Below are 57,469 nucleotides of genomic sequence, written 5' to 3'. Positions count from 1 at the left end.
AACCCTAACCCTAACCCTAACCCTAACCCTAACCCTAACCCTAACCCTAACCCTAACCCTAACCCTAACCCTAACCCTAACCCTAACCCTAACCCTAACCCTAACCCTAACCCTAACCCTAACCCTAACCCTAACCCTAACCCTAACCCTAACCCTAACCCTAACCCTAACCCTAACCCTAACCCTAACCCTAACCCTAACCCTAACCCTAACCCTAACCCTAACCCTAACCCTAACCCTAACCCTAACCCTAACCCTAACCCTAACCCTAACCCTAACCCTAACCCTAACCCTAACCCTAACCCTAACCCTAACCCTAACCCTAACCCTAACCCTAACCCTAACCCTAACCCTAACCCTAACCCTAACCCTAACCCTAACCCTAACCCTAACCCTAACCCTAACCCTAACCCTAACCCTAACCCTAACCCTAACCCTAACCCTAACCCTAACCCTAACCCTAACCCTAACCCTAACCCTAACCCTAACCCTAACCCTAACCCTAACCCTAACCCTAACCCTAACCCTAACCCTAACCCTAACCCTAACCCTAACCCTAACCCTAACCCTAACCCTAACCCTAACCCTAACCCTAACCCTAACCCTAACCCTAACCCTAACCCTAACCCTAACCCTAACCCTAACCCTAACCCTAACCCTAACCCTAACCCTAACCCTAACCCTAACCCTAACCCTAACCCTAACCCTAACCCTAACCCTAACCCTAACCCTAACCCTAACCCTAACCCTAACCCTAACCCTAACCCTAACCCTAACCCTAACCCTAACCCTAACCCTAACCCTAACCCTAACCCTAACCCTAACCCTAACCCTAACCCTAACCCTAACCCTAACCCTAACCCTAACCCTAACCCTAACCCTAACCCTAACCCTAACCCTAACCCTAACCCTAACCCTAACCCTAACCCTAACCCTAACCCTAACCCTAACCCTAACCCTAACCCTAACCCTAACCCTAACCCTAACCCTAACCCTAACCCTAACCCTAACCCTAACCCTAACCCTAACCCTAACCCTAACCCTAACCCTAACCCTAACCCTAACCCTAACCCTAACCCTAACCCTAACCCTAACCCTAACCCTAACCCTAACCCTAACCCTAACCCTAACCCTAACCCTAACCCTAACCCTAACCCTAACCCTAACCCTAACCCTAACCCTAACCCTAACCCTAACCCTAACCCTAACCCTAACCCTAACCCTAACCCTAACCCTAACCCTAACCCTAACCCTAACCCTAACCCTAACCCTAACCCTAACCCTAACCCTAACCCTAACCCTAACCCTAACCCTAACCCTAACCCTAACCCTAACCCTAACCCTAACCCTAACCCTAACCCTAACCCTAACCCTAACCCTAACCCTAACCCTAACCCTAACCCTAACCCTAACCCTAACCCTAACCCTAACCCTAACCCTAACCCTAACCCTAACCCTAACCCTAACCCTAACCCTAACCCTAACCCTAACCCTAACCCTAACCCTAACCCTAACCCTAACCCTAACCCTAACCCTAACCCTAACCCTAACCCTAACCCTAACCCTAACCCTAACCCTAACCCTAACCCTAACCCTAACCCTAACCCTAACCCTAACCCTAACCCTAACCCTAACCCTAACCCTAACCCTAACCCTAACCCTAACCCTAACCCTAACCCTAACCCTAACCCTAACCCTAACCCTAACCCTAACCCTAACCCTAACCCTAACCCTAACCCTAACCCTAACCCTAACCCTAACCCTAACCCTAACCCTAACCCTAACCCTAACCCTAACCCTAACCCTAACCCTAACCCTAACCCTAACCCTAACCCTAACCCTAACCCTAACCCTAACCCTAACCCTAACCCTAACCCTAACCCTAACCCTAACCCTAACCCTAACCCTAACCCTAACCCTAACCCTAACCCTAACCCTAACCCTAACCCTAACCCTAACCCTAACCCTAACCCTAACCCTAACCCTAACCCTAACCCTAACCCTAACCCTAACCCTAACCCTAACCCTAACCCTAACCCTAACCCTAACCCTAACCCTAACCCTAACCCTAACCCTAACCCTAACCCTAACCCTAACCCTAACCCTAACCCTAACCCTAACCCTAACCCTAACCCTAACCCTAACCCTAACCCTAACCCTAACCCTAACCCTAACCCTAACCCTAACCCTAACCCTAACCCTAACCCTAACCCTAACCCTAACCCTAACCCTAACCCTAACCCTAACCCTAACCCTAACCCTAACCCTAACCCTAACCCTAACCCTAACCCTAACCCTAACCCTAACCCTAACCCTAACCCTAACCCTAACCCTAACCCTAACCCTAACCCTAACCCTAACCCTAACCCTAACCCTAACCCTAACCCTAACCCTAACCCTAACCCTAACCCTAACCCTAACCCTAACCCTAACCCTAACCCTAACCCTAACCCTAACCCTAACCCTAACCCTAACCCTAACCCTAACCCTAACCCTAACCCTAACCCTAACCCTAACCCTAACCCTAACCCTAACCCTAACCCTAACCCTAACCCTAACCCTAACCCTAACCCTAACCCTAACCCTAACCCTAACCCTAACCCTAACCCTAACCCTAACCCTAACCCTAACCCTAACCCTAACCCTAACCCTAACCCTAACCCTAACCCTAACCCTAACCCTAACCCTAACCCTAACCCTAACCCTAACCCTAACCCTAACCCTAACCCTAACCCTAACCCTAACCCTAACCCTAACCCTAACCCTAACCCTAACCCTAACCCTAACCCTAACCCTAACCCTAACCCTAACCCTAACCCTAACCCTAACCCTAACCCTAACCCTAACCCTAACCCTAACCCTAACCCTAACCCTAACCCTAACCCTAACCCTAACCCTAACCCTAACCCTAACCCTAACCCTAACCCTAACCCTAACCCTAACCCTAACCCTAACCCTAACCCTAACCCTAACCCTAACCCTAACCCTAACCCTAACCCTAACCCTAACCCTAACCCTAACCCTAACCCTAACCCTAACCCTAACCCTAACCCTAACCCTAACCCTAACCCTAACCCTAACCCTAACCCTAACCCTAACCCTAACCCTAACCCTAACCCTAACCCTAACCCTAACCCTAACCCTAACCCTAACCCTAACCCTAACCCTAACCCTAACCCTAACCCTAACCCTAACCCTAACCCTAACCCTAACCCTAACCCTAACCCTAACCCTAACCCTAACCCTAACCCTAACCCTAACCCTAACCCTAACCCTAACCCTAACCCTAACCCTAACCCTAACCCTAACCCTAACCCTAACCCTAACCCTAACCCTAACCCTAACCCTAACCCTAACCCTAACCCTAACCCTAACCCTAACCCTAACCCTAACCCTAACCCTAACCCTAACCCTAACCCTAACCCTAACCCTAACCCTAACCCTAACCCTAACCCTAACCCTAACCCTAACCCTAACCCTAACCCTAACCCTAACCCTAACCCTAACCCTAACCCTAACCCTAACCCTAACCCTAACCCTAACCCTAACCCTAACCCTAACCCTAACCCTAACCCTAACCCTAACCCTAACCCTAACCCTAACCCTAACCCTAACCCTAACCCTAACCCTAACCCTAACCCTAACCCTAACCCTAACCCTAACCCTAACCCTAACCCTAACCCTAACCCTAACCCTAACCCTAACCCTAACCCTAACCCTAACCCTAACCCTAACCCTAACCCTAACCCTAACCCTAACCCTAACCCTAACCCTAACCCTAACCCTAACCCTAACCCTAACCCTAACCCTAACCCTAACCCTAACCCTAACCCTAACCCTAACCCTAACCCTAACCCTAACCCTAACCCTAACCCTAACCCTAACCCTAACCCTAACCCTAACCCTAACCCTAACCCTAACCCTAACCCTAACCCTAACCCTAACCCTAACCCTAACCCTAACCCTAACCCTAACCCTAACCCTAACCCTAACCCTAACCCTAACCCTAACCCTAACCCTAACCCTAACCCTAACCCTAACCCTAACCCTAACCCTAACCCTAACCCTAACCCTAACCCTAACCCTAACCCTAACCCTAACCCTAACCCTAACCCTAACCCTAACCCTAACCCTAACCCTAACCCTAACCCTAACCCTAACCCTAACCCTAACCCTAACCCTAACCCTAACCCTAACCCTAACCCTAACCCTAACCCTAACCCTAACCCTAACCCTAACCCTAACCCTAACCCTAACCCTAACCCTAACCCTAACCCTAACCCTAACCCTAACCCTAACCCTAACCCTAACCCTAACCCTAACCCTAACCCTAACCCTAACCCTAACCCTAACCCTAACCCTAACCCTAACCCTAACCCTAACCCTAACCCTAACCCTAACCCTAACCCTAACCCTAACCCTAACCCTAACCCTAACCCTAACCCTAACCCTAACCCTAACCCTAACCCTAACCCTAACCCTAACCCTAACCCTAACCCTAACCCTAACCCTAACCCTAACCCTAACCCTAACCCTAACCCTAACCCTAACCCTCCCTAACCCTAACCCTAACCCTAACCCTAACCCTAACCCTAACCCTAACCCTAACCCTAACCCTAACCCTAACCCTAACCCTAACCCTAACCCTAACCCTAACCCTAACCCTAACCCTAACCCTAACCCTAACCCTAACCCTAACCCTAACCCTAACCCTAACCCTAACCCTAACCCTAACCCTAACCCTAACCCTAACCCTAACCCTAACCCTAACCCTAACCCTAACCCTAACCCTAACCCTAACCCTAACCCTAACCCTAACCCTAACCCTAACCCTAACCCTAACCCTAACCCTAACCCTAACCCTAACCCTAACCCTAACCCTAACCCTAACCCTAACCCTAACCCTAACCCTAACCCTAACCCTAACCCTAACCCTAACCCTAACCCTAACCCTAACCCTAACCCTAACCCTAACCCTAACCCTAACCCTAACCCTAACCCTAACCCTAACCCTAACCCTAACCCTAACCCTAACCCTAACCCTAACCCTAACCCTAACCCTAACCCTAACCCTAACCCTAACCCTAACCCTAACCCTAACCCTAACCCTAACCCTAACCCTAACCCTAACCCTAACCCTAACCCTAACCCTAACCCTAACCCTAACCCTAACCCTAACCCTAACCCTAACCCTAACCCTAACCCTAACCCTAACCCTAACCCTAACCCTAACCCTAACCCTAACCCTAACCCTAACCCTAACCCTAACCCTAACCCTAACCCTAACCCTAACCCTAACCCTAACCCTAACCCTAACCCTAACCCTAACCCTAACCCTAACCCTAACCCTAACCCTAACCCTAACCCTAACCCTAACCCTAACCCTAACCCTAACCCTAACCCTAACCCTAACCCTAACCCTAACCCTAACCCTAACCCTAACCCTAACCCTAACCCTAACCCTAACCCTAACCCTAACCCTAACCCTAACCCTAACCCTAACCCTAACCCTAACCCTAACCCTAACCCTAACCCTAACCCTAACCCTAACCCTAACCCTAACCCTAACCCTAACCCTAACCCTAACCCTAACCCTAACCCTAACCCTAACCCTAACCCTAACCCTAACCCTAACCCTAACCCTAACCCTAACCCTAACCCTAACCCTAACCCTAACCCTAACCCTAACCCTAACCCTAACCCTAACCCTAACCCTAACCCTAACCCTAACCCTAACCCTAACCCTAACCCTAACCCTAACCCTAACCCTAACCCTAACCCTAACCCTAACCCTAACCCTAACCCTAACCCTAACCCTAACCCTAACCCTAACCCTAACCCTAACCCTAACCCTAACCCTAACCCTAACCCTAACCCTAACCCTAACCCTAACCCTAACCCTAACCCTAACCCTAACCCTAACCCTAACCCTAACCCTAACCCTAACCCTAACCCTAACCCTAACCCTAACCCTAACCCTAACCCTAACCCTAACCCTAACCCTAACCCTAACCCTAACCCTAACCCTAACCCTAACCCTAACCCTAACCCTAACCCTAACCCTAACCCTAACCCTAACCCTAACCCTAACCCTAACCCTAACCCTAACCCTAACCCTAACCCTAACCCTAACCCTAACCCTAACCCTAACCCTAACCCTAACCCTAACCCTAACCCTAACCCTAACCCTAACCCTAACCCTAACCCTAACCCTAACCCTAACCCTAACCCTAACCCTAACCCTAACCCTAACCCTAACCCTAACCCTAACCCTAACCCTAACCCTAACCCTAACCCTAACCCTAACCCTAACCCTAACCCTAACCCTAACCCTAACCCTAACCCTAACCCTAACCCTAACCCTAACCCTAACCCTAACCCTAACCCTAACCCTAACCCTAACCCTAACCCTAACCCTAACCCTAACCCTAACCCTAACCCTAACCCTAACCCTAACCCTAACCCTAACCCTAACCCTAACCCTAACCCTAACCCTAACCCTAACCCTAACCCTAACCCTAACCCTAACCCTAACCCTAACCCTAACCCTAACCCTAACCCTAACCCTAACCCTAACCCTAACCCTAACCCTAACCCTAACCCTAACCCTAACCCTAACCCTAACCCTAACCCTAACCCTAACCCTAACCCTAACCCTAACCCTAACCCTAACCCTAACCCTAACCCTAACCCTAACCCTAACCCTAACCCTAACCCTAACCCTAACCCTAACCCTAACCCTAACCCTAACCCTAACCCTAACCCTAACCCTAACCCTAACCCTAACCCTAACCCTAACCCTAACCCTAACCCTAACCCTAACCCTAACCCTAACCCTAACCCTAACCCTAACCCTAACCCTAACCCTAACCCTAACCCTAACCCTAACCCTAACCCTAACCCTAACCCTAACCCTAACCCTAACCCTAACCCTAACCCTAACCCTAACCCTAACCCTAACCCTAACCCTAACCCTAACCCTAACCCTAACCCTAACCCTAACCCTAACCCTAACCCTAACCCTAACCCTAACCCTAACCCTAACCCTAACCCTAACCCTAACCCTAACCCTAACCCTAACCCTAACCCTAACCCTAACCCTAACCCTAACCCTAACCCTAACCCTAACCCTAACCCTAACCCTAACCCTAACCCTAACCCTAACCCTAACCCTAACCCTAACCCTAACCCTAACCCTAACCCTAACCCTAACCCTAACCCTAACCCTAACCCTAACCCTAACCCTAACCCTAACCCTAACCCTAACCCTAACCCTAACCCTAACCCTAACCCTAACCCTAACCCTAACCCTAACCCTAACCCTAACCCTAACCCTAACCCTAACCCTAACCCTAACCCTAACCCTAACCCTAACCCTAACCCTAACCCTAACCCTAACCCTAACCCTAACCCTAACCCTAACCCTAACCCTAACCCTAACCCTAACCCTAACCCTAACCCTAACCCTAACCCTAACCCTAACCCTAACCCTAACCCTAACCCTAACCCTAACCCTAACCCTAACCCTAACCCTAACCCTAACCCTAACCCTAACCCTAACCCTAACCCTAACCCTAACCCTAACCCTAACCCTAACCCTAACCCTAACCCTAACCCTAACCCTAACCCTAACCCTAACCCTAACCCTAACCCTAACCCTAACCCTAACCCTAACCCTAACCCTAACCCTAACCCTAACCCTAACCCTAACCCTAACCCTAACCCTAACCCTAACCCTAACCCTAACCCTAACCCTAACCCTAACCCTAACCCTAACCCTAACCCTAACCCTAACCCTAACCCTAACCCTAACCCTAACCCTAACCCTAACCCTAACCCTAACCCTAACCCTAACCCTAACCCTAACCCTAACCCTAACCCTAACCCTAACCCTAACCCTAACCCTAACCCTAACCCTAACCCTAACCCTAACCCTAACCCTAACCCTAACCCTAACCCTAACCCTAACCCTAACCCTAACCCTAACCCTAACCCTAACCCTAACCCTAACCCTAACCCTAACCCTAACCCTAACCCTAACCCTAACCCTAACCCTAACCCTAACCCTAACCCTAACCCTAACCCTAACCCTAACCCTAACCCTAACCCTAACCCTAACCCTAACCCTAACCCTAACCCTAACCCTAACCCTAACCCTAACCCTAACCCTAACCCTAACCCTAACCCTAACCCTAACCCTAACCCTAACCCTAACCCTAACCCTAACCCTAACCCTAACCCTAACCCTAACCCTAACCCTAACCCTAACCCTAACCCTAACCCTAACCCTAACCCTAACCCTAACCCTAACCCTAACCCTAACCCTAACCCTAACCCTAACCCTAACCCTAACCCTAACCCTAACCCTAACCCTAACCCTAACCCTAACCCTAACCCTAACCCTAACCCTAACCCTAACCCTAACCCTAACCCTAACCCTAACCCTAACCCTAACCCTAACCCTAACCCTAACCCTAACCCTAACCCTAACCCTAACCCTAACCCTAACCCTAACCCTAACCCTAACCCTAACCCTAACCCTAACCCTAACCCTAACCCTAACCCTAACCCTAACCCTAACCCTAACCCTAACCCTAACCCTAACCCTAACCCTAACCCTAACCCTAACCCTAACCCTAACCCTAACCCTAACCCTAACCCTAACCCTAACCCTAACCCTAACCCTAACCCTAACCCTAACCCTAACCCTAACCCTAACCCTAACCCTAACCCTAACCCTAACCCTAACCCTAACCCTAACCCTAACCCTAACCCTAACCCTAACCCTAACCCTAACCCTAACCCTAACCCTAACCCTAACCCTAACCCTAACCCTAACCCTAACCCTAACCCTAACCCTAACCCTAACCCTAACCCTAACCCTAACCCTAACCCTAACCCTAACCCTAACCCTAACCCTAACCCTAACCCTAACCCTAACCCTAACCCTAACCCTAACCCTAACCCTAACCCTAACCCTAACCCTAACCCTAACCCTAACCCTAACCCTAACCCTAACCCTAACCCTAACCCTAACCCTAACCCTAACCCTAACCCTAACCCTAACCCTAACCCTAACCCTAACCCTAACCCTAACCCTAACCCTAACCCTAACCCTAACCCTAACCCTAACCCTAACCCTAACCCTAACCCTAACCCTAACCCTAACCCTAACCCTAACCCTAACCCTAACCCTAACCCTAACCCTAACCCTAACCCTAACCCTAACCCTAACCCTAACCCTAACCCTAACCCTAACCCTAACCCTAACCCTAACCCTAACCCTAACCCTAACCCTAACCCTAACCCTAACCCTAACCCTAACCCTAACCCTAACCCTAACCCTAACCCTAACCCTAACCCTAACCCTAACCCTAACCCTAACCCTAACCCTAACCCTAACCCTAACCCTAACCCTAACCCTAACCCTAACCCTAACCCTAACCCTAACCCTAACCCTAACCCTAACCCTAACCCTAACCCTAACCCTAACCCTAACCCTAACCCTAACCCTAACCCTAACCCTAACCCTAACCCTAACCCTAACCCTAACCCTAACCCTAACCCTAACCCTAACCCTAACCCTAACCCTAACCCTAACCCTAACCCTAACCCTAACCCTAACCCTAACCCTAACCCTAACCCTAACCCTAACCCTAACCCTAACCCTAACCCTAACCCTAACCCTAACCCTAACCCTAACCCTAACCCTAACCCTAACCCTAACCCTAACCCTAACCCTAACCCTAACCCTAACCCTAACCCTAACCCTAACCCTAACCCTAACCCTAACCCTAACCCTAACCCTAACCCTAACCCTAACCCTAACCCTAACCCTAACCCTAACCCTAACCCTAACCCTAACCCTAACCCTAACCCTAACCCTAACCCTAACCCTAACCCTAACCCTAACCCTAACCCTAACCCTAACCCTAACCCTAACCCTAACCCTAACCCTAACCCTAACCCTAACCCTAACCCTAACCCTAACCCTAACCCTAACCCTAACCCTAACCCTAACCCTAACCCTAACCCTAACCCTAACCCTAACCCTAACCCTAACCCTAACCCTAACCCTAACCCTAACCCTAACCCTAACCCTAACCCTAACCCTAACCCTAACCCTAACCCTAACCCTAACCCTAACCCTAACCCTAACCCTAACCCTAACCCTAACCCTAACCCTAACCCTAACCCTAACCCTAACCCTAACCCTAACCCTAACCCTAACCCTAACCCTAACCCTAACCCTAACCCTAACCCTAACCCTAACCCTAACCCTAACCCTAACCCTAACCCTAACCCTAACCCTAACCCTAACCCTAACCCTAACCCTAACCCTAACCCTAACCCTAACCCTAACCCTAACCCTAACCCTAACCCTAACCCTAACCCTAACCCTAACCCTAACCCTAACCCTAACCCTAACCCTAACCCTAACCCTAACCCTAACCCTAACCCTAACCCTAACCCTAACCCTAACCCTAACCCTAACCCTAACCCTAACCCTAACCCTAACCCTAACCCTAACCCTAACCCTAACCCTAACCCTAACCCTAACCCTAACCCTAACCCTAACCCTAACCCTAACCCTAACCCTAACCCTAACCCTAACCCTAACCCTAACCCTAACCCTAACCCTAACCCTAACCCTAACCCTAACCCTAACCCTAACCCTAACCCTAACCCTAACCCTAACCCTAACCCTAACCCTAACCCTAACCCTAACCCTAACCCTAACCCTAACCCTAACCCTAACCCTAACCCTAACCCTAACCCTAACCCTAACCCTAACCCTAACCCTAACCCTAACCCTAACCCTAACCCTAACCCTAACCCTAACCCTAACCCTAACCCTAACCCTAACCCTAACCCTAACCCTAACCCTAACCCTAACCCTAACCCTAACCCTAACCCTAACCCTAACCCTAACCCTAACCCTAACCCTAACCCTAACCCTAACCCTAACCCTAACCCTAACCCTAACCCTAACCCTAACCCTAACCCTAACCCTAACCCTAACCCTAACCCTAACCCTAACCCTAACCCTAACCCTAACCCTAACCCTAACCCTAACCCTAACCCTAACCCTAACCCTAACCCTAACCCTAACCCTAACCCTAACCCTAACCCTAACCCTAACCCTAACCCTAACCCTAACCCTAACCCTAACCCTAACCCTAACCCTAACCCTAACCCTAACCCTAACCCTAACCCTAACCCTAACCCTAACCCTAACCCTAACCCTAACCCTAACCCTAACCCTAACCCTAACCCTAACCCTAACCCTAACCCTAACCCTAACCCTAACCCTAACCCTAACCCTAACCCTAACCCTAACCCTAACCCTAACCCTAACCCTAACCCTAACCCTAACCCTAACCCTAACCCTAACCCTAACCCTAACCCTAACCCTAACCCTAACCCTAACCCTAACCCTAACCCTAACCCTAACCCTAACCCTAACCCTAACCCTAACCCTAACCCTAACCCTAACCCTAACCCTAACCCTAACCCTAACCCTAACCCTAACCCTAACCCTAACCCTAACCCTAACCCTAACCCTAACCCTAACCCTAACCCTAACCCTAACCCTAACCCTAACCCTAACCCTAACCCTAACCCTAACCCTAACCCTAACCCTAACCCTAACCCTAACCCTAACCCTAACCCTAACCCTAACCCTAACCCTAACCCTAACCCTAACCCTAACCCTAACCCTAACCCTAACCCTAACCCTAACCCTAACCCTAACCCTAACCCTAACCCTAACCCTAACCCTAACCCTAACCCTAACCCTAACCCTAACCCTAACCCTAACCCTAACCCTAACCCTAACCCTAACCCTAACCCTAACCCTAACCCTAACCCTAACCCTAACCCTAACCCTAACCCTAACCCTAACCCTAACCCTAACCCTAACCCTAACCCTAACCCTAACCCTAACCCTAACCCTAACCCTAACCCTAACCCTAACCCTAACCCTAACCCTAACCCTAACCCTAACCCTAACCCTAACCCTAACCCTAACCCTAACCCTAACCCTAACCCTAACCCTAACCCTAACCCTAACCCTAACCCTAACCCTAACCCTAACCCTAACCCTAACCCTAACCCTAACCCTAACCCTAACCCTAACCCTAACCCTAACCCTAACCCTAACCCTAACCCTAACCCTAACCCTAACCCTAACCCTAACCCTAACCCTAACCCTAACCCTAACCCTAACCCTAACCCTAACCCTAACCCTAACCCTAACCCTAACCCTAACCCTAACCCTAACCCTAACCCTAACCCTAACCCTAACCCTAACCCTAACCCTAACCCTAACCCTAACCCTAACCCTAACCCTAACCCTAACCCTAACCCTAACCCTAACCCTAACCCTAACCCTAACCCTAACCCTAACCCTAACCCTAACCCTAACCCTAACCCTAACCCTAACCCTAACCCTAACCCTAACCCTAACCCTAACCCTAACCCTAACCCTAACCCTAACCCTAACCCTAACCCTAACCCTAACCCTAACCCTAACCCTAACCCTAACCCTAACCCTAACCCTAACCCTAACCCTAACCCTAACCCTAACCCTAACCCTAACCCTAACCCTAACCCTAACCCTAACCCTAACCCTAACCCTAACCCTAACCCTAACCCCTAACCCTAACCCTAACCCTAACCCTAACCCTAACCCTAACCCTAAACCCTAACCCTAACCCTAACCCTAACCCTAACCCTAACCCTAACCCTAAACCCTAACCCTAACCCTAACCCTAAACCCTAACCCTAACCCTAACCCTAACCACAACCCTCAACCGAACCCTAACCATATCTCTAACCCTAACTCTAACTTGACCCGCACCGTCATATGGGCCCTCATTTCAGCCCTCGAGGAAGATCAAGACTGGAGTCGCGTCGGGCATGGCGAAGTCCCTGGACTGAATCCCAACCCTAGCTAAGGCTCTCTCTCCATTGGGACCCAATACCAAAGTGAGACAACACCACATGCCTGGGATCCAGAAGCAGTACAGGATCATTCCGCATAGAACTTGCAACATTATCACATCATTTCCTAAGCCTGGCTGCAGTTGCAAGAGAGGATTCCAAAGGCCTACCCGAAAAGTGGCACATACAACTGTCTAGCCTTGGAACCAACACAATTATCGTGAACAGTACCCTGCCTTGTGCACCCACTAGCCCTTCGGCGAGACAACTTCACTGCTGTGGATCCAGCCCCTGGGGCCTCCTGGGTCTTAACCCTAACCCTAACCATGATCCTGACCCTGACCCTGACGCTGATCCTAACCCTAAGCCTACACTAATCCCAAACCCTAAACCTGACACTAACCCTAACACTAACCCCAACCCTGACCCTAACCCCTAACCCCTAACACTAACCCTAACCCCTAACCCTAGCCCCTAACTCTAACAATAACCCACACCCTGAATCCGAACCTGAAGCCTAACTTGAGCCCTAATTCCTAACCCAAACACTAAACCCTCACCCTCACCATAAACCCTCACCCTCACCCTAAACCCTCACCCTAAGCCCAGTCCAGGTACTGGTCCCCAATGCCCCTCTCCAGACCCTGACCCGCCACGTGCCACTCTTGGTCTCCACATAGTGCTTCCAGTCCCTTCAGCCTCTTTCTGGGTCGCCCTGCAGCCCACTCCCAGCCCCCTCCAGGACCCCCGCCTTAAGAAAGGTGCAGAGATTTCCCATACACCCCCTGCCTCACTCATGCACAGCCTCCCTGTTATCAACCAGATGGTACATCTGTTGGGTCCATGAACAGTGACACATCATTATCACCCACAGTTCACGGTTTACATTAGAATTCACTCTTGGCATTTTATACTGTATGAGTTTTGACAAATTTAGACTGACATTTACAGAGTAGACATTTTTCATTTTATTAAAATCCGTGTAATCAATTTTTTTCTTACATGGCCTGGTTTTTGCTGTTGTAAATAAAAATATCACCAAACCCAAGGTCATGTAGCTTTCCTTCTGTGGTTTCCTCCAGAATTTTCAGTTTTGCATTTTAAATTTAAGTCTATTGACAACTTTGAATACATTTTTGTGTAGTTTGTAAGGCTGGTATAAAATGTTCACTTTTTCCCATATGGGTCTTTTGGGGGGCTCCCATTGTTCCTGTTTGCTCTGTGATGAGGGAGCTTGGGGCAAGCTGAGGGCAAAATACATGCTGGGGCACACACACACACACACACACACACGCAATACGTGGTATTCCGAGGACGCTCCTGCCTACCCAAGAACAAAGGAAAAGGGTTTAGGTGCTTGCCATAGTGATGTGGGAAACTAAGGCAAATGAAAAATTAAATTCCCTAACTGCCTACAGCCCATTGACAAGTCCTTGGAACCGGCAGAGTGACCTCCCTCTAGGGGCTCAGCTGCCTCCATGACGACACTTTGCTGGTGGCAAAAGAGAACCTTAGCTTAACATTATCCCAACCTCGAGGCTCCTGTAAGTCTATTTTCTTTATCTCAAGTCCCCCAAGATATATGCTGGCAATCATACTCCAAGCCTATGGCCCCCCCATATACATCTGAAGGGTCTCATGACTGGGGTTTTATTAAACGGTAACAAATGGCATTTCCCTAGCAACAGCTAGCCCCTCAAGGCCCTGGAAACCTTGCTTCCAATATACCTTAGAGACTTACTCTATCCCTGCCCCCCTCCCAACCTGAGGGTATAGAATGAGTTACTCCTCACGACCCCAAACAGCTCTTCCAGCCCATGGGTCCTGTCCCCATGCTTTAACAAAATCGCCTTTTTGCACCAAAGACATCTTCAGGAATTCTTTCTTGGCCATCGGCTCTGGACCACCCCACCATCACCCCAAAACTTCATCATCTGCATCTAGTTCCTCGCCAAGATCACTCACTTCATTATTTATACTTACGTAAGTCTTGGAATGTGGGTGTGTGAGTTCTTTAGCTTTGTTCCTCAGTCCTATGTTGTGTATTCTAGCACATCCCTTTGCTCCCATTTTGGTTGGGACTTAGCTGAATCTGTACATCAAATTAGGAAGAATTGTCATTTTAAGAATATTGAGTCTGTGGATCATGAAAAACTAACATCTCCGCATTTCCGTTTTATTTGCGACCTTTCAGCAGGGTTATGATGTTTCTGAATGCAGATTTTTACATATGTTGTTAGGTTCATGCCAAAGGAACTTCAATTTGAAGGTTGCCAAATGGCTATTAAAAATGGCATTTTTAAATGTTCAAATTCCAACCGTTAATTATTAGTGGGTGGGAAAGCAGTTGGCCTTAATAAGCTGACTTTATGCTTTGATTCCTGGTCTCTGAGTGCATTGCAGTCAAAGCCAGGAGCGGCGGGTGCATTTCATTAACATCCACACCCACGAAGACCAGGAGGGGTGCCAGGCAACACTAAACGGGAAGCTCTGAGCCCCTGCGCTGCTCCCTGCGGCCAGCAGGGGGCGCGTGCACTTTGCGCCAGCTGGGGGACCCTGGAGAGCGACCACCGGGGACAGGCGCACTGACGGCTATGGGCTGGGGAGGAGCTGCGCCCCGCCTCCTGGAGGCTCCTCTCAGGCAGGGAACGCAGAGCCTCGCTCCAGGGTGTCCCCGCGTGGGCCACTCTCCGCCTTCGCAGTGCCGCTTTAGGGGGACTCGGCGCGGGCGCTCAAAGGACAGCCGCTGCGGGAGTCTGCGAGGCCAAAGTGGAACTTCCGGGGCAGTCGGAGCAGGTCCAGATGGACCCCAGCCTCCACCCAGAGGCAACTTTGCCTGAGCACGCATTCCTTGCTAGTACACTTTTTCTTTTTAATCCCCTCCGTTGGCCTTTAAAAACCTTTTCCTGTTTCGCTCAGAGAAGCCCCCTCTCCTTGCCTGACGCGATGTGCCCCCACCCACAAACCGTTTAACAAAGCCAATTAGACCTTCAAATTGACAGGGTTGAATGCAGTTTTTTTAGCACACCAAGGGGAAATGGGGCCCCTATGTACATGCTTCCAGTGGCTTTTAATGTTTTATTTCCTTATAACTCTATAAAGTAGCTGAAAAAAACAGATGCACTAACATATTTGAAATTCCAAAATTTTATTTATACCCCAAATGGAAGTATTCCAGTACCTTACCTTTTTTTCCAAATTCAGAAAGTGTATTTCTAAGTTCTTTTAAAGTTTCACGTACATCTAACAGGCTTCCAAAGTCACTTTCTCTCATTTGTTTTAAGCAGGGGGACAGGCCTTCTAATAGCACACAACTTCATATATTGCCAGTTTCTCCTTTGTTCAAAATAACGTATCACACTGATAATTTGCGTTTTAAAAACGGTTTTGATTTCAGCAGTGTGCACTTCCTCTTTTGACATTATGTATATTAGTACTTGGTAAAATGTTAATTTGTGAGGAAATTGTTCTGGTAGCATTCAAACTTGGTGCCCCGTGTCTATCTGTGTGTCTACAGGTAGTTTTCTGAAAAGAAATGAGAATATCCCATGTGCTTGCTGAATTAGAAAAAAATGAATTTATACTTTGTACCCTATTTTAAAAGGTTATTCTATTTATATTTATAGAAATGGAAGTTTTAAATACTTGAGATCGTGAGCTGAACACAGATTGGCACAATGATTTTGGGAAGGGGACATAAGAACTTCTCCCTTTATCTAGGTTGCCAAAATTGACCATTATCGTATCTCTGGCCAAAAGCAGTTTTATATCAGTATCATGTTGCCAATTAATAATTACCTAACCTAGTCCATTTCCATTTTTTTAAAGCAAAATGATGTAATACAGGTTCAGTGCAAGGTAAAAGGTGAACAGCTAGGAAAACCTCCTGCATGTCGTTATTCTCTACATTGTAGAAGTGTGTTTTTCTTCTAAAGAGTAAACCAGGTCTCTGTAAAATGTTATTTAGTCCTATCTCATATTTTATTTAACATGATGGCTGATATTCTGTGTTTAACTTTCCCTCATGTAAAATATTTTAGGTAAGTAATTTAACTTTACATTGCTCAAGACAAAAACACATGACAACCTATGTCCTAACACGGCTTTGCATTTCTTTCTTACCTTGCAAGAAACTGTATAGCTGAAGCAAAAAACAAAAAACAAAAAACCAAAAAAAAAAAAAAAAAAAGGAGGGGGTAAAAAGCTTAATGCTAATTTCTGTTGCACCTGCATTCATTTTTTTAATGTTTATTTACTTTTGAGAGAGAGAAACTGAACATGAGTTGGGGAGGGGTAGAGAGAGAGGAAGACACAGAATCTGAAATAGGCTCCAGACTCTGAGCTGTCAGCACAGAGCTGGACATGGGGCTCAAACTCGGGAACAGCAAGATCATGACCTAGGCTGAAGTCAGACACTTAACCAACTGAGCCACCCAGGCGCCCCACTGTATTCACTTTTCTAATCTAGACTCTGGGAAACTGCGTTGTACAGAATGCGAGAGGAGTTACACTGAGCAGACACGCTACAAACATCCCCCAGTTAGGGTGAGATGTGTAGACTATTCCTCAGGTACTGGTGACTGCCTGAGAACAGAGGCAGGGAGAAAAGAAATAGTTAGTTGATGTGGAAAACAAAAGCAAAAGGAAACGCAGATAACATCATTTACACTCATGTTGGGTATGAAACTTCCACTAGAGTTTGTGACTGTCTTTTTTGTTTGTTTTTTAAGAAAGAGAGAGTGAGCAGGGGACAGGGGCAGAGGGAGAGAGAATCTTAAGCAGGCTCCATGCTCAGCCAGCACCTGGAGGCAGGGATCAATCCCATGACCCTGGCATCATGACCTGAGCCAAAATCAAGAGCCAGGCACTCAAACAACTGAGCCACCCAGGCACCCAGTTTCTAACTGTCTTAATGATTTACAAGAAAAACACCATGTTTAACAATGGACCTCCAGGAACCTATAGGCTCAATTTCCTGGAGCCTTAAGGTCACCCTCCCCTCTACAGGATGGAAAACCTTTTAGTAGTCAGTCTTCATAATCTCAGTGCAGTGCTTTCTGCCTACAGGTCCTGTTCCCATGCTTTAACAAAACCACCTTTTTTTTTTTTTGCACCAAAACCTTTTCAAGAATTCCTTCTTGGCCGTCAGCTTAGAAACAATTCATTTCAACATCGGTGTCTACCTGCTGCTGCCTGTGCAGAATTTTCTAAGTACGTGTCAGAACCTGGGATGCCATCCCAAGTCATCCTCTAGTGGCTGGGAAACACTGACAGGATACCCAGGGACCTCCTGGTGGTCCATCAACAGCCCCAGACAAAGAACACAAACCCAGAAGGCCAGACATGAGGGTGGCTGGCAGGAAGTGCAGAAAGGCAGTCAGCACGGAGACAGGGCTGCGGCCTGATGTTTGGTATAGGCAGGGCTTTGGAGACAGGCAGAAATGGATCCTAAGTCCAGCTTCCCTGGAAAACACATGCACAAACCAAAATAAGAATTGTCTCTGAATGACAGATTGTTTTCAGACGAATTTTCATGCCCTATCCTATTCTGTGAATTTCTATTTTCAGCATTTTGGAAAAATGAACACATATAAATAGTAATCTGGTATTTTTAGAAGAGAGAAGAAAAATGAATATTGCTCCTAGGATATGAATTGGATTATATAAGAAATAAGGATGACAATCTATTCTAGGGCCTTATGCTAAACATATAATGTGCCATTTGGAAACCACATCATAAGGAAATAAAACCCATGAGTACTTTTTTTACATTAAGTTTGATAGTTTCCATGCATCACTTGACCTAGTGATGACAAAAACCATGAGCTCTATGAAAGTGAGTTCTTGCTGCCCCTAAGTAACTGTTTCTAATGAATGATGCTAAATAAGGTATAAATATTATCTAATAAGGTTTCCACGACACATCACACATTATGCGTAACATAAAAACTTTGTCCTGACTGTTGGCCTATTGGTCTATCATATCTCACGCATAGTACACACTTCATAGATATCACTTCTTGAAAAGAAGCCTCATAAATTTCGTATTTGTATTCCCATTCTAAAAATACTGAAACAAGCTCACTGCAGTCGTACCATATGAAAACCACATCTGAAGAAAAAAATGGATATTGTATGTATGGTACCATAGCAAAAACTGAATACCAAAATAGGATATTCACTCACTCCCTTTCACTTACTCCGTCGTTCCAGGTCCATTAGACAACCTACATCCTGTATTTCAGCTTCTTTTTCCAGTGGGCCACGGGAACAGTGAAAACAGCAGCCAGGGCATTTTGACCCATCAGAGCCACCGGAAAAAAAAAAAAAGAAAAAAGTCTAAGTCATGCCAGGAACCACTTTCTGTGGTTACTGTGGACCCCCGCGAACTTCACCTATGCTCTGCCTGACTCTGGAAATATTCTAAGTGGCCATGAGGACCCAAGAGCCACTAGTGTCTGCCTGGAAAGGTTGGAGACGGTGTCTATGCTACTGAATTCCTATCCAGAACTTCCTAGGTTACTTCAGGAGCACGGGAAATGCCACTGCCCCAAATGGGAATCTCAAGGGAAGCTTTCTAGGCCTGCCTGGAAAGGCTGCTGCTGGACTAGAAGCCGCTGAGAAGGTGATGCGCACACTGGAAAACGACAATAAATTTTATAAGTCCTGGGGGGCGGGGAGGGGCCGGGAACAACTTGTACCATCCCTGAACATTTGTACAAAAAGGACACAGGAAACTTGAAAATACAGTTGGAAACCTTAGCTCACAGCCAGCTCAGTCAAAAGATGACAAGAACGACGGGAAGCTGTTAGACTAGTTCTGTTAATATAACAAATGATCAATATCCTCACGGAGTGCACATGAAATTGGTGTAAAATTGCTTAGGACCCAACAATATTTTCAAAATGTCACGAAGGCTGGGAAAGCACGGAGACCTCTAGCATGACCCTCACACAATACGGTTAAAAGGGAATGCATTTGGGATGTGCCCCCTGCTACCCACCCCACCCCCCCGCCCCTCTGCCAGCCCTCCGCTGCTCCCGCTGGGTCGAGCCCGGGCACTCCCGTCCACTAGGACCGTTTCCCCCGGTGCACAGGACCCCCCACGTGGCATCCTCTAGGCTGCTCATTTTACTCACTCTCCCTTCGCGGTCGCCCGGCGTCTCCCTCCCGGTCTTTCTTCCCTCAAGTCGCCGCCCACTCGGCACTCGGCGACGGAACGGATGCCGTCTACGTCCTAGCAGCTCACTTTCCAGTGGGATATCGGGAAGGTAGGCACACTCTGGCAGGTACGGCCGGGGGAACAGGTTTGGGGACAGAACAGCACGAGGTGTCACACAACGGGGTGGTCCCCTCCCCCAGCCCGGGGCCCAGGGGCCTCGCCCACAAGGTGACCGCGAATGGAAGGCCTGGCGACGGCAGGGCCTCACTGCAGGAGGATGAGAATGGCTCGGAGGTGGGTCTGGGAGAGGAATGGGGTCAGGCCACTATCAGGGCCAGGGGCGGAGGCGGCGGCCCCGGGGGTAGCAGGGCGTGGGGGGAACGTGAAGAGCAAGAACCCAGGTCCGAGGGAGGACATGGCGTGGGCGGGGACTAGGGAGGGTGAGCAGAGACCAGGAGGAGTCGTCAGCGGAGGGGCGGGGCCGGTCAGGGCGTAACCAGCGTGGGGCGTGACTTAGGAAGGTGGGCAAAGACCAGGATGGGCGTCAGCTAAAGGAAGGGGCCATCTTGGGGCGTGGCTAGCGCGGGACAGGGCCTAAGGAGGTGAGCAGAGGGAGGGGACGGAGACGTCCACTGAGGGGCGGGGCTGCTGTAGGACGTGACGAACGTGGGGCGGGGCATAGGGAGGGTGAGCGGGAACGGGACAAAAGCCGAGGGGTAGGGCCGGCGAGGACGTGAGCAGCGTGAGGCGGGGACTAAGGAGGTTGAACAGAGACCAGAAGGGGACCTAAGCGGAGGGGCGGAGCCAATGCAAGAGGTGGGCAGAGCGAGGAGGGGCCTAAGGGAGATTTAGGGGGAACGGGGCGTCAGCGGAGGGGCGGAGCCGGTGGGAGGTGTAACCAGTGTGGGGCGCGGCTTAGGGAAGGTGAGCAGAGACGAGGACGGAACGTCAGCTGAAGGACAGGGCCGGCTTGGGGCGTGGCTAGCGCGGGACTGGGCCTAGGGAGGGTGAGCGGATTTTGGGGCTGGGGACGTCCGCTGAGGAGCGGGGTTGGTATAGGACGTCGCGAACGTGGGGAGGGGCCTAGGGAGGGTGAGCGGGAACGGCACAAAAGCCGAGGGGCAGGGCCGGTGTAGGACGTGGCCAGCCATGTGGCGCGGCCTAGGGAGGATGAGCGGGGAGTGAGTGTCAGGCGAGGGGCGGGACGGGCGTAATACGTGGTCACCGTGAGGCGGAGCCTAAGGAAGGTGAGCAGAGCGCCCAGACGTGGAATCAACGACCGGCGGGTCGAGGGAAGGTGAGTGTAGACCGGGAACGACTTGTCACCTGAGGGGGGGAGCCAGACTGGACGTCGCCACGGTGGGGCGGGGCCTAGGAGGACGAGCGGGGGCGGGCGGTTTGCGGCGCGGGCCACTCCCCCTTCCGCCCCCGCCTTTCCGGTCCCGCTCCTCCTTGCGTCCCACGCGCCAGCGGACTGGCCGCTCTAGTGGGTTTGGGGTGCTTGGTGTCTGGGGAGCTGGCTGCTTCTTTCCTAGCTGCCGTGACTGTTGCAAGGAATTCCAGGTGAGACTCAGAGCCCTGGGCCTTTTGCACTGAACGCGCCGATGTGCCCCGGTTAGGGTGACAGGTGTGTGCACAGCCCCATTGGCTGGACACGCCGGGCTGGGGTTGAGGATCTCGCGGGACCCCAGTGGCTGCCCTTGGCGCGCGGGTTAGTTGACCGGGCAGGGCAGGCGGGATCTGTGCTGGTGGCGGAGAGCCGGAGGGATCGGCGGGACGTGGCCCAGAGCAGGGGGTGCTCAGAGGGAGGCTGAGTGTTTGGGACTTGGGGGAGAAGCGTGGGTGCCACCGAAAATCGCTTTGTGTCGTTGGGTCCTCGGTGTTGCAGCTTTACGTTTTCCTGGGGCGACCTCCAGAGCTATCTGAAGATTTTTTTTTTTTTTTGAGAAGCATGGTATATTCTTTTATTTCTTCTATTGTATTTAGAGAGAGTGCTAGCGGCGGAGGGGCAGAGGGAGGGACAGAATCCAAGGCAGGCTGCAACCCTGAGCCAAGCCAATACAGCGCTGGATCCCAGACCCTGGGACGATCTGAGTGAAAATCGAGAGTCTGATGCTCAACCGTCTGAGCCACCCACGCCCCCGATAAGTGTGGGATATTGTTTTTTGTGGGGGTTTTTTTGCCCTTAATTTTTTTTATGCTTATTCATTTTTTGAGAGACGGAGAAAGAGTGCTAGCGGGGGAGGGGCAGAGAGAAGACACAGAATCAGAAGCAAGCCCCTTGCCCCGAAAGCCCCTTGCAGCTCGAACCCACAGATCGTGAGATCAAGACCTGAGCGAAGTCAGACTCAACCGACTGAACCACCCAGGTGCCCCAAGTATGGGATATTATGATTACTGCTTTTGTTTTCTATTTCTTAATGTTTTATGTCAAGTTGGGATAATGAATGAGGTTTGTAAAATGGATACCATTTGGGAATATGTGGATTTTGCTTTTAATTGATGAAAAATTAATTTTTCAATATCTGGGAACATTTGATAGGGATGTTTCTTGTTTGCCATTGTTAACCTTAAAAACAAAACTGCCAGGGGGCCCCAAACCGGACACCAAGCTGAGCATGGAGACTGCTTGGTTGCTGTCTCTCCCTGTGCCCCTCTTCCCTCCCCTGTGTGAAAGCACATTCTCTCTCTCTCTCTCTTAAAAAGAAAAAATAAAAGTAGAACTGCCTGTTATTTTAGCAACAACAGACGATGGGGTTATATGGGAATGTGTAAAAGAGAATAGCAATCCGGGACAACAAGCTTTAGAAAAACTGTAGGGAAGCATGGGAACCAAGGGAAGGCTTGCTTTTTTAAGGAGAAAAGGGGTAATTTGAGAAGGTTGCTGTGAGCTAAAAGTCCACGGGAGTGAACTGAGAGTTTGAAGTGTGGTGGCTTCTCACTGGCTGAACTGTTGTTCTGGGGGCTGAGGAAAGGTCTCTTCCTCCTGCTGGAGTTGTTGAGTAGTATCCACGTGCAAGGCCAAGTCCCCAAAGGGTGCAGTCCCTCTTCCTGTTGGGTCTGCAATTGACTGTGTTCTAGGGTGTGAAAGTTTTCCCTGCCACATCTCCCCACTCCATTTTAGGGAGGTTTCCTATTACTAAGTTTCACACCATAAACATTAAAAATTAGCTATCAAATTTCAGTGGCTTCATTTATACCTTTTTTAAAGTTTTATTTATTTATTTTGAGAGCATGAACAGTGAAGGGACAGAGAGAGAGGGAGACAGAAAATCCCAGGCAGGCTCCTCACTGTCAGCACAGACCCAGATATGGTGCTCGAACTCCTGAACTGTGAGATCATGACCTGAACCAAAATCAGGAGTCAGACACTCAACCCACTGAACCCCCCAGGTCCCCCAATATACCCTTAATAAACCTTAACATGAAAACGTAAGTTAACATCTCTTTTTTATATTTCCTTTGGAAAATCTAATCCCGGTTGGAATTTGGCACTACCTGATTCCAGCCACTCATGCTGCATAACTTCTCAAGGATTATTTACAAGAGAAGACATGCTTCTGGCTTTCTTACAACTTTTTTTTAATGGTTTTTCTTTTTAATGTTTATTTATTTTTGAGAGAGAGTGAGCCACAGGGGAGGAACAGAGAGGGAGACACAGGTCCAAAGTGGGCTCCATGCTGACAGCAGAGAGGCCAAAATGGGGCTCAAACACATGAAACCTGAGATCATGACCTGACCCAAAGCATGCTTAACCAACTGAGTTAGCCAGGTATCCTCTTTCTCAAAACTTTGAGTTGATTTAATATTTGAACTCAAATCACCTCAGAAATTGGAAGATATGTTTCTGTTAGGCAACAGAACAGTAACCACTATGGAGTTCCTATAAAGAAGAGGTCCCAGTACTCCTCCAAGTCTCCGAATCTCCATTCCCCTGAGCTCACCTTACTCCGCAAAGACCTTCCTAGCACCTAGACATAACAGCTGTCTCTCAGTCATCTTGAGCTTCCATCAAGGAATCTTGCATTTTCTAAGCTTGTTAGAAATCAGAGATGCATAAAAATTTACAACATAAGGACTAGGATACCCTGGGAAATCTTTGGGAATTATGTATCAACAGGGCAGAGCCTAGGGATTTGATATTCTCTTATTTTCTGGAATAAAGACTGCTTATGTTCTGTCTGATAAACTAATTTTCTTGTGCTCCTAAGTTAAAGGGTAGTAGGAACCAGGGGCTCCTAGGCGGCTCAGTCGATTGAGCATCTAACTTTGGCTCCGGTCATGATCTCACCGTTCATGGGTTCAAACCCCACGTCAGGCTCTGTGCTGACAGCTTGGACCCTGGAGCCTGTTTCAGGTTCTGTGTATCCCCTCTCTCTCTCTCTGCCCGTACCCCAGTCCCACTCCCTCTCTCAAAATAAGTACCTACATGAAAGATTAAATAATAATAGTACTAAAAAGGATAGAGGGAACCAGCACTAGGAAGCCAACTATTTCAGACCCAAATTAAGTATCTCTATCTTATTCCTTTGAGGTCTGTGTCTGCCTTCTCCACTCTGCATCAGATATCATGTACAGGGATAAATATAAGGAGCTCTGTCTCAATAATTGTATATTAATGCTTCTATCCATTTTCCTTTCAAAAAAGCTTCCATATTGTCTTTTGTTTCCTAAGAATTACAAACTGATTCTAATACTTTTTGCCGGCGATGAAAACAGCACAAAACAAATGATATTTAATAAATATTAAAACTTAGCCTTTAGCTGTCACCCAAGGGTTGTTACTAGGACTCTATATCCCAGTGCCTACACCCACTTGCTAATTCACAGTCCTATTTGGCTTGTGCCACCTCAGGCATTTGCACTTGTCTGTTTTTCTCTGTATGACTCTTCCTCTGATCTCCTCATGAATAATTGCCACTATCATTTCTCTACTTTCTCAGAACCACATTCTCTGAACACATGTTTTTAAAACAACTTTTGTTTTCTAACAACAAATATTTTCAGGATTTATTCAACTATGCCATATTTACAACTGTGCCTCAGGGCCCAGGTGGCTGGGTGGCTAAGTCCGTTAAGTGTCTGACTTCAGCTCAGATCATGATCTCACAGTCTGTGAGTTCAAACCCCATGTTGGGCTGTATGCTGACTGCTCAGAGCCTGGAGCCTCTTCCAATTCTGTGTCTCCCTCTCTCCCTGCCGGCCCTCTCTCTTTCTCTCTCTTTCACAAATAAATACACATTAACAAAAAAAAAAAAAAAGAACTGTGCCTACAAGTTAAAGAGGGGAAACTCTTCTATCTGTTTTTTAATTTCTTTTCCTATAGAGATCTTTGTAAGTTTTTATTCCTGTATAATTTATCAACATTCTGGGTCTTGAATCCATATGTCTGATCCCAGTGCCCCAGCCATTCTGCAGAATGGATGTCGTGTTAGCAGGCATGAAAACTACAGTAATCTTATTGTCCATTTCCATCAGAGCTCTTGGGTGACCAAATGCATTGTCAATGAGCAGTGATATTTTGAAAAGGATTTTTTTCTGAGCAGTAGGTCTCAACAGTGGGCTTAAAATACTCAGCAAACCACATTGTAATGAGATGCGCTATCATCCAGCCTTTGTTGTCTGTTGATGGAGCTCAGCCAGGGTGGACTTAGTATAATTCTTAAGGGCCCCAGGATTTTCAGGATGGTACATGGGCATTGGCTTCAACTTAGTCACCAGCCGCATTAGCTCCTAACAAGAGAGTCAGTCTGTCCTTTGCAGTTTGAAACCAGCCACTGACTTCTCTCTGGCTATGAAAGTCCTGGATGGCATCTTCTTCCGACAGAAGGCTTCCAGTAGATTTTCCAACTTAAAAGCTGTTGGTCGGTGCAGCCACCAGCATGAATTGTCTCAGCCAGATCCTCTGGATAACTGGCTGCAGCTTCTGTATCAGCACTCGCTGCCTCACCTTGCAGTTTTATGTTATGGAGACGACTGCTTTTCCTTACTCCCACCAACCATCCACTGCTCGCATCAGATGTTTTTCTGAAGTTTCTTCACCTCCCTCATCCTTCAGAGAATTAATTGAAGAGAGTCAGGGCCTTGCTCTGGATTGGGCTTTGGCTTAAGGGAATCGTGACCTTCTATACAGACCACACAAACCTTCTCCATATCTACAATAGGTCTGTTTCAGTTCACTTCCTTTTTTTTAATGTGTATTTATTTTTGAGATAGAGACAGAGCACGAGAGGAGGAGGGGCAGAGAGAGACACACACACACACAATCCTAAGCAGGCTCCAGACTCTGAGCTATCAGCACAGAGCCCGACACGGGGCCGGATCCCACGAACCGGGAGATCGTGACCTGAGCCGAAGTCGGACGCTTAACCGACTGAGCCACCCAGGCTCCCCTCACTTCACATTCTTATCACCCATGTGTCCACTGGACTTGCACTTTTAATTTCCTTCAAGGACTCTTCCTTTGCATTCACAGCTTGGCTGACTTTTTGGCACAAGACACCTAGCTTTCAGCCTGTCTCTGCTTTCAGCGTGCCTTTCTCACGAAGCTCATTCATTTCTAGCTCTTGATTTAACGTGACAGACCGTGAACACTTAGGAGGCCGGTGTACGGCTGTCTCATGGAAAAGAGGCCCAAGGAGAGGAGAAGGGGGACAGCTGGGGGGTGGAGCAGTCAGAATACACTCAACACTTACTGATTAAGGTAGCCCACACCTATGGGCACAGCTCGTGGCACCCCAAAACAATTGCAATAGTAACATCAAAGATCACTGAGCACAGACCACAGTAACAAATATGATAATGAAATTGTTTTAAATATTGTGAGAATTCCCAAAATGTGACACAGAGATAATGTGAGCAATTGCCTTGGAAAAATGGCACCGATCAACATGGCGTTGCCACACACCTTTGTAAAAAGCAGTATCTGTAAAGCACAATACAACAAAGTGTGCCTGCCTGTAGTTAAGACCTGGAGGAGAAGAGGTTCTATATTCTTCTGGGCCCAGGCCACCACCTTCAGCAGCCCCCTCCTCTTCATCTCCAGGCAAGCAAATGAAATCCTAGAGCAGACCCTTCCTCTTCTCCAAGGCAGATTTAGTTGACATCCTACCGACTGCCATGCTCTACACGCACAAAATAGGATAGGTTCCATGAATAAATTATACTTTCAATGTTCATTTTCCCATACATAGGATGTGTTTCAACTATTTTTGAATAATACGAAACAGTATATACATCTTAGGATCTCTCTTCATATATAAAAGAATAAATTATTTGTGAAGAAAACTCAGGCAATGTATTTTCAGTTCAGGCACAGGCATTTGGTTCCCAAAAGAACAGTTTGTCCCTTTTTTCTTCTTAATGTGTTTGTATCAAATATAAAAGTGAACCTATAGTAACTCTCAAAAGGGAGCATTATTTTTACAGCGGGAATTTAAGGTAATCAGGTTCTCGTTTCCCTGGTTCTCTGACACGTTCCTGTCTTGCCAGCCTCGTCACACTGCACCATCCTTGAGACAATGAGGGCTTCTGCTCATCAGAAAGGAGTGTCTGCGGTAGGGGACTGTGGACCAGGCTTGTGCCACACAGAGAGTGGAGCTCTATTAGAGAGTAAAAAGGATACGTGGTCAGATCCTGCGTTGTTTAAGGGCTCATTTAGAAGAGATCATTTAAAGAAATTTTTAAAAAACAAGAAAACTTTGGGGCGCCTGGGTGGCGCAGTCGGTTAAGCGTCCGACTTCAGCCAGGTCACGATCTCGCGGTCCGTGAGTTCGAGCCCCGCGTCGGGCTCTGGGCTGATGGCTCAGAGCCTGGAGCCTGTTTCCAATTCTGTGTCTCCCTCTCTCTCTGCCCCTCCCCCGTTCATGCTCTGCCTCTCTCTGTCCCAAAAATAAATAAACGTTGAAAAAAAAATTTTTTTTTAAAAAAAAATAAAAAAAATAAAACAAGAAAACTTTGTGTACAGAATCTCAAAGGATATATCTTTTAGGAAAACTTGTAGAAAATACAGATGTTTTAGTCAGTTTCCTATAAACTTATTTGAGCAAAGCCTTAGGACTCCCCATGGAGGTAGGCAGGAGCACTATTAGAGACTTTCCCCCCTCCCCTGGTAACAGAACTTGTGTAAAATTGCTGAAAGAAGCCAAACCATTTGTGTCCCAGGGGCTGAGAGCAAACTACAGTCAGGTGAGTTGAGTGGACTGGACGGGGAGGCAGGCTAGTGGATTTCTGAAGATGATGGCAGGTCTAAAGGTCCTACTTGCAAGGCCAGTGAGAAAGCAGGGAAGAAGTTAAAGCTGGAGAGTATTGGGAATGAAATTTGTGCTTGTAAGTGATATTAGCCCCACCCAGCAGCCTCTGGAGAGGGGAGTGGTTGCTGGAGGTTGAGCTCTAGAAACACTCTTGAACACTGGAGACCAACCTCCAGGCTGGTGAGAGCTTCCATCTGCTGGAGGGTAATCCTGCCCACCTCCATGGGGACTGATGGATCCTGCCCTGGGGACCCTTCTGGACCTCACCCCGTGTACCTCTTCATCTGACTGTTCATCCTTGTAATAAGCCAGTAAAACTGAGTAAAGTGTTTTCCTAAATTCTAGGAGTCATTCTAGAAAATTGCCAAGTCTAATTTGAGGGATTGTGAGAACCCTTGAATCCACAATGCTCTCGGCAGAAAATGTGGGCAGTCTGGGCACTACATTTATGGTTGGCATCTGAAGTAGAGGAAGTCTCATGGGGCTAAGACTTTGAACTTGTGGGATCTGATAGGAAGATGGTGTCAGAATGAACTGAATCCTTGGACACCCAGGCAATGTCAGAACATTAGTTGTTGGGGTGAAGAAAACTATACGAATTTTTAGATTTTGAGAAATCCATGACTGTTGTCTGTCACAGGGTGTTGGTCGGTAAGTGGGTGGACGACATGGACGTATAAGGGAGGTAAGAGGGCAGAACTAACAAAATATGCTTTTTTGTCTCAGATGTTATTGAGCACGAGCCATGTAACCAGGCATTGGGACAGGTCCCGTGTATGCAGTTGGAATAAAGTTGCTTTTTTTTTTTTTTTTTTTTTTTTGGTCCTGCATGCATGCAGAAAAGAGTGCATGGGGATTGAGGTGGGCAGTAAAAGGGATGGAATTAGGGGCTGATAGACTTTAAGTGGTGTCAGTGGATGAGCTGGAAAGGGAGAGGCTCTGATTGCTGGAGGGATCTCCGGTTCTTCATCTGACAGGGCATTCCTGGTAAGACCTGGCAGGGGGCTATACCACTTAAGAGGACGATGTTTAGAAATCTGAGTTTGGGAAACAGAACACAACTGAAATCCTAGCTGTATCATTCCTTAGCCATGTACTTTCCTCATCTTGCTGAAGTTTCCTGAAACTGTGTCATGTGTCCATGTCATTCTGGGCTGCAATAATAAAATACCACACATTGGTGGCTTAAACAACCGACATTTGTTTTTCACAGTTCTGGAGGCTGGGAACTCCCAAGGTGTCAGCAGATTCAGTATCCTTGATGTGCCTGCCTTCTCACTGGGTCCTAACTTGGTAGAGAGAGAGAGCTGTGGTGTGTTCCTCTAAGAATTACTCCAGTCCCTTCATCGGGGACCTCCTCTCAAGACCTCATCTAAACCTAATTACCTCTCAAAACGCCCCACGTCCAGGTACCATCACATGGGGAATTAGGGCTTTGACATACGGACTTGGGTGAGGCTGGAGGGGACACTGCCATCCGGTCCATAACAGTGACTGTACTGAAAACAGCAGGATCTATTCTGAGGATTAGTTAAGTGAATGTTCTTAAGTTTCCAAGCAGAGAGTCCTATTATTAAACTTTGAATTTGTCTTCCTTATTTTTTGGACTCCAGGTGTAAGGAGGTGAGTTACGTCTACTTTTGTTTGTGATACAATATCATTTTTCCGTAAAATACATTTAAGTACAAACAAAATTTTGGTAAGAATTCAGACTTTACCAATATGTTTAAATATACGATTTATGAAATGCTGGGGTGTCATTTGTGGTGATGACTAATATACGACAATATTCCAGTTACAACTTTACTAAAATGTCAGATTGAACAAATATATTCCCTCATAAAACAAAACCTCTGCATTGTACATTTTCTAAGTCAGGCACTTTTAGGTTTGGGGTTCAGGGAGGGAATTAAATATCCCTATGAAAAAGTTGGCAGTTAACTTAGAAATAATGATTTTCATTGCCTCGTATGAAAATAAAAAAGAATATTCCTATCTTATTGACGAGCAGCGGTAGCCAAAGCCTTGTCACTCCTGATCCAAGCAGAAGTGAGAGCCCCCGCAATTGTCTCAGGGCATGTGGCGTGTTCTTGTAGGGGGAGCTGGGGGGTTGCATGCAGGCGCATCAGGGATTCATGACCAGGGGATCTGGGAATTGTGGGTAAGACTGGAGTCTCTTGGCTTCTCTCTCCTTGCCCAGCTTTTCCTGCATACGGTTTGCACTCTCTGTGAGTGGAAATCCGGAGGAAGAGACGTGGTGGCCGAACCCTTGATGATGCAAGTGCAGGTGGGTGGATATGCGATCCTTCTCCTGAATGATGCCTCTGTTGCCTGTGGCTGGGAAGGCTTCTCTTGGCCCAAGTCTTCTAAGTGCATCCAGGCAGTTTTCAAGGGTCTGGGTTCTATTTCATTGTTGCCAGGACGCGCGGATACTTTTTGTTGGTCAGGGATGGATCAGGAAGAAGTCTCCTTTCCAGCATTTACACCAGTGCATCTCATGCTCCTTAAGGATGTCCTTGCAGAAAAGAAATATGCAGAGTTTTCCTTCCTCGTGCAGTGTATGGGCTTGGTTGGGGGGTGATTTACCCGTGGGCCATGGTAGTGGCTGCAGTGACCTCGGCACGTGGTGACAGGTGATAGAGATGAGCAAGACCAGCAGTTTACACTCCACTGAGGAGGTGGGCCTTTGAGCAGGTCAGCTCTGCAGTTTTCCAGAGAGTACAGGAAACTTTTGTGTGAGAGAAGAAATCAGCCATCATTTCTTTTCCCCTCAGTTTTAAGCTTACTAAAGGTTTGGTAACATACACTTGACTAATCTGGAAACTTCCAAAGATGACTAAATCCTCTTTACTACCCTTATCCCTTTTCACCCATTTTCCCTCGTTATAATTAAACTTTTTAAAATTGGAAATCTGAAACAGTGCCTAGGGAGTATTTTTCAAAAAATTAACTCTGTATTTGGCAGAATGTGGGTAAAACTAGAGTCAAATTTAGAATCCTGTTGCAATTTTAGAAGGATTGGAGAGGCTACAAGTAATCGAGAGGATTCTATTGCCTTTCAACAGAAACAACAGGATTACCATAGGGAGGATTGATGCAGTCATCATTGTTGTTAAGAATGGAGAGCTCACTGCAGGAGAGATCACTGTGGGGCCATCCTTCGGACGAGCCATCTCAGGAGCCCCTAACCGGACCGCAGGACCTGTCTGCCCTGATACCTTATAAAGAACAAGTGAGTTTGTAACATGAGAGGTGTGACTTGCTGACCTCAAGTTCTGCATGAGAGTTGTTCATCCTGCAGAATGCTGGGCATTGCTTCATAGGTGTCTACCTTTAATGTTTATATACCTACACTTGTACGTATGAAGTGTTTGCTGTAAAAGACGCATCTGCACATTAGCTTATTGGAACTCTCAGTACCACTATTCATATATATATGTATATATATATACATATTTTTTTCTTTTTTTAGTAATTTCTACAGCGAGCATGGGGCTTAAACTCATGACCCTGAGGCCAAGAGTCACATGCTCTCCAACTGAGCCAGCCAGGCACTTCTCAATAGTACTATTTAACCTAGGTTATAATTACCACCCAGAAAGTCAAAATTGCCAGCTTATTAGAATGTTGCCAGGTTATTTCCTATTGAGATTCCTTTATGATGAAGTAATTGTGTGTTTTTTTAATGTGTCTGAAAGGCAGAAAGCAGATCAGCGTGGGAGAATATTTGATATGAATCACAAATGGAGTTTGAGGTTTCTATACATACAGTTCCTCACTCTGCTATCATATCATGTTGACAGCTGTCCCCTAGGGATTGTTCAGCCTGGCCCTACTGAAACAATATCTGATATTTTAGGAATCTGTGACCCTCAAAGATATAGCTGTAGACTTTACCCAGGAAGAGTGGGCCCTGATGGACACATCCCAGAGAACGCTGTACAGAGATGTGATGCTGGAGAACATTAGTCATCTGGTCTCTGTGGGTGAGTCTGTCGCCATCTATTCATTCTTCCATCCATCCATCTTTTTGTTTATTAACCTTCTATCCAGGAGAGCTTCCACATATTCTAATATAGCTGTCTGCCCTAATTCATATTCTTTTGTAGCATTTCTGAATACTAGATGGAATTTGTAACTTTCTTTACTTTCATCATGTATGTTACATGATAATTTGAATACAGTCTTCTTGGCCACAAGTGTGTATCTACTGCACTTTCTCCAAGACCCAGAACAATGCTGGGAATACAGTGCATATTTTTTGAATGAATAAATAAACATTCTAAATATTTTTCTGTCCTAAGCAGTGTGGGAATGGTGAGCACGGTAGAAAATATAACATCTTGTATCACTTTCCACATAAAACTCCACAGAATATTCTGGTGGAGCTTATGTGTATTATATTCCTTTGAAAATAGTGTTAATCCCCTTGTGAGAACATTTAATTCCTTCTGGATGCAAACACTAAGCCTTCTGCTCTCTCTCAGCTTGGGCAGGAGCATCAGCAACCAGAGATCATACTGTCTTTGGGTGCAGTGTCAGGCTGAGAGCCTTTATCAATGTTTTTAGTGTTCAAGGTATTATTCTCTGGGCTGTTCTTCCACACTCATGTTCTTCCTCAGTTGCCTGTACAGTAGAATATCAGGTGCTGTTCTCGGCACGGAACTGCAAATTCACATACCATTCTCCATTGATATAGGGTGTCATTTCTTCAGATCAGATGTGATCTCCCCGTGGGAGCAAAGAGGGGAGCTGTGGAGGGAAGAAAGAGGACCGCCCCAAGGCTGGAGTCCAGGTGAGCTGCAGACATGCGCTCAGTGTGAGAAGGCTAGTGAGTAAGCAGGGTCTTATTGATGTCAGTGCAGATTTCCTTGAGTGAACGACAGCTTCAGAAACTGTGAGTGGCCAGTGAGACAGCATTCCTCAGATTGTGTCATTATTTCTCCCACATCAGTTTCTCTTCATGTACCCGTACTTAACATTTCACCTCAGGCAAGCAATGTTCCTGTCCTCGTTGGAGGTGAAATTTCACACTGTGGTCTGTGTCATGATTTCTAGTGTCTTTCTTTTAGGATTTCCACTCTAATATTCTCTGCAACAGCCCATCATTATTTTATTTTTCTTTAACTTAAACATTGAGTTTTGTTCTAACTGATACTATTCTAAAATGTATGTCTATTCACCAGTATTTTCCTCAATTTCACATTATTTGGTCATGTGTGCTTACCTGGTCTTGTGAGCTTGTCAACACTTTAATTCCCCTAGTCTACTCAAGGTGTTTCTCAGGTTTATTTCTTTTTTTCCTCAATTATTTTAGGCATGAAAAAAAGCCATAACAAGCAAGAAATAATATCTATGCAAGATATCTACATGAAGGACTCACCTAACTGCTGGACAATAGTAAGTGTCATGGGGTGGAGCCTATGTCATCAGTTGTAGAATCACATAACAATTAGTGTAAGTACCTTCTCACAGAATGTGATTGACAATTTAAATCTGGGGAAGAAATTAGCCTGGATTTAAGCTATAATTGTTCTGAGAAATGGGTAATTGCATAACCATGGTTTATTGGCATGACACATAATGATATCTTCAAAAACACTCAGCCCTCCAATAAAGATGCTACCAAGGGTAAAAATGTTTGTGCATGTCAGTGATGAACACCCCATGTGCATGTAAGTGATCTGGGGAAGGTTTTAGTTGGAGATTACCACTGAATGGCCAGCCTGGAATTCATAGGTAGAGAACTGGGTGTATGCATGTTTGGGAGAAGCCCTATAACAGTCTCTCATCTCTTTCCCAACAGCCGAAACGTCATGCAGGAGAAGACCTCTCTGTATATAGTGGGTATGAAGTTTTCATTCACACCTACACATTGACGCAACATGTCTTAACTCACACTAGACAGAAACTCTATAGATGCAATGAATGTGGAAAACACTTCACCCGAAACGCCAACCTTCATACCCATAAAATAAGTCACACAGGAGAGAATCCATTTGCTTGTAATCAGTGTGGGAGGCGCTTCAGGTATTTTTCATCTTTAACTAGACATAAGCGAATTCATACTGGAGAGAAGCCTTATGAATGTCATCTATGTGGAAAAGCCTTTGTTCGTAGTTCCCTTAAACAACATCAGAGAATTCACACTGGAGAGAAACCATACACATGTCCTCTATGTGGAAAAGGCTTCGTTACAAGGTCTAATCTTCGAGAACATGAGAGAACTCACAGTGGAGAGAAACCATACAAATGTCATCTATGTGGAAAAGCTTTTGTTCAAAGCTCTTGTCTTAGAAAACATGAGAGAACTCATACTGGAGAGAAACCATATAAATGTCATCTCTGTGGAAAATCCTTTGTTCAAAGTTCTTGTCTTAGAAAACACGAGAAAACTCACACTGGAGAGAAACCATATAAATGTCATCAGTGTGGAAAAGCCTTTGTTACAAGCTCTGATCTTGGAAAACACGAGAAAACTCACACTGGAGGGGAATCATATACAGGTTATCTGTTTGGAAAATCTTTTGTTCAAAGCTCTTGTCTTAGAAAACACGAGGAAACTCAGCCTGGTGAGAAACCATGTACGTGTCATCAGTGTGGAGAAGCCTTTGTTACGAGCTCTGATCTTAGAAAACATGAGAAAACTCACACTGGAGGGGAATCCTATACATGTCATCTATGTGGAAAAGCCTGTGTTGAATGCTCTTGTCTTAGAAAACACGAGAAAACTCTCCCTGATGAGAAACCATATACATGTCATCAGTGTGGAAAAGCATTTGTTACAAGCTCTAATCTTAGAAAACATGAGAAAACTCACACTGGAGAGAAACCATATACATGTCATCTTTGTGGAAAAGCCTTTACTCAAAGCTCTAATCTTCGGGAACATGAGAGAACTCACACCGGTGAGAAACCATATATATGTCATCTATGTGGAAAAGCCTTTGTTCAAAGCTCTTGTCTTAGAAAACATGAGAAAACTCACACTGGGGAGAAACCATATACATGTCACCTATGTGGAAAAGGCTTTGTTACAAGATCGAATCTTCGACAACACGAGAGAATTCACACTGGAGAGAAACCGTATAAATGTCACCTGTGTGGGAAAGCCTTTCTTCAAAGCTGTAATCTTCGAGAACATGAGAGAACTCACAGTGGAGAAAAACCATATACATGTCATCTATGTGGAAAAGACTTTGTTCAAAGCTCTTATCTTCGAGAACATGAGAGAACGCACACTGGTGAGGAACCATATACATGTCATCTATGTGGAAAAGCATTTGTAACAAGCTCTAATCTTAGAAAACATGAGAAAACTCACACTGGTGAGAAACCATTTACGTGTCGTCTATGTGGAAAAGGCTTCGTTATAAGGTCCAGTCTTCGAGAACATGAAAGAATACACACTGGGGAGAAACCATATGCCTGTCATCTATGTGGAAAAGCCTTTCTTCAAAACTCTTACCTCCGAGAACATGAGAGAACTCACACCGGCGAGAAACCATATAAATGTCTTCTATGTGGAAAAGCCTTTGTTCGACGGTCTTGTCTTAAAAGACACGAGAAAACTCACACTGGAGAGAAACCATATACATGTCATCAGTGTGGAAAAGCCTTTGTTACAAGCTCTCATCTTAGAAAACACGAGAAAACTCACACTGGCAAGAAACCATATATATGTCATCTATGTGGAAAAGGCTTTGTTACAAGGTCCGATCTTCTAGAACATGAAAGAATTCACATTGGAGAGAAACCATATGCATGTCATCTATGTGGAAAAGCATTTGTTACAAGCTCTGATCTGAGAGACCATGAGGGAACTCACACTGCAGAGAAACCATATACATGTCTTCTATGTGGAAAAGCCTTTGTTACAAACTCTGATCTTAGAGACCATGAGGGAACTCACTCTAATTCTAGTGAATGAACATGGAAGTGCCTTCAGCCACAGCGCTAATGTGAAACCAACCGGAGGACTCAGGTGGGGGAAGTTCCATGGTCATATTCATTATGGAAATGCCTTCATTTTTAACTTCTCCTTACACAACATGAGTGAACTGCATTTGGAGGAACCTTATATTTACAATCAAAGGGGAAGAGACATTAGCTGGCCTCTGGTCATAGGGTGCACAAGAAAATCCAGTGAATAACAGTCTAATCTCCTTAAATGGGAAATGACACAAGAAAATCTTTACAGAAAGAGGTCACTGTAGGAGAATAACAAAAATTAATGCTGGAGAAGTTATTCATTGTTACATGCATGGAAAAAAACTTGACTACTAGAAAAACCATTGTAGGCATGTGAAGTTTCACACTCTGTATAATAGTGAACGAATGGCAGTCTAAAGTGGTTTTTAATTCCTTAGTCAACATGTAGTTTCTCACACTGTACATATAGCATTGCTAAAATCAGATAAAAGGTTAGACTTTGCATTAGAAATCCCTGACTAGGAAAAACCTTTATCAAGAAAGTCTTAACACACAATTTAGATATTAATTTATAATTTTGCCTAATGGCCTATTATAAAAATATAAGAAAGGATTGTGACATCATCTGGGAATTCTAAATTCAGAATTTCGTAACTTTTTTTTTTTAGAATAGTTCTTGGAACTGCATATGAAGCAAAGTTGTTGCTGAAAAATCCATTGTGTTGGTCAGGGCCTATTTTTCATGCATCAATAGTAGTTATGATGATTGGATTCAACTAGAAAGTGTCTTTGAATATTAACTGAAAAACAACACAAGATGATGCGTCATGACTACATATTGTTAACCATGTATGTGGGTCGTAGTGATGAACTAAAGATTGTTACATAGATAACTTGTGACTGAATTCTGTATAAATTTTCATTTTAAAATGCCATTATTGAGGGACATCTGGGTGGCTCAGTCGGTTAAGCATTCGACTTTGATTCAGGTCATGATCTCACAGCTGAATTCGAGCCCCACGTTTGGGCTCTGTGTTGACAGCTCAGAGCCTGGAGCCTGCTTGAGATTCTGTCTCATTCTTTCTCTGCCCCTCCCCCATTGTCTCTCAAAAATAAATGTAAAGATTAAAAAGAATAAAATGCCATTATTGAGACAAAGAAGGGTATTACCTTACAATAAGGGGTCCATTCAACAATAGGATATAGTGTGTAAATATTTATTCACTCAACATAGGAGCACCTACATGTATAAAACAAATATGAACAGATGTTAAGGGAGAGAGAGTTATGTAATAGAAGGGGGGTGTTAATACACCCTTCCAACAATGAATGAAATATTCAGACAAAATCAGAAAACATCAACCGTAAGTGACGTTAGATGAGATGGACTTCAGAGAGGTACACTGCACACACATACTTCATCCAAAAGCAGCAAAAAAACACTCTTTGCAAGTGCCCATGAGATATTCTCCAGAATTGGTCATAGTTACTGCCTGTTAGTACCAGTGGGTATTTTCTTCATCCAAGCCATGTAATTGCCCCTCTTCGTCTCCTGAAAACCCCTTGCTTTCACCCCACAGATGGGACACTTTTCTGGTTACTGCTGGAATTGGTGCTCCCCAAACTGCAATTCTTTAATCCCAAATAAACACTTACCTGCCTTTCATTGTAGCTCGTTTTCAGGTTGGCAGAGGGGACAAGTAATGTTTCTTTTCTTTTCTTGGCCAGGCACTATCTGGGAGAGATGATTTTGGAAGGAAGTCTTACTCTATTCTGGCTCTCCCAGTTTTCAGGATCCCACCCGCAGCTCCAGAGTGAGTGTGCTCACTCTGCCACTGCCTCAAAAGGTGCCACCATAGACCACCAAACTATTGAAGGAAAATAATTGTTAAAATCTTTTAATATTTATTTTTGAGGGAGGGAGAGAATCCTAGCCGGCTCTGCCATGTCCTCACAAAGCCCATTTTGGGGCCTGAACCCATTAACCATGAGATCAGGACCTGAGGCGAATTCAGATGCTCAATGACCGTGCCCACCCAGGTGCCCCGAAGAAAAATAATTTTCCTTTAACCCTTCTAGGTTCTTGGCTTTGACGTCCCACCCCAGCTGGGGTGCCAGACAACACTAAACGGGAGGCTCTGAGCCCCTGCGCTGCTCCCGGCGGCCAGCAGGTGGTGCGCAAACCTGCCCTTTCTGGGGGGAGAGGGGCGCGTGAGCTTTCCACCATGGTTGGGGTGGGGAAGGACGGGGGAGACACGCGCACTGACGGCTATGGGCTGGGGAGGGGCTGCGCCCCGCCTCCTGGAGGCTCCTCTCAGGCAGGGAACGCAGAGCCTCGCTCCAGGGTGTCCCCGCGTGGGCCACTCTCCGCCTTCGCAGTGCCGCTTTAGGGGCACTCGGCGCGGGCGCTCAAAGGACAGCCACCGCGGGAGTCTGCGAGGCCAAAGTGGAACTTCCGGGGCAGTCGGAGCAGGTCAGATGGACCCCAGCCTCCACCCAGAGGCAACTTTGCCTGAACATGCATTCCTTGCTAGTACACTTTTTCTTTTTAATCCCCTCCGTTGGCCTTTAAAAACCTTTTCCTATTTCACTCAGAGGAGCCTCCTCTCCTTGCCGGATGCAATGTCCCCCCACCCACAAACCGTTTAATAAAGCCAATTAGACCTTCAAATTGACAGGGTTGAATGCAGGTTTTTTAGCACACCAAGGGGAAATGGGGCCCCTATGTACATGCTTCTACTGGCTTTTAATGTTTCATTTCCTTATAACTCTATATAAAGTAGCTGAAAAAACAGATGTACTAACATATTTGAAATTCCAAAATTTTATTTACACCCCAAATGGAAGTATTCCAGTACCTTACCTTTTTTTCCAAATTCAGAAAGTGTTTTTCTAAGTTCTTTTAAAGTTTCACATATATCTAACCGGCTTTCAAAGTCACTTTCTCTCATTTGTTTTAAGCAGGGGGACAGGCCTTCTAATAGCACACAACTTCATATATTGCCAGTTTCTCCTTTGTTCAAAATAATGTATCACACTGATAATTTGCATTTAAAAAACGGTTTTGATTTCAGCACTGTACTTCCTCTTCTGAGATTATGTATATTAGTACTTGGTAAAATGGTAATTTATGAGGAAATTGTTCTAGTAGCATTCAATCTCGGTGCCCTGTGTGAGAAGGAAAGCTGGTAAACACAAGTAAAAAGGGCCAGCCCGATGTCCAAGGTTGGATACTCCCCTTGAATGCTTTTGGCTTCTGTAATCTTGCTTGCCTCTTCCATCAGCCAGAAACCAGGAACCAGAAGCTTGACTAGTAGTCTCATTCAACCCGGAAGCACATAGGCATGAAAGATCAGTAAAACCCATACTAAGCCAGATGCTCAGCCTTTGGAGGTGACTGCTGGGCCAGCACCGGTGATAAATACAGTTTTTGATTCCCCGAGGGTGTGCCACTTGTCTCTTCCTGGGCGCTGAGCATTTGCTGTAACGTATGTATCTATGTGTTTATAGGTAGTTTCTAGAACAGAAATGAGAATATTCCATGTGTTTGCTGAGTTAGAAAAAAAAATGTAGGGGCGCCTGGGTGGCGCAGTCGGTTAAGCGTCCGACTTCAGCCAGGTCACGATCTCGCGGTCCATGAGTTCGAGCCCCGCATCGGGCTCTGGGCTGATGGCTCAGAGCCTGGAGCCTGTTTCCAATTCTGTGTCTCCCTCTCTCTCTGCCCCTCCCCCGTTCATGCTCTGTCTCTCTCTGTCCCAAAAATAAATAAACGTTAAAAAAAAAATTATAAAAAAAAAAATGTATACCTTGTACCCTATTTTTAAAGGTTATTCTATTTATATTTATAGAAACAGAAGTTTTAAATACTTGAAATCGTGAGCTGAACACAGATTTGGCACAGTGATTTTGGGAAGGGGACATAACTTCTCCCTTTATCTATGGTTGTCATAATTGTCCATTATTGTATCTGGCCAAGAGCAGTTTTATATCAATATCATGTTGCCAATTGATAATTACCTAACCTAGACCATATCCATTTTTTTAAAGCAAAATGATGTAATACAGGTTTACTGCCAGGTAAAAGGTGAACAAGGAAAACCCCCTGCATGTCATCATCCTCTACATTGTAGAAGTGTGTTTTTCTAGTAAAGAGTAAACCAGGTCTCTGTAAAATGTTATTTAGTCCCATCTCATATTTTATTCAACATGATGGCTGATATTTTGCGTTTAACTTTCCCTCATGTAAAATATTTTAGGAAAGTAAGTTTACATTGCTCAAAACAAAAACACATGACAATCCATATCTTCACATGGCTTTGCATTTCTTACCTTGCAAGAAACTGTACAGCTGAAGGAAAAAAAATGAGGTGTCTAAATTGAACATGAATTTCTGTTGCACCCTGCATTCATTTTTCTAATCTAGACTCTGGGAGACTTGGGAGACTACATTGTACAGAATGTGTGAGTTACACTGAGCAGACACCCTCCAAACGTCCCCCAGTTAAGGTGGGGTGGGTAAAACATTCCTCAGGTACTGGTGACTGCCTGAGAACATAGGCAGGGAGAAAAGAAACGGTTAGCTGATGTGGAAAACAAAGGCAAAAGGAAATGCAGATAACATTAAATCTCCTTATAACTTGCAGCCCATTGACAAATACTTGAGATCTGCAGAGTATGACATTCCTCCAGGAACTTCCAATCTTAATGCTTTGCTAGAGGCAAAAAAACCACCTTATCTTGACAATAATAGCCAGGGCTCCTGGATCCTATGTCATCTTTAACGTGTGAATATCCCTTTGGAAACTGATTTGTACATTCCTCCACTTAAAAGCATATAACCAATCACAACCCCAGTGCAGCTCTTTCTGCCCAAGAGTCCTGTCCTTGTGCTTTAATAAAAACACCTTTTTCTTGCACCAAAAACATCTCAATTCCTTCCCAGACCCCAGATCAAGTCACATCAATTACAGTCATGCTGGACATGAAACCACTAGAGTTTGTAACTGTCCTTTTTTTTTTTTTTTAAGAGACACTGTGAGCAAGGCAGAGGGGCAGAGAAAGACAGAATCTCAAGCAGGCTCTACGCTCAGCCAGGATCCTGACACATGGCTCCATCTCATGACCCTGGCACCATGACGTGAGCCAAAATCAAGAGCCAGACGCTCAACCAACTGAGCCACCCAGGCAGCCAGATTGTAACTGTCTTAATGATTTACAAGAAAAACACCATGTTAATAATAGACCTCAAGGGGCGCCTGGGTGGCTCAGTCGGTTAAGCATCCAACTTCAGCTCAGGTCACGATCTCGCAGTCCGTGAGTTCGAGCCCCGCGTCGGGCTCTGGGCTGATGGCTCAGAGCCTGGAGCCTGCTTCCGATTCTGTGTCTCCCTCTCTCTCTGCCCTTCCCCATTCATGCTCTGTCTCTCTCTGTCTCAAAAATAAATAAACGTTAAAAAAAATTTTAGTCTTTAAAAATAATAATAATAGACCTCAAGGAACCTATAGACTCAATTTCCTGGAGCCCTAAGGTCACCCTCCCCTCTATAGAATGGAAAACCTTCTAGTAGTCAGTCTTCATAATCTCAGTGCAATGCTTTCTGCCCATGGGTCCTGTTCCTGTGCTTTAATAAAACCACTTTTTTTTTGTACCAAAAATGTCTCAAGAATTCTTTATTTGGGGCACCTGGGTGGCTCAGTCCATTAAGCATCTGACTTTGGCTCAGGTCATGATCTTGTGGTTTGTGGGTTCAAGCCCCACATCAGGCTCTGTGCTGACAGCTCAGAGCCTGGACCTGCTTCAGATTCTGTCTCTCTCTCTCTCTCTCTCTCTCTGCCCCTTCCACACTCATGCTCTGTCTCTCACGCTCAAAAATGAACATTAAAAATTAAAAAAAAAATCTTTCTTGGCCATTGGGTTGGAAAGAATTCATTTCCACATTGGTGTCTACCTGCTGGTGCCTGTGCAGAATTTTCTAAGTACGTGCCAGAATCTGGGATGCTGTCGCAAGTCATCCTCTAGTAGCTGGGAAACAGGATACCCAAGGACCTCCTCGTGGTCCATCAACAGCCCCAGACAAAGAACACAAACCCAGAAGTCCAGACATGAGGGTGGCTGGCAGGAAGTGCAGAAAGGCAGTCAGCACGGAGACAGGGCTGTGGCCTGATGTTTGGTATAGGCAGGGCTTTGGAGACAGGCAGAAATGGATCCTAAGTCCAGCTTCCCTGGAAAACACATGCATGAACACATTTATATGAACCAAAATAAGAATTGTCTCTGAATGACAGATTGTTTTCAGATGAATTTTCATGCCCTATCCTATTTAGTGAATTTCTATTTTCAGCATTTTGGAAAAATCAACACATACAAATAGTAATCTAATATTTTTCTAAGAGAGAAGTAAAATGAATTTCGCTCCTAGTGTTACAGCAAACACTCAGCACCCAGGAAGAGACAAGCAGCGTGCACTCGGGGAATCAGAAAAGACTTTTGCACCAGTGCTGGCCCCACCGAGTCACCTTCAAAAGCTGAGCACCCAGCTCATGTTTTACTGATCCTTTATACATATGTGCTTCCGGGTTGGGCGGGACTAGGATAGTGAAGATTCTGGTTCCTGGAAGACAAAAGCATGCAAGACATCTACCTGGCCATTTTTTTTTTTTTTTTTTGAATATGCTCTTACCAGCTTTCCTTCTCATTCCCGCCTCTTGATTCTCAAGCTGCTGTAGCAGACTTAGAGAAAATCATTTTGTGGGGGCAGGAAACCCTTTGCTGCCACAGGAGGAGGAGCGAAGACCATTCTGGCTTCTTCCTGCTGGGCAGGGATGTCGAAGAGAGGAATGTGACAGCTAGGATTCTTTGCCATCCGAAGGAGAGTAGTGACAGCTAGAATGGTCCAACTAAACCATCATCTGGAGTTTGACAGCTTCTAGGCGAGAGGAAACAAACCTGGTTAGCATATTAAGAATACAAGGATCAAACAGGAGGGCTATGAAAAGCATTAGGAGAAGACCAGCTAAAGTGAGGAGCCAGGATGCCTAATTCCATATGTTGCTCCAAGAGTTCCATGAGTCTGCTAATTCCTGCTTCCGTTTGTTGATTCACTCCCTTAGCTGCTGGACCGTATCTCCAACTACCCCTGATTGGTTGACACAGAAGCAACATTCTTCATTTAGGAAGAGACATAATCCTCCCCTTTCGGCAGTTAGCAGGTCCAGCCCTCTTCTGTTCTTCAAGATTACCGCTGCTAGGGAGTTTATTTGGTCTTGTAAAACCACCAGAGATTTGATAACCCATTCTATGTCATCTGTTAGGTCCTTAGATAATTTATGACAATAAGTGGTTGAGGAGACTATTCCTCCTATTCCAGTGCCGTTATTCCTAAGGCAATCAGCAGGGGTATGACTTGAATGGCTCTTTTTGATTGAGTATATGCTGCCAAGGGTACTATAAGAGACCGATTGTTGGGAAAAATGTTTTTCTGAGGAGTGAGGAAGGCCATGTACAGATGCCCACCCAATCGACCAGTAGGCATAGGTAGGCATCTGTCCCACATACAAAGAGAAGCCCTGGGAGGGGTTGACACCAGGGATGGGTTGTGGGAAAATGAGTGAGTTCCTGACTGTCAAGAGTTTGATTGCACTGGCCAATGGTCAGATTGCCAACTGGCTCTGTTCCCATTGTGTTTGCCAGGCACCTGGGAGCCATTTGGGACAGTTAGACTCCAGTTAGTACAGGTCTCACCATGTGCGGGTCTGGATCTTCAGTTAACAGGGTAACACTTACAGTTGCCTGTGTTATCAGAGTAGCTGCATAGCGGGTGTCCTGTGGACAAGCAGAGCCAGCAGGCTCTGGCCAGGCTGGGATTGATATCATTGAGGAGGTGATGAATTGCATTTAACACTTGGTCCAGACAAGGATCTAAGACAGGTGGTCTACCTGATTTATGTTACGCCAGAGGTTGAAGGGTTAGGTCAGAAGTGACACAACAGGCATGAGGAACATCAGGGCAGGTCCCCCAATAACGTTTTATTTTCATTTTTCCTGTCCAATAAGTTGTCCCATTTCTGGTACAAGGAGTGACTCTCCTGGTATCAAAACATCTTTTCAGCATGCAGGTGTACACGGTGGCACAGGGGCATGGTGGTATTGTTGTTTTACCTATGTGGACCAGAGGAGCAGGGGAAGGAATTGGTACAAGGGGAGGGGTTGGAGCAAGAGTCAGGAAGGGCACAGGGGGAGGAATGGTCTCTTTAGGAGGCCGAATGGGGTAGCAGGCAGTGCAACCTTATGCGCCTGTAACACAAGTTTGTCCCTCATGAAGACAGTAGATGGGGTCCAGCGGTGGGGAGCACAGAGTGGCTCCTCAGGCCTTGAGGGACAAGGGGGAAATGATAAATCATGCATTTGCATGGCGTGAGTGAGAAGACTCCTTTTGAGCAGGTTAGGAACAGGAATATGTGCAACAAGGACAGGAGATAGGGCAATTCCATCCTGGGGTAGGAGACAGGTAATAAAGACAGAGAACAACATGCAGTGAAGGACGTCAATCACAACTCAGATCATATAAATCTAAGGAGCATAAGAGATCCTGACATTAGTAAGTAGAAGGAGGCTAACAAGAGTTTGTGACTGAGACGCAAATCTGCAGAAGAAACTTGGATAAGCCATACAGCAAAGAGTATAACAAGTATGGAAAGAGAAATAGGTAGGGGATGACATTGAAATTCGAGAGAACAATTTGCTATAGTTCATTTAAGTCATTTGGTGATTTCCTCAAGCTTCTGGTTACAGAGAGTTCTTACGTGTTGGCTGCAGGCTGCGTATCATCTGCTCTTTTCTTAAGGGTGATCTGTAGAGGATTATTCTGGTTAGCAGTTACTTTCCATTCCAAGTGGTTGTCAGGTGACAGATGGCCTGCCTTTACTTGAGAATGGTGGATCCAGGCGGTTAGTCCTGCAACCTTGAGGGCTGGGTGTGGTTAGCACAACTAAATAGGGTCCCTTCCAGGTAGGTTTGAGTGGTTCCTTTTTCCAATCTTTTATCCGAACCTGATCCCAGGTTTGTGGGGGGTGTACAATTATTCCTAGAGAAATGGGTATCCTGTCACCCATCTATGTATCTCAAATATAGTTTTCCCTAATCCTTGTAGTTGTTTTTGTATTTCCAAATTCCCTAGCTGTGTCAGGTCTCCCCTGAATTTGACTAGTGGAGGGGACCTTCCATATAGGATCTCAAATGGGGATAATCCTATTTTTGTCTGGGGTGTGCAGCATACTTGGAGAAGAGGTAGGGGTAGTATATCTGGCCAGGACAAGTTAGTTTCCTGACATAGTTTTGCCATGGCTGACTTAAGGGTCCAGTTCATACGTTCCACCTTCCCTGAACTCTGGGGTTGGTAGGCTGCGTGTAAGTTCCATTGGATGTCTACGGTTTTGGCTACTTTTTGCACCACCTCAGCCACAAAAGCCAGGCCACTGTCTGAGTCTATGGTTAATGGCATTCCATGTCTGGGGATGATATCTCTTGGCAGAGCCTTAGTTACTTCTCTTGCCTTTTTGGTGCGTGTGGGGTAGGCCTCAACCTAGCCAAAAAACGTGCAGATGAATACCAGAAGAAATTTGTATCCTCCACTGGGTCTTATTTTGGTAAAGTCTACCTCCAAATCTTCGAAAGGTGCCTAACCATAGCATTTAGATCCCCATGGGCCAAGGGCGCCTTATTTGGCATTATTTTGAGCACAGAGGAGGCAGCATTAAAAGATCAAGGCACAGAGGGATGGGAACCAAGCAATTACATAGTAACAACTTACTAAGGTTTCAAGGGCAGTTTTTCCTAGGTGGGTGAGCTCATGCTGTTGGGAGAATCACCTGGTGGGCTAGCTGTTCCAGTACATAGACTCTTTGATCTGGAAGTACCCACCATCCTTCTTTTGTCTGCTTCCCTTTTCCTGTTGTGCCCATTTTGTTTCTTGGGTTGTGTACCTTGGGGAAGTTGGCAGTTCCAGAGCCAGCATGATTTTTGAGGATGTTGTTTGTTCTGCTGTTTGTTTAGCTGCGGTGTCTGCCCATCGGTTACCTTCCAACACTGAGTCTTTTCCTCTTTGGTGCCCCTTGCAGTGGATGACTGTTACCCCCCTCAGTTCCCAGACTGCCCTTAATAGTTTTAGGATTCTTCTCGATTTTTTCTTTTCCCCCTGCAGTCAAAAGTCCTCTCTCCTTATATAGAGCCCCATGTATATGTACAATGGTGAAGGCAAAGCGCGAGTCAGTGTATATGTTGGCTCTTTTGTCTTTACTGAGTTCTAGCGCTCTCATTAGGGCCCACAGTTCCGCTCTTTGGGCTGACCATGCATGTGGAAGGACCTTTGCTTCTATGACATCAAAATCAGAGACTACTGCATAACCAGCATATATCTTGCCATCGTTCATGAAGCTGCTGCTATCAGTGTAGAGCATGAGGTCTGGATTTTGTAAGGGCTTGTCTGATAGGTCAGGTCGACTAGAACAGACTTCATCAAGTACCCCTACACAATCATGCTCTGGGGGCCACACCCCTGCAGGCAAGAAAGCGGTAGGATTTAGGGTGTTTATGCCTTCCAATCTTATTCATGGGTTTTCACATAGTAGTCCTGATATTGTGTCATCTGAGCATGAGTTAGCCAGTGTTGCCCTCTGGCATCCATCAAGGTAATAACAGAATGGGGGAACCCTAATGTTTAGGTTTTGCCCCAACATGAGTTTGTCTGCTTCCTTGATTAAAAGTGTGGTGATTGCCAGGGCCCTCAGGGGGCCATCCTGCCGCAACTGAGTCAAATTGCTTTAAAAGGTATGCCACTGGTCTTTGCCAAGGTCCAAATTCCTGGGTAAGAAACTCCAGGGCCACCCCATTGCTCTCATGTATGAACAGGTTGAAATCTCATGATACATCTGGGAGTCCCAAGGCCAGTGTGTGAGTTTTGTCTTTATGGTTTCAAATGCCTTTTCTCGGTTAGCACCCCAGAAAAGGGGTGCCCTTTCTTCCTCCTTTAGTGCCTTATAAAGAGGTGTGGCCAACTCCAAGAACACTGCGATCCATATCTGTCAGAATCCTGCTACTCCCAGAAACTCTCAGACCTGCCGGTGGGTAGTGGAAACTGAAATGGCACAAACTGCCAGTTTCCCTTTGGCTCCCAGCATCTGTTTGTCTTGGGTAATTCTGAAGCCCAGTATTTAATTTCCTTGGCAAATCTGTGCCTCTTTCTTTGACACCCAGTATCCCACCTCTGCTAGTAGCCTGAGTAGGGCTCTGGTTCCCTCCCAGCACTGGGTCTGCATGGGACTGGCCAGCAGGAAATCATCCACATATTGGAGAAGGACACATCTTAGGTCCTGTCCCAGAAAACTGGCTAAGTCAGATGCCAGCACCTTATTGAATAAGGTTGGTGAATTTTTGAATTCTTGTGGCAGTCTGGTCCAAGTGAATTGTTCCTTTGCCCCTGTGGTAGGGTTTTCCCATTCAAAGGCAAATAAGGGTTGGCTATTAGGCACTAGCTGGAGACAGAAGAAGGCATCCTTTAAATCCAGACATGTGAACCATCCTGCTTCAGAGAGTATGAGTCCTAGTAGAGTGTATAGGTTAGGCAATGCTGAATGCTGCATGATGACTGCTTCATTAATGGCTCTTAGGTCCTGTAAGGGCAGTAATCATCTGTCCCAGGGTTTTTCACAGGCAGCAAGGAGTATTCCATGGGGACTTGCATCGTTTTAGAAGTCCCCATTTGAGTAGTCTGTCCAAGTGTATCTGGATCCCCAGGCATTCCTCCCATGGGACCATATATTGGCATATTTTAACAGGTTGAGCCCCAGGCTTTAGGTCAATTAATATTGGGGGGTGGTTTTTTGCCAGACCAGGGGGGTTTCCTTCTGCCCAAACTGAAGGGAATTCAGCTTCTAGCTCGGGAGCCACAGTTGGCTCACCGGGAGGGGAAGTATATAATCTCCATTCCTCTTCCCATGGTATTGTCAGGGACAAAATCGTGGGTTGGGCCTTTTTATTTAGGCGCAATTGCATCTGTCCATCTGAAATGAAGGCTATTTCTGCACCCAGCTTGGCTAGGAGGTCTCTACCTAACAGTGAGTCCGAGCAGTCAGGTAAATATAGGAATTCATTAACTACTTGGTAAGCCCCACCAGCTGGCATTGTCTGGGAACACAAAATGGCCTTTGGGTTTGCATCCCAGTGGCTCCTGCAATGATGACTTCTTGACCTGATAGAGGTACCACCTTGTGTGTCACCACAGAGTGTTTGGCCCCAGTGTTGACTATTAAGTCTATTGCCTGGCCCCCTACCTTCATTTTGACCATGGGCTCATGAGGGCCCAGTTGGATAGAGCCCAGTCTTTCCTAATCAGAGTCCACACCTGCCAGTCCTATCAGGTCAGCCTCAGGTGGTTCTGGTTGGTAGCAGTTGGGTGGAGCGGAAGTTTTTGGTTTTCTCATTTGGAGATTGGGGCACTCATTTTTCCAGTGTCTAAATTCTTTGCAGTAGGAACACTGATCCTGTCCTGGCACCCTTCTTTTTTGTTCTTGAATCCCACGTGGTTTCCATGGGGGCCCTTCTGGAGGGGACAGTCGCCCCAAGGCCCCAGCCAGGAGAACTGCCTTTTGTTTCATTCTTCAGTCTGTCTCCTTTCTGGCAGCTCAATTCCAATTTACAAAAACCTTGTTGGCGATTTCCAATAGTTTCATCACGTTCTGTCCAGCGAATTCTTCCAATTTTTGGAGCTTCTGTCTAATGTCACTTTGGGTCTGTCCCACGAAGGCAGCATTGCCCATGTGCTGGTTTTCCAGGGCTTCTGGGTCGAATGGAGTGTAAACTCTAAAGGCTTCACATAATCTTTCATAGAAGTCACCTGGGCTCTCTTCTGGCTTTTGTAGGACTTCAGATACCTTTGCAATATCAGTGGCTTTTTGGCCCCTGCTTTTTTTACCCCTTGGAGGAAGGGGAGTTGGTATCTTTCTAACCTGGCCCTTTCCGCTTCTGTGTTGGTGTCCTAGCGGGGCTCCTCTTTGGGCATATAGGCTCCCGTGTCCAAGCATCAATGTCTAGTTGCCCATCTGGTGCCTGAGTCTGTATACATTTTCTGACTTTGGTGAGAATTCATCAGTGCTCTTCTGCATTGAAAAGGGTGAACAGAAGCTGCTTACAATCGACCCAGGCAGGGCGGTGAGTCTGGAATATGGATTCTAAGAGATATATCATTGCCTGCAGCCGCGCAGAGTAGGGCGGGTGTAGTGTTTCCAGTTGAGGAGGTCAGTAGTGGAGAACAGTTGGCAGTAGAAAACCAATCCCCCTCTTGTAGGGTCCCACTGGGGCCTATTCTATGGAGACCCCTAGTCTCCCACAATGGCATCTGCAGTGACCTTGGGGGCCTTGTACCTTGAGGTGCAGATCTAAGGCACCTTCCTACCGGTTCAAGTGTCCCTGGTTAGGGCAGACTGGCTGCTAGCAAAGGTGTGACCGACAGGGGTGGACTGTCAGGCAGGTAAGGGTCCCCTCCCTCCATTGATGGGCCGCTTGGGGCATTTGGTGGTGGAAATGGAAGGACTTCTTCTGAATATTTTTGGAGGATGGGGGCGGTTTTTTCTGCTGTGAGGTCTTCTTCTTAGGCTGTGCCACAAGACTTTACATTGTCCATTACTATTAAGGCAGAACTGGACCCTCCTTGGGCTTAGGCTATTTCCAACCACGGATCAATGTATGAGAATTGATCCAGGTGGCCGGGGTCTCCAGTAATTACTTTAAAAACAGCTCGGACTGTGGGGACATCTAGGGTGTCCTCAGCAGGCCAGCCTACACCAAACGTAGGCCATTCTAATTCAGAGAAGGTGCATAATTCCCAGGGGTCAATCTGACCCCATAGTCCCCTGAAAATCCCTTTTAAAAATTCTTTTTTTTTTCATGTTCATTTTTGAGAGAGAGAGAGAGAAAGAGAGCACAAGCAGGGGAGGAGCAAAGAGAAAGGAAGAGACAGAATCTGAAGCAGGCTCCAGGCTCTGAGCTGTCAGCACAAAGCCCGATGCAGGGCTCGAATTCATGAACGGTGACATCATGACCTGAGCTGAAGTCGGATGCTTAACTGACTGAGCCACTCAGGTGTTCCCCACCTTTTTAAAATTCTTAGCCACTGGCACAAAAACAGACACTCAGATCAATGGAACAGAATAGAGAACCCTGAAATGGACCCATAAATATATAGCCAACTAATCTTTGACAAAGCAGGAAAGAATATCCAATGGAATAAAGACAGTCTCTTCAGCAAGTGGTGAAGGGAAAACTGGACAGCGACATGCAGAAGAATGAACCTGGACCACTTTCTTACACCATACACAAAAATAAACTCAAAATGGATGAAAGACCTAAACGTAAGACAGGAAGCGATCAAAATCCTCAAGGAGAAAGCAGGCAAAAAAATCTCTTTGACCTTGGCTGCAGCAACTTCTTACTCAACATGTCTCCAAAAGCAAGGGAAACAAAAGGAAAAGTGAACTATTGGGACCTCATCAAAATAAAAGGCTTCTGCACAGCGAAGGAAACAATCAGCAAAACTAAAAGGCAACCAATGGAATGGGAGAAGATATTTGCAAACGACATATCAGATAAAGGGTTAGTATCCAAAATCTATAAAGAACTTATCAAACTCAACACCCAAAAAAACAAATAATCCGGGAAGAAATGGGCAAAAGACATGAATAGACATTTCTCCAAAGAAGACATCCAAATGGCCAACTGACACATGAAAAATGCTCAACATCACTCATCAGCAGGGAAATACAAATCAAAACCACAAGGAGATACCACCTTACACCTGTCAAAATGACTAACATTAACAACTCAGGCAACAACAGATGTTGGTGAGGATGCGGAGAAAGAGGATCTCTTTTGCACTGCTGGTAGGAATGCAAACTGGTGCAGCCACTCTGGAAAACAGTATGGAGGTTCCTCAAAAAATTAAAAATAGAACTACCCTATGACCTAGCAATTGCACTACTAGGTATTTATCCAAGGGATACAGGTATGCTGTTTCGAAGGGGCACATGCACCCCAATGTTTATAGCAGCACTATCGACAATAGCAAAAGTATGGAAAGAGCCCAAATGTCCACTGATGGATGAATGGACAAAGAAGATGTGGTATATATATACAATGAAGTATTACTCAGCAATCAAAAAGAATGAAATCTTGCCATTTGCTACTACATGGATGGAACTAGAGGGTGTTATGCTAAGCGAAATTAGTCAGTCAGAGAAACACATATATATGACTTCACTCATGAGGACTTTAAGATACAAAACAAGATGAACATAAGAAAAGGGAAGCAAAAATAACATAAAAACATGGAGGGGCACAAAACATAAGAGACTTTTAAAAAGAGAGAGCAAACAGAGGGTTACTGGAGGGGTTGTGGGAAGGGGAATGAGCTAAATGGGTAAGGGGCATTAAGGAATCTACTCCTAAAATCATTGTTGCACTATATACTAATTTGGATGTAAATTTAAAAAATAAATCAAGTAAAATGATAAGAAAAAAAATTCTTAATCACACACTCCAAAACAGTTGGTTTTGAAATTTTCTCCCCATCTGTCCTGGTATCCTAGATGGGTAACTCCCAATGTGTGGTGTCACAGGACATACACGAGGGAAAAGGTTGCTTCATCTACCTGGCCGCTCCCCTCACGGGGATTTAGACACTTCTTAGCATTGGCAGGCAGGTCAATATAAACCCCTGACTCGGATCAGGCCTCTGCGGACCTGATTCTGCCTTGAGTCGTATGAGGTCATCATGGAATTGCAGTGTAGGACCCACTCAGGCTCCGTAGTTGAGACTGTGGAGCACAGGCACTCACACATACATTCAGACAGATCGCAGACTTACACCCAGGACTTCCCTGTCCTATGTGGCAAGTGTGTAGCCTGGGAGGTGATCAAGCTCCCCCTATGCCTCTAGGGCGGGGCTGAATTTGGTCCTGGGTCCTTGGGGACATTTACCCAATCCATGTCCCATCCTGGCAGAATTTTCTGATTCCTCCAGGATTCCATTCAAGCGAAGTGATAGCCAACTATTGTCAGGCCCGGCGGGGGTTGGGGTCCAGTGAAATCCCCAGCAGTGTGCCTTCCTTTCCATCACAGGGGTCCACGATGACTGGCCTCTCCGCTGGCTTCCCACAATGGTGACTGAAGGGGCCAGTATGGCTGTCGGCTTCCTGGCCAATGCACCAAAAATGTTACAGCAAATACTCGCCACCCAGGAAGAGACAAGTGACATGCACTCAGGGAATCAGAGGAGACTGTTTATTTCACACCGGTGCTGGCCCAGTGGTACCACCTCCAAAGGCTGAGTGCCCGGCTTGGGTCCTACTGATCTTTTATACATATCTGCTTCCAGATTGGACGGGACTAGTATAGTCAAGCTTCTGATTCCTGGCTGCTGGCTGATGCAAGAGACAAGCAAGGCTGCAGAAGCCAAAAGCATACAAGGGGACTATCCAGGCTCAGACATTGAGCTGGCCCTTTTTTTATTATCTGCTCTTACCGGCTTTCCCTCTCACTAGGATATGAGTTGGATTACATAAGAAATAAGTATGATCATCATTCTAAAACATCCTTCTTGATATAAACAAAACTTATAGTAAACATATAATGTGCCATTTGGAAACCACATCATAAGGAAATAAAACCCATGAGTACTTTTTTTACATTAAGTTTGATAGTTTCCATGCATCACTTGACCTAGTGATGACAAAAACCATGAGCTCTATGAAAGTGAGTTCTTGCTGCCCCTAAGTAACTGTTTCTAATGAATGATGCTAAAAAAGGTATAAATATTATCTAATAAGGCTTCCACGACACATGACACATTATGTATAACATAAAAACTTTGTCCTGACTGTTGGCCTATTGGTCTATCATATCTCACACATAGTACACACTTCATAGATATCACTTCTTGAAAAGAAGCCTCATAAATTTCGTATTTGTATTCCCATTCTAAAAATACTGAAACAAGCTCACTGCAGTCGTACCATATGAAAACCACATCTGAAGAAAAAAATGGATATTGTATGTATGGTACCATAGCAAAAACTGAATACCAAAATAGGATATTCACTCACTCCCTTTCACTTACTCCGTCGTTCCAGGTCCATTAGACAACCTACATCCTGTATTTCAGCTTCTTTTTCCAGTGGGCCACGGGAACAGTGAAAACAGCAGCCAGGGCATTTTGACCCATCAGAGCCACCGGAAAAAAAAAAAAAGAAAAAAGTCTAAGTCATGCCAGGAACCACTTTCTGTGGTTACTGTGGACCCCCGCGAACTTCACCTATGCTCTGCCTGACTCTGGAAATATTCTAAGTGGCCATGAGGACCCAAGAGCCACTAGTGTCTGCCTGGAAAGGTTGGAGACGGTGTCTATGCTACTGAATTCCTATCCAGAACTTCCTAGGTTACTTCAGGAGCACGGGAAATGCCACTGCCCCAAATGGGAATCTCAAGGGAAGCTTTCTAGGCCTGCCTGGAAAGGCTGCTGCTGGACTAGAAGCCGCTGAGAAGGTGATGCGCACACTGGAAAACGACAATAAATTTTATAAGTCCTGGGGGGCGGGGAGGGGCCGGGAACAACTTGTACCATCCCTGAACATTTGTACAAAAAGGACACAGGAAACTTGAAAATACAGTTGGAAACCTTAGCTCACAGCCAGCTCAGTCAAAAGATGACAAGAACGACGGGAAGCTGTTAGACTAGTTCTGTTAATATAACAAATGATCAATATCCTCACGGAGTGCACATGAAATTGGTGTAAAATTGCTTAGGACCCAACAATATTTTCAAAATGTCACGAAGGCTGGGAAAGCACGGAGACCTCTAGCATGACCCTCACACAATACGGTTAAAAGGGAATGCATTTGGGATGTGCCCCCTGCTACCCACCCCACCCCCCCCGCCCCTCTGCCAGCCCTCCGCTGCTCCCGCTGGGTCGAGCCCGGGCACTCCCGTCCACTAGGACCGTTTCCCCCGGTGCACAGGACCCCCCACGTGGCATCCTCTAGGCTGCTCATTTTACTCACTCTCCCTTCGCGGTCGCCCGGCGTCTCCCTCCCGGTCTTTCTTCCCTCAAGTCGCCGCCCACTCGGCACTCGGCGACGGAACGGATGCCGTCTACGTCCTAGCAGCTCACTTTCCAGTGGGATATCGGGAATGTAGGCACACTCTGGCAGGTACGGCCGGGGGAACAGGTTTGGGGACAGAACAGCACGAGGTGTCACACAACGGGGTGGTCCCCTCCCCCAGCCCGGGGCCCAGGGGCCTCGCCCACAAGGTGACCGCGAATGGAAGGCCTGGCGACGGCAGGGCCTCACTGCAGGAGGATGAGAATGGCTCGGAGGTGGGTCTGGGAGAGGAATGGGGTCAGGCCACTATCAGGGCCAGGGGCGGAGGCGGCGGCCCCGGGGGTAGCAGGGCGTGGGGGGAACGTGAAGAGCAAGAACCCAGGTCCGAGGGAGGACATGGCGTGGGCGGGGACTAGGGAGGGTGAGCAGAGACCAGGAGGAGTCGTCAGCGGAGGGGCGGGGCCGGTCAGGGCGTAACCAGCGTGGGGCGTGACTTAGGAAGGTGGGCAAAGACCAGGATGGGCGTCAGCTAAAGGAAGGGGCCATCTTGGGGCGTGGCTAGCGCGGGACAGGGCCTAAGGAGGTGAGCAGAGGGAGGGGACGGAGACGTCCACTGAGGGGCGGGGCTGCTGTAGGACGTGACGAACGTGGGGCGGGGCATAGGGAGGGTGAGCGGGAACGGGACAAAAGCCGAGGGGTAGGGCCGGCGAGGACGTGAGCAGCGTGAGGCGGGGACTAAGGAGGTTGAACAGAGACCAGAAGGGGACCTAAGCGGAGGGGCGGAGCCAATGCAAGAGGTGGGCAGAGGGAGGAGGGGCCTAAGGGAGGGTTAGAGGAACCGGGGCGTCAGCGGAGGGCGGGGCGTGTCTAGGACCTGTCCAGCGTGGGGCGCGGCCTTGTGAAGTTGAGCGGGGACGGGGCGTCAGCAGCGGGGCGACGCCGGCCATCGACGTGGCCAGCGTTGGGCGGGTCGCAGGGAAGGTAAGCAGGGAGGGTACCGCAGGGGAACTGGGCAGCGGGTGTAGGACGTAGCCAGCGTGGGGCGGGGCCTAGGGAGAAAGAGGGGGGAAGAAGCGTTTGCCAAGGGGCCGGGCCGGCGTAAAACGTGTCCAGCATGGGGCGGGGCTTAGGGAAGGTGTGCGAAGAGCGGGAAAGGCACGTCATCTGAGGGGCGAGGCCAGTGCTGGACGTGGCCCCATTGGGGCGGGGTCTTTGAAGGCGAGGAGCGTCCGGGCTGTTGGGGAGGGGTCACCCCCCGCTCCGCCCAACCCTCCGGATCCGCCCCTCCCTCCATCCCACGCGCCAGTAGGTTAGTTGCTCCTCCTGGTTTGGGGGTGTTTCCGGTCGGAGGGAGCTGGCTGGTATTTCCTTAACTGCCATGACTGTTTCGAGCAGTTCCAGGTGAGACTCCGAGCCCTGGAGCCTCTTGCACTGAACGCGCCGATGTGTCCCCGTTAGGGTGACAAGTGTGTGTGTATCCCCTGTTGGCTGGACACACCGGGCTGCGAGCGCGGGTCTCACGGGGCCGCGGCGGCCTCACTTGGCGCGGGATAATGGACCGAGCAGGGCAGGCAGGGTCTATGCTAGTGGCGGAGATCCGGCGGGATAGGCTGGACGTGGCCCAGAGCAGAGGGTGCTCAGCGGGAGGCTGAGTGTACGGGACTTGGGGAGAAGCGTGGTTGCCACCGGGAATCGCCTTGGGTCGTTAAGTCTTCGTTGTATTGTAGCTTCACGTTTTCTTGGGCGACTTCCAGAATTATCTGAAGATTTTTTTGGGGGGGAAGTATGGGATATTCTTTTCTTTTTGTTGTATTTAGAGAGTGCAAGTGGGGGAGGGGCAGAGGAAGGGACAGAATCCCAAGGAGGCTGCACATCCAGCGCCCAACTATGCAGCTCTGGATGCCAGACCCTGGGATGATGACCTAAGTCAAAGTCAAGAGTCTGATGCTCAACCCTCTGAACCACCCAGGCGCCCCGAGGTGTATAGATATTCTAATCACTGTTTTTATTTTAATGTTTTAAGTCGTTGGGATAATGAATGAGGCTTGTATAATTGGTACCATTTAGGAAGCGTATTTTGCTTTCAATTAATGAAAAAGTAATTTTTCAATATGTGAGGACATTGGATATCTGAGGGATGTTTCTTGTTTGCCATTGTTAACCTTAAAAACAAAACTGCCACGGGGCACCTGGGTGGCTCAGTCAGTGAGTGTCGGACCCCTGGATTTCAGCTCAGGCCTTGATGCTACTAGGGTCATGGGATTTAGCCGCAGATCAGGCTCCATGATGAGCGTGGAGATTGCTTGGATTCTCTCTCTCCCTGTGCCCCTCTACCCTCCCCTGCGCGAGAGCGAATGCTCGCTCGCTCTCTTTCTCCCTCTGTCTTAAAAAAAAAAAAAAAAGTAGAACTGCCTGTTATTTTAGCAGCAACTGATGGGGTTATTTGGGAATGAATAAAAGAGAATTGCAATCCTGGACAAACAGGCTTTAGAAAAACTGTAGGGAAGCATGGGAAACAAGGGGAGGCTTGCTTTTTTAAGGAGAAAAGGGGTAATTTGGGAAGGTTGCTGTGAACAAAAAGTCCATTGGAGTAAACAGAGTTTGAAGTGTGGTGGCTTCTCACTGGCTGAACTGTTGTTCTGGGGGCTGAGGAAAATGTCTCTTTCTCCTGCTGGACTTGTGGAGTAGTATCCACGTGCAAGGCCAAGTCCCGGAAGGGTCCAGTCCCTCTTCCTGTTGGGTCTGCAATTGACTGTGTGTTCTAGGGTGTGAAAGTTTTCCCTGCCACATCTGCCCACTCCATTTTAGGGAGGTTTCCTATTACTAGGTTTCACACCATAAGCATTAAAAATCAGTAAGGAAATTAGATTTTCAAATTTCAGTAGCTTCATTTATACCTTTTTAAAGTTTTTATTTATTTATTTTGAGAGAGAGCATGAGCAGAGAGAGGGAAACAGAATCCCACGCAGGCTCTGCTATGTCAGCACAGAACCCAATGTGGGTCTCGAACTCATCATGAACTGTGAGATC

At 46.9% G+C, this 57,469-nt stretch overlaps 1 protein-coding gene and 2 long non-coding RNA genes across 6 annotated transcripts; 1 reads left to right on the top strand and 2 right to left on the bottom strand.

The window, feature by feature from the left end:
- Positions 1-17,821: 17,821 nt before the first annotated feature.
- On the bottom strand, positions 17,822-20,480 carry LOC124520668 (uncharacterized). The gene is made up of 3 exons (XR_006964360.1): positions 20,086-20,480; positions 19,146-19,193; positions 17,822-18,408 (listed from the first exon to the last, which is right to left on the bottom strand). It is a non-coding gene; the product is annotated as an uncharacterized LOC124520668 (long non-coding RNA).
- Positions 20,481-20,831: 351 nt separating this feature from the next.
- On the top strand, positions 20,832-37,185 carry LOC124520238 (zinc finger protein 420-like). Of its 4 annotated transcripts, XM_047090976.1 has the most exons (9): positions 20,832-21,405; positions 22,328-22,477; positions 29,574-29,769; positions 30,561-30,647; positions 31,426-31,592; positions 32,220-32,346; positions 33,060-33,155; positions 33,678-33,760; positions 34,167-37,185. In XM_047090976.1, exons 5-9 carry the CDS (start codon positions 31,455-31,457, stop codon positions 36,288-36,290), a joined length of 2,568 nt encoding a protein of 855 aa, XP_046946932.1. In that variant the 5' UTR covers positions 20,832-21,405; positions 22,328-22,477; positions 29,574-29,769; positions 30,561-30,647; positions 31,426-31,454; the 3' UTR covers positions 36,291-37,185. The 4 variants fall into 4 exon arrangements, with proteins under 4 accessions (XP_046946932.1, XP_046946931.1, XP_046946933.1 ...); XM_047090975.1 differs by lacking the exon at positions 22,328-22,477; XM_047090977.1 differs by lacking the exons at positions 22,328-22,477; positions 29,574-29,769.
- Positions 37,186-42,289: 5,104 nt separating this feature from the next.
- On the bottom strand, positions 42,290-54,792 carry LOC124520602 (uncharacterized). Its single transcript, XR_006964344.1, has 3 exons — positions 54,398-54,792; positions 53,457-53,504; positions 42,290-42,513 (listed from the first exon to the last, which is right to left on the bottom strand). It is a non-coding gene; the product is annotated as an uncharacterized LOC124520602 (long non-coding RNA).
- Positions 54,793-57,469: the final 2,677 nt, after the last annotated feature.

The sequence above is a fragment of the Lynx rufus genome, unplaced genomic scaffold (genome assembly GCF_022079265.1).
Source record: "Lynx rufus isolate CCGP_SWC_20201006 ecotype Redwood Valley unplaced genomic scaffold, mLynRuf1.p SCAF_3, whole genome shotgun sequence".
NCBI lineage: Eukaryota > Metazoa > Chordata > Mammalia > Carnivora > Felidae > Lynx > Lynx rufus.
The sequence above is the reverse complement of the archived record's forward strand: the minus strand, read 5'-3'. Positions and strand labels throughout refer to the sequence as shown.

What these genes read in the sequence shown, in the direction of transcription:
- LOC124520238 (XM_047090978.1), top strand. Translation starts at nt 31,455, where the DNA reads ATGCAGTCATCATTGTTGTTAAGAATGGAGAGCTCACTGCAGGAGAGA. An exon ending in TGATACCTTATAAAGAACAA is followed by an intron (nt 31,593 to 32,219) that starts GTGAGTTTGTAA and finishes CTGATATTTTAG; the next exon opens with GAATCTGTGACCCTCAAAGA. An exon ending in CACCTAACTGCTGGACAATA is followed by an intron (nt 33,761 to 34,166) that starts GTAAGTGTCATG and finishes CTTTCCCAACAG; the next exon opens with CCGAAACGTCATGCAGGAGA.